The sequence below is a fragment of the Colletes latitarsis genome, unplaced genomic scaffold (assembly GCF_051014445.1).
Source record: "Colletes latitarsis isolate SP2378_abdomen unplaced genomic scaffold, iyColLati1 scaffold0013, whole genome shotgun sequence".
Lineage (NCBI taxonomy): Eukaryota > Metazoa > Arthropoda > Insecta > Hymenoptera > Colletidae > Colletes > Colletes latitarsis.
In genome coordinates, this window is record NW_027488368.1 from 1,820,432 (window position 1) to 1,892,520 (window position 72,089).

Here is a 72,089-nt window from a genome sequence, read left to right on the forward strand (position 1 = left end):
ACTGAAGCAGTCAAGTAAACATGTTCGCGATAAATATTTTAGAGGATAACGCCGGTTATGTCTGGGATAGTTCTGGTATTTGCAATCATCTGGCTCATACTTTCGCATGTTTCGCATACTTGTTGGCCAGACCCTGGGCTTTTTCTGGTTTGGATCACGTAGTAATGTGCTACCACACTGAAACAGTCAATTAAACCTGGTTGCGATTAATATTTTAGAGGATAACGCCGGTTATGTCTCGGTTAGGTCTGGGTTATGCCCTCATGTGGCTCGTACTTTCGCATTTTTCGCATACATGTTGGCCAGATCCTGGGCTTTTTCTGGCCTGGATCACGTAGTAATGTGGTACCACACTGTCAATAAAAGCTCCTTCCGATTAATAGTTTGGAGGATAACGCTGGTTATGTCTCGGTTAGGTCTGGGATTTGCCCTCATCTGGCTCGTACTTTCGCATTTTTCGCATACTAGTTGGCCACATCCTGGGATGTTTCTGGTTTGGATCCCGTAGTAATGTGGTTCCACACCGAAACAGTCAATTAAACCTGGTTGCGATTAATATTTTAGAGTATAACGCCGGTTATGTCTCGGTTAAGTCCGGGTTATGCCCTCATGTGGCTCGTACTTTCGCATTTTTCGCATACTTGTTGGCCAGATCCTGGCCTTTTTCTGGCGTGGATCACGTAGTAATGCGGTACCACACCGAAACAGTCAACTAAACCTGGTTGCGATTAATATTTTAGAGGATAACGCCGGATATGTCTGGGTTAGGTCTGGTATTTGCCCTCATCTGGCTCATACTTTCGCGTTTTTCGCATAGTTGTTGGCCAGATCCTGGGATTTTTCTGGTTTGGATCACCTAGTAATGTGGTACCACACTGAAGCAGTCAAGTAAACATGTTCGCGATAAATATTTTAGAGGATATCGCCGGTTATGTCTGGGTTAGGTCTGGTATTTGCCCTCATCTGGCTCATACTTTCGCGTTTTTCGCATAGTTGTTGGCCAGATCCTGGGATTTTTCTGGTTTGGATCCCGTAGAAATGTGGTACCACACTGAAACTGCCAATTAAACCTGGTTGCGGTTAATATTTTAGAGGATAACGCCGGTTATGTCTGGGTTAGGTCTGGTATTTGCCCTCATCTGGCTCGTACTTTCGCATTTTTCGCATACTTGTTGGCCAGATCTAGGCCTTCTTCTGGCTTGGACAACGTAGTAATGTGGTACCACACTGAAACAGTCAATAAAAGCTGGTTCCGATTAAGAGTTTGGAGGATAACGCAGGTTACGTTTGGGTTAGTACTGGTATTTGAAATCATCAGGCACATACTTTCGCATTTTTCGCACACTTGTTGGCCAGATCCTGGGATTTTTCTGGTTTGGATCACGTAGTAATGTGGTACCACACTGAAACAGTCAAAAAAAGCTGGTTCCGATTAATAGTTTGCAGGATTACGCTGGTTACGTTTGGGTTAGTTCTGGTATTAGCAATCATCTGGCTCGTACTTTCGCATTTTTCGCATACTTGTCCGGCAGATCCTGGGTTTTTTGTGGCTTGGATCCGGTTGTAATGTGGTTCCACACCGAAACAGTCAGCTAAACCTGGTTGCGATTAATATTTTAGAGGATAACGCCGGTTATGTCTGGGTTAGGTCTGGTATTTGCCCTCATCTGCCTCGTACTTTCGCATTTTTCGCATACTAGTTGGCCAGAACCTGGGCTTTTTCTGGTATGGATCACGTAGTAATGTGGTTCCACACTGAAACAGTCAATAAAAGCTGGTTCCGAATAGTATTTCAGAGGATAACGCCGGTTACGTCTGTGTTAGGACTGGTATTTGCCCTCATCTGACTCATACATACGCGTTTTTCGCATACTTGTTGGGCAGATCCTGGGTTTTTTCTGGTTTGGATCACGTAGTAATGTGGTACCACACTGAAGCAGTCAATTAAACATCTTCGCGATAAATATATTAGAGGATAACGCCGCATATGTCTCGGTTAGGTCTTGTATTTGCAATCATCTGGCTCATACATTCGCGTCCTTCGCACACTTGTTGGCCAGATCCTGGGATTTTTCTGGTTTGGATCACGTAGTAATGTGGTACCACACTGAAGCAGTCAATTAAACATGTTCGCGATAAATATTTTAGAGGATAACGCCGGTTATGTCTGTGTTAGTACTGGTATTTGCAATCATCTGACTCATACTTTCGCGTCTTTCGCACCACTTGTTGGCCAGATCCTGGGATTTTTCTGGTTTGGATCACGTAGTAATGTGGTACCACACTGAAGCAGTCAAGTAAACATGTTCGCGATAAATATTTTAGAGGATAACGCCGGTTATGTCTGGGTTTGGTCCGGGATTTGCCCCCATCTGGTTCGTACTTTCGCGTTTTTCGCATACTTGTTGGCCAGATCCCGAGTTTTTTCCGGTTTGGATACCGTACCAATGTGGTACCACACTGAAACAGTCAATTAAAGCTGGTTCCGATTAGTATTTTAGAGGATAACGCTGGTTATGTCTGTGTTAGTACTGGTATTTGCAATCATCTGACTCATACTTTCGCGTCTTTCGCACCACTTGTTGGCCAGATCCTGGGATTTTTCTGGTTTGGATCACGTAGTAATGTGGTACCACACTGAAGCAGTCAAGTAAACATGTTCGCGATAAATATTTTAGAGGATAACGCCTGTTATGTCTGGGATAGTTCTGGTATTTGCAATCATCTGGCTCATACTTTCGCATGTTTCGCATACTTGTTGGCCAGACCCTGGGCTTTTTCTGGTTTGGATCACGTAGTAATGTGCTACCACACTGAAACAGTCAATTAAACCTGGTTGCGATTAATATTTTAGAGGATAACGCCGGTTATGTCTCGGTTAGGTCTGGGTTATGCCCTCATGTGGCTCGTACTTTCGCATTTTTCGCATACATGTTGGCCAGATCCTGGGCTTTTTCTGGCCTGGATCACGTAGTAATGTGGTACCACACTGTCAATAAAAGCTCCTTCCGATTAATAGTTTGGAGGATAACGCTGGTTATGTCTCGGTTAGGTCTGGGATTTGCCCTCATCTGGCTCGTACTTTCGCATTTTTCGCATACTAGTTGGCCACATCCTGGGATGTTTCTGGTTTGGATCCCGTAGTAATGTGGTTCCACACCGAAACAGTCAATTAAACCTGGTTGCGATTAATATTTTAGAGTATAACGCCGGTTATGTCTCGGTTAAGTCCGGGTTATGCCCTCATGTGGCTCGTACTTTCGCATTTTTCGCATACTTGTTGGCCAGATCCTGGCCTTTTTCTGGCGTGGATCACGTAGTAATGCGGTACCACACCGAAACAGTCAACTAAACCTGGTTGCGATTAATATTTTAGAGGATAACGCCGGTTATGTCTGGGTTAGGTCTGGTATTTGCCCTCATCTGGCTCATACTTTCGCGTTTTTCGCATAGTTGTTGGCCAGATCCTGGGATTTTTCTGGTTTGGATCACCTAGTAATGTGGTACCACACTGAAGCAGTCAAGTAAACATGTTCGCGATAAATATTTTAGAGGATATCGCCGGTTATGTCTGGGTTAGGTCTGGTATTTGCCCTCATCTGGCTCATACTTTCGCGTTTTTCGCATAGTTGTTGGCCAGATCCTGGGATTTTTCTGGTTTGGATCCCGTAGAAATGTGGTACCACACTGAAACTGCCAATTAAACCTGGTTGCGGTTAATATTTTAGAGGATAACGCCGGTTATGTCTGGGTTAGGTCTGGTATTTGCCCTCATCTGGCTCGTACTTTCGCATTTTTCGCATACTTGTTGGCCAGATCTAGGCCTTCTTCTGGCTTGGACAACGTAGTAATGTGGTACCACACTGAAACAGTCAATAAAAGCTGGTTCCGATTAAGAGTTTGGAGGATAACGCAGGTTACGTTTGGGTTAGTACTGGTATTTGAAATCATCAGGCACATACTTTCGCATTTTTCGCACACTTGTTGGCCAGATCCTGGGATTTTTCTGGTTTGGATCACGTAGTAATGTGGTACCACACTGAAACAGTCAAAAAAAGCTGGTTCCGATTAATAGTTTGCAGGATTACGCTGGTTACGTTTGGGTTAGTTCTGGTATTAGCAATCATCTGGCTCGTACTTTCGCATTTTTCGCATACTTGTCCGGCAGATCCTGGGTTTTTTGTGGCTTGGATCCGGTTGTAATGTGGTTCCACACCGAAACAGTCAGCTAAACCTGGTTGCGATTAATATTTTAGAGGATAACGCCGGTTATGTCTGGGTTAGGTCTGGTATTTGCCCTCATCTGCCTCGTACTTTCGCATTTTTCGCATACTAGTTGGCCAGAACCTGGGCTTTTTCTGGTATGGATCACGTAGTAATGTGGTTCCACACTGAAACAGTCAATAAAAGCTGGTTCCGAATAGTATTTCAGAGGATAACGCCGGTTACGTCTGTGTTAGGACTGGTATTTGCCCTCATCTGACTCATACATACGCGTTTTTCGCATACTTGTTGGGCAGATCCTGGGTTTTTTCTGGTTTGGATAACGTATTAATGCGGTACCACACCGAAACCGTCAACTAAACCTGGTTGCGATTAATATTTTAGAGGATAACGCCGGTTACGTCTTGGTTAGGTCTGGTATTTGCCCTCATCTGGCTCGTACTTTCGCATTTTTCGCATACTTGTTGGCCAGATCCAAGCCTTTTTCTGGTTTGGATCACGTAGTAATGCGGTACCACACCGAAACAGTCAATTAAAGGTGGTTGCGATTAATATTTTAGAGGATAACGCCGGTTATGTCTAGGTTAGGTCTGGGATTTGCCCTCATCTGGCTCGTACTTTCGCACTTTTCGCATACTTGTTGGCCAGATCCTGGGCTTTTTCTGGCTTGGATCACGTAGTCATGTGGTACCACACTGTCAATAAAAGCTGTTTCCGATTAGTATATCAGAGGATAACGCTGGTTATGTCTGGGTTAGTCCTGGTATTTGCAATCATCTGGCTCATACTTACGCGTTCTTCACATACTTGTTGGGCAGATCCTGGGCTTTTCCTGGTTTGGATCACGTAGTAATGTGGTACCACACTGAAGCAGTCAATTAAACCTGGTTGCGAATAATATTTTAGAGGATATCGCTGGTTATGTCTGGGATAGTTCTGGTATTTGCAATCATCTGGCTCATACTTTCGCATTTTTCGCACACATGTTTGCCAGATCCTGGGTTTTTTCTGGTTTGGATCCCGTAGTAATGTGGTTCGACACCGAAACAGTCAATTAAACCTGGTTGCGATTAATATTTTAGAGGATAACGCCGGTTATGTCTCGGTTAGGTCTGGTATTAGCCCTTATCTGTCTCGCACTTTCGCATTTTTCGCATACTAGCTGGCCAGATCCCGGCCTTTTTCTGGCAAGGACCACGTAGTAAAGTGGTTCCACACTGAAACAGACAATTAAACCTTGGTCCGATTAATATTCTAGAGGATAACGCCGGTTATGTCTGGGTTAGTTCTGGTATTTGCCCTCATCTGGCTCGTACTTTCGCATTTTTCGCATACTTGTTGGCCAGATCCTGGCCTTTTTCTGGTTTGGGTCACGTAGTAACGCGGTACCACACCGAAACAGACAACTAAATCTGGTTGCGATTCATATTTTAGAGGATAGCGCCGGTTATGTCTGCGTTAGGTCTGGGATTTGTCCACATCTGGCTTGTACATTCGCATTTTTCGCATACTTTTTGGCCAGATCCTGGCCTTTTTCAAGCTTGGACCACGTAGTAATGTGGTACCAAACCGAAGCAGTCAATTAAATCTGGTTGCGAATAATACTTTAGAGGATAACGCTGGTTATGTCTGGGATAGTTCTGGTATTTGCAATCATCTGGCTCATACATTCGCGTTTTTCGCATAGTTGTTGGCCAGATCCTGGGTTTTTTCTGGTTTGGATCCCGTAGTAATGTGGTTCCCCACGGAAACAGTTAATTAAACCAGGTTCCGATTAATATTTTAGAGGATAACGCCAGTTACGTGTGGGTTAGGTCTGGTATTAGCCCTCATCTGGCTCGTATTTTCGCATTTTTCGCATACTTGTTGGCCAGATCCTGGCCTTTTTCCAGCTTGGAGCACGTAGTAAAGTGGTACCACACTGAAACAGTCAATTAAACCAGGTTGCGATTAATATTTTAGAGGATAACGCCGGTTATGTCTCGGTTAGGTCTGGTATTAGCCCTTATCTGTCTCGCACTTTCGCATTTTTCGCATACTAGCTGGCCAGATCCCGGCCTTTTTCTGGCAAGGACCACGTAGTAAAGTGGTTCCACACTGAAACAGACAATTAAACCTTGGTCCGATTAATATTCTAGAGGATAACGCCGGTTATGTCTGGGTTAGTTCTGGTATTTGCCCTCATCTGGCTCGTACTTTCGCATTTTTCGCATACTTGTTGGCCAGATCCTGGCCTTTTTCTGGTTTGGGTCACGTAGTAACGCGGTGCCACCCCGAAACAGACAATTAAATCTGGTTGCGATTCATATTTTAGAGGATAGCGCCGGTTATGTCTGCGTTAGGTCTGGGATTTGTCCACATCTGGCTTGTACAGTCGCATTTTTCGCATACTTTTTGGCCAGATCCTGGCCTATTTCAAGCTTGGACCACGTAGTAATGTGGTACCAAACCGAAGCAGTCAATTAAACCAGGTTCCGATTAATATTTTAGAGGATAACGCCGGTTATGTCTGGATTAGGTCTGGTATTTGCCCTCATCTGGCTCGAAGTTTCGCATTTTTCGCATACTTGTTGGCCAGATCCTGGCCTTTGTCTGGCTTGGAGCACGTAGTAAAGTGGTACCACACTGAAACAGTCAATTAAACCTGGGTCCCATTAATATTTTAGAGGATAACGCCGGTTATGTCTGGGTTAGGTCTGGTATTTGCCCTCATCTGGCTCGTACTTTCGCATTTTTCGCATACATGTTGCCCAGATCCTGGTGTTTCTCTGGTTTGGATCACGTTGTAACGCGGTACCACACCGAAACAGTCAACTAAACCTGGATGCGATTAATATTTTAGAGGATAACGCCGGTTATGTCTCGGTTAGGTCTGGTATTTGCCCTCATCTGGTTCGTACTTTCGCATTTTTCGCATACTTGTTGGCCAGATCCTGGCCTTTTTCTGGCTTGGATCCCGTAGTAATGTGGTTCCACACAGAAACGGTCAACTAAACCTGGCTGCGATTAATATTTTAGAGGATAACGCCGGTGATGTCTGGGTTAGGTCTGATATTTGCCCTCATCTGGCTCGTACTTTCTCATTTTACGCATACTCGTTGGCCAGATCCTGGCCTTCTTCTGGCTTGGACCACGTAGTAAAGTGGTACCACAACGAAACAGTCAATTAAACCAGGTTCCGATTAATATTTTAGAGGATAACTCCGGTTCTGTCTCGGTTAGGTCTGGGATTTGCCCTCATCTGGCTCGTACTTTCGCATTTTTCGCATACTTGTTGGCCAGATCCTGGACTTTTTCTGGCTTGGACCACGTAGTAATGTGGTTCCACACCGAAACAGTCAGCTAAACCTGGTTGCGATTAATATTTTAGAGGATAACGCCGGTTACGTCTGGGTTAGGTCTGGGATTTGCCCTCATCTGGCACGTACTTTCGCATTTTTCGCATACTTGTTGGCCAGATCCTGGGCCTTTTCTGGTCTGGATCACGTAGTAATGTGGTACCACACTGAAACAGTCAGTAGAAGCTGGTTCCGATAAGTATTTTAGAGGAGAGCGCCGGTTATATCTGGATTAGGTCTGGTATTTGCCCTCATCTGGCTCATACATTCGCGTTTTTCGCATAGTTGTTGGCCAGATCCTGGGTTTTTTCTGGTTTGGATCCCGTATTAATGTGGTTCCACACCGAAACGGTCAACTAAACCTGGGTCCGATTAATATTTTAGTGGATAACGCCGGTTATGTCTTGGTTTGGTCTGGTATTTGCCCTCATCTGGCTCGTACTTTCACATTTTTCGCATACTTGTTGGCCAGATCCTGGCCTTTTTCTGGCTTGGACCAAGTAGTAATGTGGGACCACACTAAAACAGTCAATTAAACCTGGTTGCGATTAATATTTTAGAGGATAACCCCGGTTATGTCTGGGTTAGGTCTGGTATTTGCCCACATCTGGCTCGAACTTTCGCATTTTTCGCATACTTGTTGGCCAGATTCTGGCCTTTGTCTGGCTTGGAGCACGTAGTAAAGTGGTACCACACTGAAACAGTCAATTAAACCTGGGTCCGTTTAATATTTTAGAGGATAACGCCGGTTATGTCAGGGTTAGGTCTGGTATTTGCCCTCATCTGGCTCGTACTTTCGCATTTTTCGCATACTTGTTGGCCAGATCCCGGCTTTTTTCTGGTTTGGATCACGTAGTAACGCGGTACCACACCGAAACTGTCAATTTTACCTGGTTGTGATTACTATTTTGGAGGATAACGCCGGTTACGTCTGGGTTAGGTCTGTGATTTGCCCTCATCTGGCACGTACTTTCGCATTTTTCGCATACTTGTTGGCCAGATCCTGGGCTTTTTCTGGTTTGGATCACGTAGTAATGTGGTACCACACTGAAACAGTCAGTAGAAGCTGGTTCCGATAAGTATTTTAGAGGAGAACGCAGGTTATGTCTGGGTTAGTTCTGGTATTTGCTATCATCTGGCACATACCTTCGAGTTTTTCGCATACTTGTTGGCCAGATCCTGGGCTTTTTCTGGTTTGGATCACGTAGTAATGTGGTACCACACCGAAACAGGCAATTAAACCTGGTTGCGATTAATATTTTAGAGGATAACGCTGGTTTTGTCTGGGATAGTTCTGGTATTTGCAATCATCTGGCTCATACATTCGCGTTTTTCGCATAGTTGTTGGCCAGATCCTGTGTTTTTTCTGGTTTGGATCCCGTATTAATGTGGTTCCACACCGAAACGGTCAACTAAACCTGGCTGCGATTAAAATTTTAGAGGATAACGCCGGTGATGTCTGGGTTAGGTCTGGTATTTGCCCTCGTCTGGCTCGTACTTTCACATTTTTCGCATACTTGTTGGCCAGATCCTGGCCTTTTTCTGGCTTGGACCAAGTAGTAATGTGGGACCACACTAAAACAGTCAATTAAACCTGTTTGCGATTAATATTTTAGAGGATAACGCCGGGAATGTCTCTGTTAGGTCTGGTATTTGCCTTCATCTGGCTCGTACTTTCGCATTTTTCGCATACTTGTTGGCCAGATCCTGGGTTTTTTCTGGTTCGGATCACGTAGTAATGTGGTACCACACTGAAACAGTCAGTAGAAGCTGGTTCCGATAAGTATTTTAGAGGATAACGCTGGTTATGTCTGGGTTTGTTCTGATATTTGCTATCATCTGGCACATAGCTTCGAGTTTTTCGCATACTTGTTGGCCAGATCCTGGGCTTTTTCTGGTTTGGATCACGTAGTAATGTGGTACCACATTGAAACAGTCAATAGAAGCTGGTTCCGGTTAGTAATTTAGAAGATAACGCTGGTTATGCCTGGGTTAGTTCTGGTATTTGCAATCATCTGGCTCATACTTTCGCATTTTTCGCATACTTGATGGCCAGATCCTGGCCTTTTTCTGGCTTGGACAAAGTAGTAATGTGGGACCACACTAAAACAGTCAATTAAACCTGGTTGCGGTTAATATTTTAGAGGATAACCACGGTTATGTCTTGGTTAGGTCTGGTATTTGCCCTCATCTGGCTCGTACTTTCGCATTTTTCGCATACTTGTTGGCCAGATCCTGGGCTTTTTCTGGTTTGGATCACGTAGTAATGTGGTACCACACTGAAACAGTCTATTAATCCTCTTTGCGATTAATATTTTAGAGGATAACGCCGGGTATGTCTCGGATAGGTCTGGGATTTGACCACATCTGGCTCGTACTTTCGCATCTTTCGCATTCTTGTTGGCCGGATCCTGGCCTTTTTCTGGTTTGGATCACGTAGTAATGCGGTACCACACCGAAACAGGCAATTAAACCTGGGTCCGATTAATATTTTAGAGGATAACGCCGGTTATGTCTGGGTTAGGTCTGGTATTTGCCCTCATCTGGCTCGAAGTTTCGCATTTTTCGCATACTTGTTGGCCAGATCCTGGCGTTTGTCTGGCTTGGAGCACGTAGTAAAGTGGTACCACACTGAAACAGTCAATTAAACCTGGGTCCGATTAATATTTTAGAGGATAACGCCGGTTATGTCTGGGTTAGGTCTGGTATTTGCCCTCATCTGGCTCGTACTTTCGCATTTTTCGCATACTTGTTGGCCAGATCCTGGGTTTCTTCAGGTTTGGATCCCGTAGTAACGTGGTTCCACACCGAAACGGTCAACTAAACCTGGGTCCGATTAATATTTTAGTGGATAACGCCGGTTATGTCTTGGTTAGGTCTGGTATTTGCCCTCATCTGGCTCGTACTTTCACATTTTTCGCATACTTGTTGGCCAGATCCTGGCCTTTTTCTGGCTTGGACCAAGTAGTAATGTGGGACCACACTAAAACAGTCAATTAAACCTGGTTGCGATTAATATTTTAGAGGATAACCCCGGTTATGTCTGGGTTAGGTCTGGTATTTGCCCTCATCTGGCTCGTACTTTCGCATTTTTCGCATACTAGTTGGCCAGATCCTGGGCTTTTTCGGGTTTCGATCACGTAGTAATGTGGTACCACACTAAAACAGTCAATTAAACCTGGTTGCGATTAATATTTTAGAGGATAACGCCGGTTATGTCTGGATTAGGTCTGGTATTTGCCCTCATCTGGCTCATACATTCGCGTTTTTCGCATAGTTGTTGGCCAGATCCTGGGTTTTTTCTGGTTTGGATCCCGTATTAATGTGGTTCCACACCGAAACGGTCAACTAAACCTGGGTCCGATTAATATTTTAGTGGATAACGCCGGTTATGTCTTGATTAGGTCCGGTATTTGCCCTCATCTGGCTCGTACTTTCACATTTTTCGCATACTTGTTGGCCTGATCCTGGCCTTTTTCTGGCTTGGACCAAGTAGTAATGTGGGACCACACTAAAACAGTCAATTAAACCTGGTTGCGATTAATATTTTAGAGGATAACGCCGGGAATGTCTCTGTTAGGTCTGGTATTTGCCTTCATCTGGCTCGTACTTTCGTATTTTTCGCATACTTGTTGGCCAGATCCTGGGTTTTTTCTGGTTTGGATCACGTAGTAATGTGGTACCACACTGAAACAGTCTGTAGAAGCTGGTTCCGATAAGTATTTTAGAGGATAACCCTGGTTATGTCTGGGTTTGTTCTGATATTTGCTATCATCTGGCACATAGCTTCGAGTTTTTCGCATACTTGTTGGCCAGATCCTGGGCTTTTTCTGGTTTGGATCACGTAGTAATGTGGTACCACATTGAAACAGTCAATAGAAGCTGGTTCCGGTTAGTAATTTAGAAGATAACGTTGGTTATGCCTGGGTTAGTTATGGTATTTGCAATCATCTGGCTCATACTTTCGCATTTTTCGCATACTTGTTGGCCAGATCCTGGCCTTTTTCTGGCTTGGACAAAGTAGTAATGTGGGACCACACTAAAACAGTCAATTAAACCTGGTTGCGGTTAATATTTTAGAGGATAACCACGGTTATGTCTGGGTTAGGTCTGGTATTTGCCCTCATCTGGCTCGTACTTTCGGATTTTTCGCATACTTGTTGGCCAGATCCTGGGCTTTTTCTGGTTTGGATCACGTAGTAATGTGGTACCACACTAAAACAGTCAATTAAACCTGATTGCGATTAATATTTTAGAGGATAACGCCGGTTAAGTCTAGATTAGGTCTGGTATTTGCCCTCATCTGGCTCGTACTTTCGCATTTTTCGCATACTTGTTGGCCAGATCCTGGACTTTTTCTGGCTTGGACCACGTAGTAATGTGGTACCACACTGAAACAGTCATTTAAACCTGGGTCCGATTAATATTTTAGTGGATAACGCCGGTTATGTCTGGGTTAGTTCTGGTATTTGCTATCATCAGGCACATACTTTCGCGTTTTTCGCATACTTGTTGGCCAGATCCTGGGCTTTTTCTGGTTTGGATCACGTAGTAATGTGGTACCACATTGAAACAGTCAATAGAAGCTGGTTCCGGTTAGTAATTTAGAAGATAACGCTGGTTATGCCTGGGTTAGTTCTGGTATTTGCAATCATCTGGCTCATACTTTCGCATTTTTCGCATACTTGATGGCCAGATCCTGGCCTTTTCCTGGCTTGGACAAAGTAGTAATGTGGGACCACACTAAAACAGTCAATTAAACCTGGTTGCGGTTAATATTTTAGAGGATAACCACGGTTATGTCTGGGTTAGGTCTGGTATTTGCCCTCATCTGGCTCGTACTTTCGCATTTTTCGCATACTTGTTGGCCAGATCCTGGCCTTTTTCTGGTTTGGATCACGTAGTAATGTGGTACCACACTGAAACAGTCTATTAATCCTCTTTGCGATTAATATTTTAGAGGATAACGCCGGTTATGTCTCGGGTAGGTCTGGGATTTGACCACATCTGGCTCGTACTTTCGCATCTTTCGCATTCTTGTTGGCCGGATCCTGGCCTTTTTCTGGCTTGGATCACGTAGTAATGTGGTACCACATTGAAACAGTCAATAGAAGCTGGTTCCGGTTAGTAATTTAGAAGATAACGCTGGTTATGCCTGTGTTAGTTCTGGTATTTGCAATCATCTGGCTCATACTTTCGCATTTTTCGCATACTTGTTGGCCAGATCCTGGGTTTCTTCAGGTTTGGATCCCGTAGTAACGTGGTTCCACACCGAAACGGTCAACTTAACTTGGCTGCGATTAATATTTTAGAGGATAACGCCGGTGATGTCTGGGTTAGGTCTGGTATTTGCCGTCATCTGGCTCGTACTTTCACATTTTTCGCATACTTGATGGCCAGATCCTGGCCTTTTTCTGGCTTGGACCAAGTAGTAATGTGGGACCACACTTAAACAGTCAATTAAACCTGGTTGCGATTAATATTTTAGAGGATAACCCCGGTTATGTCTGGGTTAGGTCTGGTATTTGCCCTCATCTGGCTCGTACTTTCGCATTTTTCGCATACTTGATGGCCAGATCCTGGGCTTTCTCTGGTTTGGATCACGTAGTAATGTGGTACCACACTAAAACAGTCAATTAAACCTGGTTGCGATTAATATTTTAGAGGATAACGCCGGTTATGTCTGGATTAGGTCTGGTATTTGCCCTCATCTGGCTCGTACTTTCGCATTTTTCGCATACTTGTTGGCCAGATCCTGGACTTTTTCTGGCTTGGATCACGTAGTAATGTGGTACCACATTGAAACAGTCAATAGAACCTGGTTCCGCTTAGTAATTTAGAGGATAACGCTGGTTATGCCTGGGTTAGTTCTGGTATTTGCAATCATCTGGCTCATACCTTCGCGTTTTTCGCATACTTGTTGGCCAGATCCTGGGCTTTTCCTGGTTTGGATCACGTAGTAGTGTGGTACCACACTGGAACAGACAATTAAACCTGGTTGCGATTAATATTTTAGAGGATAACGCCGGTAATGTCTCGGTTAGGTCTGGTATTTGCCCTCATGTGGCTCGTACTTTCGCATTTTTCGCATACTTGTTGGCCAGTTCCTGGGTTTTTTCAGGTTTGGATCCCGTAGTAATGTGGTTCCACACAGAAACGGTCAACTAAACCTGGCTGCGATTAATATTTTAGAGGATAACGCCGGTGATGTCTGGGTTAGGTCTGGTATTTGCCCTCATCTGGCTCGTACTTTCACATTTTTCGCATACTTGTTGGCCAGATCCTGGCTTTTTTCTGGTTTGGATCACGTAGTAATGTGGTACCACACTGAAACAGTCAGTAGAAGCTGGTTCCGATAAGTATTTTAGCGGATAACGCTGGTTATGTCAGGGTTTGTTCTGATATTTGCTATCATCTGGCACATAGCTTCGAGTTTTTCGCATACTTGTTGGCCAGATCCTGGGCTTTTTCTGGTTTGGATCACGTAGTAATGTGGTACCACATTGAAACAGTCAATAGAAGCTGGTTCCGCTTAGTAATTTAGAAGATAACGCTGGTTATGCCTGGGTTAGTTCTGGTATTTGCAATCATCTGGCTCATACCTTCGCATTTTTCGCATACTTGATGGCCAGATCCTGGCGTTTTTCTGGCTTGGACAAAGTAGTAATGTGGGACCACACTAAAACAGTCAATTAAACCTGGTTGCGGTTAATATTTTAGAGGATAACCACGGTTATGTCTGAGTTAGGTCTGGTATTTGCCCTCATCTGGCTCGTACTTTCGCATTTTTCGCGTACTTGTTGGCCAGATCCTGGGCTTTTTCTGGTTTGGATCACGTAGTAATGTGGTACCACACTGAAACAGTCAATTAATCCTCTTTGCGATTAATATTTTAGAGGATAACGCCGGTTATGTCTAAGGTAGGTCTGGGATTTGACCACATCTGGCTCGTACTTTCGCATCTTTCGCATTCTTGTTGGCCGGATCCTGGCCTTTTTCTGGTTTGGATCACGTAGTAATGCGGTACCACACCGAAACAGGCAATTAAACCTGGTTGCGATTAATATTTTAGAGGATAACGCCGGTTATGTCTGGGTTAGGTCTGGTATTTGCCCTCATCTGGCTCGTACTTTCGCGTTTTTCGCGTTCTTGTTGGCCAGATCCTGGACTTTTTCTGGCTTGGACCACGTAGTAATGTGGCACCACACTGAAACGGTCAACTAAACTTGGCTGCGATTAATATTTTAAAGGATAACGCCGGTGATGTCTGGGTTAGGTCTGGTATTTGCCCTCGTCTGGCTCGTACTTTCACATTTTTCGCATACTTGTTGGCCAGATCCTGGCCTTTTTCTGGCTTGGACCAAGTAGTAATGTGGGACCACACTAAAACAGCCAATTAAACCTGGTTGCGATTAATATTTTAGAGGTTAACCCCGGTTATGTCTGGGTTAGGTCTGGTATTTGCCCTCATCTGGCTCGAACTTTCGCATTTTTCGCATACTTGTTGGCCAGATCCTGGCCTTTGTCTGGCTTGGAGCACGTAGTAAAGTGGTACCACACTGAAACAGTCAATTAAACCTGGGTCCGTTTAATATTTTAGAGGATAACGCCGGTTATGTCAGGGTTAGGTCTGGTATTTGCCCTCATCTGGCTCGTACTTTCGCATTTTTCGCATACTTGTTGGCCAGATCCCGGCTTTTTTCTGGTTTGGATCACGTAGTAACGCGGTACCACACCGAAACTGTCAATTTTACCTGGTTGTGATTACTATTTTGGAGGATAACGCCGGTTACGTCTGGGTTAGGTCTGGGATTTGCCCTCATCTGGCACGTACTTTCGCATTTTTCGCATACTTGTTGGCCAGATCCTGGGCTTTTTCTGGTTTGGATCACGTAGTAGTGTGGTACCACACTGAAACAGTCAGTAGAAGCTGGTTCCGATAAGTATTTTAGAGGAGAACGCTGGTTATGTCTGGGTTAGTTCTGGTATTTGCTATCATCTGGCACATACCTACGAGTTTTTCGCATACTTGTTGGCCAGATCCTGGGCTTTTTCTGGTTTGGATCACGTAGTAATGTGGTACCACACCGAAACAGGCAATTAAACCTGGTTGCGATTAATATTTTAGAGGATAACGCTGGTTTTGTCTGGGATAGTTCTGGTATTTGCAATCATCTGGCTCATACATTCGCGTTTTTCGCATAGTTGTTGGCCAGATCTTGGGTTTTTTCTGGTTTGGATCCCGTATTAATGTGGTTCCACACCGAAACGGTCAACTAAACCTGGCTGCGATTAAAATTTTAGAGGATAACGCCGGTGATGTCTGGGTTAGGTCTGGTATTTGCCCTCGTCTGGCTCGTACTTTCACATTTTTCGCATACTTGTTGGCCAGATCCTGGCCTTTTTCTGGCTTGGACCAAGTAGTAATGTGGGACCACACTAAAACAGTCAATTAAACCTGGTTGCGATTAATATTTTAGAGGATAACACCGGGAATGTCTCTGTTAGGTCTGGTATTTGCCTTCATCTGGCTCGTACTTTCGCATTTTTCGCATACTTGTTGGCCAGATCCTGGGTTTTTTCTGGTTCGGATCACGTAGTAATGTGGTACCACACTGAAACAGTCAGTAGAAGCTGGTTCCGATAAGTATTTTAGAGGATAACGCTGGTTATGTCTGGGTTTGTTCTGATATTTGCTATCATCTGGCACATAGCTTCGAGTTTTTCGCATACTTGTGGGCCAGATCCTGGGCTTTTTCTGGTTTGGATCACGTAGTAATGTGGTACCACATTGAAACAGTCAATAGAAGCTGGTTCCGGTTAGTAATTTAGAAGATAACGCTGGTTATGCCTGGGTTAGTTCTGGTATTTGCAATCATCTGGCTCATACTTTCGCATTTTTAGCATACCTGATGGCCAGATCCTGGCCTTTTTCTGGCTTGGACAAAGTAGTAATGTGGGACCACACTAAAACAGTCAATTAAACCTGGTTGCGGTTAATATTTTAGAGGATAACCACGGTTATGTCTTGGTTAGGTCTGGTATTTGCCCTCATCTGGCTCGTACTTTCGCATTTTTCGCATACTTGTTAGCCAGATCCTGGGCTTTTTCTGGTTTGGATCACGTAGTAATGTGGTACCACACTGAAACAGTCTATTAATCCTCTTTGCGATTAATATTTTAGAGGATAACGCCGGTTATGTCTGGGTTAGGTCTGGTATTTGCCCTCATCTGGCTCGTACTTTCGCATTTTTCGCATACTTGTTGGCCAGATCCTGGGTTTCTTCAGGTTTGGATCCCGTAGTAACGTGGTTCCACACCGAAACGGTCAACTTAACTTGGCTGCGATTAATATTTTAGAGGATAACGCCGGTGATGTCTGGGTTAGGTCTGGTATTTGCCCTCATCTGGCTCGTACTTTCACAATTTTCGCATACTTGATGGCCAGATCCTGGCCTTTTTCTGGCTTGGACCAAGTAGTAATGTGGGACCACACTAAAACGGTCAATTAAACCTGGTTGCGATTAATATTTTAGAGGATAACCCCGGTTATGTCTGGGTTAGGTCTGGTATTTGCCCTCATCTGGCTCGAACTTTCGCATTTTTCGCATACTAGTTGGCCAGATCCTGGGCTTTTTCTGGTTTCGATCACGTAGTAATGTGGTACCACACTAAAACAGTCAATTAAACCTGGTTGCGATTAATATTTTAGAGGATAACGCCGGTTATGTCTGGATTAGGTCTGGTATTTGCCCTCATCTGGCTCATACATTCGCGTTTTTCGCATAGTTGTTGGCCAGATCCTGGGTTTTTTCTGGTTTGGATCCCGTATTAATGTGGTTCCACACCGAAACCGTCAACTAAACCTGGGTCCGATTAATATTTTAGTGGATAACGCCGGTTATGTCTTGGTTAGGTCTGGTATTTGCCCTCATCTGGCTCGTACTTTCACATTTTTCGCATACTTGTTGGCCAGATCCTGGCCTTTTTCTGGCTTGGACCAAGTAGTAATGTGGGACCACACTAAAACAGTCAATTAAACCTGGTTGCGATTAATATTTTAGAGGATGACGCCGGGAATGTCTCTGTTAGGTCTGGTATTTGCCTTCATCTGGCTCGTACTTTCGCATTTTTCGCATACTTGTTGGCCAGATCCTGGGTTTTTTCTGGTTTGGATCACGTAGTAATGTGGTACCACACTGAAACAGTCTGCAGAAGCTGGTTCCGATAAGTATTTTAGAGGATAACGCTGGTTATGTCTGGGTTTGTTCTGATATTTGCTATCATCTGGCACATAGCTTCGAGTTTTTCGCATACTTGTTGGCCAGATCCTGGGCTTTTTCTGGTTTGGATCACGTAGTAATGTGGTACCACATTGAAACAGTCAATAGAAGCTGGTTCCGGTTAGTAATTTAGAAGATAACGCTGGTTATGCCTGGGTTAGTTCTGGTATTTGCAATCATCTGGCTCATACTTTCGCATTTTTCGCATACTTGTTGGCCAGATCCTGGCCTTTTTCTGGCTTGGACAAAGTAGTAATGTGCGACCACACTAAAACAGTCAATTAAACCTGGTTGCGGTTAATATTTTAGAGGATAACCACGGTTATGTCTGGGTTAGGTCTGGTATTTGCCCTCATCTGGCTCGTACTTTCGCATTTTTCGCATACTTTGTTGGCCCGATCCTGGGCTTTTTCTGGTTTGGATCACGTAGTAATGTGGTATCACACTGAAACAGTCTATTAATCCTCTTTGCGATTAATATTTTAGAGGATAACGCCGGTTATGTCTCGGGTAGGTCTGGGATTTGACCACATCTGGCTCGTACTTTCGCATCTTTCGCATTCTTGTTGGCCGGATCCTGGCCTTTTTCTGGTTTGGATCACGTGGTAATGTGGTACCACATTGAAACAGTCAATAGAAGCTGGTTCCGGTTAGTAATTTAGAAGATAACGCTGGTTATGCCTGGGTTAGTTCTGGTATTTGCAATCATCTGGCTCATACTTTCGCATTTTTCGCATACTTGTTGGCCAGATCCTGGGTTTCTTCAGGTTTGGATCCCGTAGTAACGTGGTTCCACACCGAAACGGTCAACTTAACTTGGCTGCGATTAATATTTTAGAGGATAACGCCGGTGATGTCTGGGTTAGGTCTGGTATTTGCCCTCATCTGGCTCGTACTTTCACATTTTTCGCATACTTGATGGCCAGATCCTGGCCTTTTTCTGGCTTGGACCAAGTAGTAATGTGGGACCACACTAAAACAGTCAATTAAACCTGGTTGCGATTAATATTTTAGAGGATAACCCCGGTTATGTCTGGGTTAGGTCTGGTATTTGCCCTCATCTGGCTCGTACTTTCGCATTTTTCGCATACTTGTTGGCCAGATCCTGGGCTTTTTCTGGTTTGGATCACGTAGTAATGTGGTACCACACTAAAACAGTCAATTAAACCTGGTTGCGATTAATATTTTAGAGGATAACGCCGGTTAAGTCTGGATTAGGTCTGGTATTTGCCCTCATCTGGCTCGTACTTTCGCATTTTTCGCATACTTGTTGGACAGATCCTGGACTTTTTCTGGCTTGGACCACGTAGTAATGTGGTACCACACTGAAACAGTCATTTAAACCTGGGTCCGATTAATATTTTAGTGGATAACGCCGGTTATGTCTGGGTTAGTTCTGGTATTTGCTATCATCAGGCACATACTTTCGCGTTTTTCGCATACTTGTTGGCCAGATCCTGGGCTTTTTCTGGTTTGGATCACGTAGTAATGTGGTACCACATTGAAACAGTCAATAGAAGCTGGTTCCGGTTAGTAATTTAGAAGATAACGCTGGTTATGCCTGGGTTAGTTCTGGTATTTGCAATCATCTGGCTCATACTTTCGCATTTTTCGCATACTTGATGGCCAGATCCTGGGTTTCTTCAGGTTTGGATCCCGTAGTAACGTGGTTCCACACCGAAACGGTCAACTTAACTTGGCTGCGATTAATATTTTAGAGGATAACCCCGGTTATGTCTGGGTTAGGTCTGGTATTTGCCCTCATCTGGCTCGTACTTTCGCATTTTTCGCATACTTGTTGGCCAGATCCTGGGCTTTTTCTGGTTTGGATCACGTAGTAATGTGGTACCACATTGAAACAGTCAATAGAAGCTGGTTCCGCTTAGTAATTTAGAGGATAACGCTGGTTATGCCTGGGTTAGTTCTGGTATTTGCAATCATCTGGCTCATACCTTCGCGTTTTTCGCATACTTGTTGGCCAGATCCTGGACTTTTCCTGGTTTGGATCACGTAGTAATGTGGTACCACACTGGAACAGACAATTAAACCAGGTTGCGATTAATATTTTAGAGGATAACGCCGGTAATGTCTCGGTTAGGTCTGGTATTTGCCCTCATGTGGCTCGTACTTTCGCATTTTTCGCATACTTGTTGGCCAGATCCTGGGTTTTTTCAGGTTTGGTTCCCGTAGTAATGTGGTTCCACACAGAAACGGTCAACTAAACCTGGCTGCGATTAATATTTTAGAGGATAACGCCGGTGATGTCTGGGTTAGGTCTGGTATTTGCCCTCATCTGGCTCGTACTTTCACATTTTTCGCACACTTGTTGGCCAGATCCTGGCCTTTTTCTGGCTTGGACCAAGTAGTAATGTGGGACCACACTGAAACAGTCAACTAAACCTGGTTGCGATTAATATTTTAGAGGATAACGCCGGTTATGTCTGGGTAAGGTCTGGTATTTGCCCTCATCTGGCTCGTACTTTCGCATTTTTCGCATACTCGTTGGCCAGATCCTGGGCTTTTTCTGGTTTGGATCACGTAATAATGTGGTACCACACTGAAACAGTCAGTAGAAGCTGGTTCCGATAAGTATTTTAGAGGAGAACGCTGGTTATGTCTGGGTTAGTTCTGGTATTCTCTATCATCTGGCACATACCTTCGAGATTTTCGCATACTTGATGGCCAGATCCTGGGCTTTTTCTGGTTTGGATCACGTAGTAATGTGGTACCACACTGAAACAGTCAATAATAGCTAATTCCGAAAATTAGTTTGGAGGATAACGCTGGTTACGTTTGGGTTAGTTCTGGTATTAGCAACCGCCTGGCTCGTACTTTCGTATTTTTCGCCAACTTGTTGGCCAGATCCTGGGCTCTTTCTGATTTGGATCACGTAGCAATGCGATACCACACTGAAACAGTCAATAATAGCTGGTTCCGATTAGTGTTTTAGAGGATAACGCCGGTTATGTCTCGGTTAGGTCTGGTATTTGCCCTCATCTGGCTCGTACTTTCGCATTTTTCGCATACTTGTTGGCCAGATCCTGGCCTTTTTCTGGCTTGGACCGCGTAGTGAAGTGGTGCCACACTGAAAGAGTCAATTAAACCTGTGTCCATTTAATATTTTAGAGGATAACGCTGGTTATGTCAGGGTTAGGTCTGGTATTTGCCCTCATCTGGCTCGTACTTTCGCATTTTTCGCATACTTGTTGGCCAGATCCTGGCTTTTTTCTGGTTTGGATCACGTAGTAACGCGGTACCACACCGAAACTGTCAATTTTACCTGGTTGCGATTACTATTTTGGAGGATAACGCCGGTTACGTCTGGGTTAGGTCTGGGATTTGCCCTCATCTGGCTCGTACTTTCGCATTTTTCGCATTCTTGTTGGCCGGATCCTGGCCTTTTTCTGGTTTGGATCACGTAGTAATGCGGTACCACACCGAAACAGGCAATTAAACCTGGTTGCGATTAATATTTTAGAGGATAACGCCGGTTATGTCTGGGTTAGGTCTGGTATTTGCCCTCATCTGGCACGTACTTTCGCATTTTTCGCATACTTGTTGCCCAGATCCTGGCTTTTTTCTGGTTTGGATCACGTTGTAACGCGGTACCACACCGAAACAGTCAATTAAACCTGGTTGCGATTAATATTTTGGAGGATAACGCCGGTTACGTCTGGGTTAGGTCTGGCATTTGCCCTCATCTGGCACGTACTTTCGCATTTTGCGCATACTTGTTGGCCAGATCCTGGGCTTTTTCTGGTTTGCATCTCGTAGTAATGTGGTACCACACTGAAACAGTCAGTAGAAGCTGGTTCCGATAAGTATTTTAGAGGAGAACGCTGGTTATGTCTGGGTTAGTTCTGGTATTTGCTATCATCTGGCACATACCTTCGAGTTTTTCGCATACTTGTGGGCCAGATCCTTGGCTTTTTCTGGTTTGGATCACGTAGTAATGTGGTACCACACCGAAACAGGCAATTAAACCTGGGTCCGATTAATATTTTAGAGGATAACGCCGGTTATGTCTGGGTTAGGTCTGGTATTTGCCCTCATCTAGCTCGAAGTTTCGCATTTTTCGCATACTTGTTGGCCAGATCCTGGGTTTCTTCAGGTTTGGATCCCGTAGTAACGTGGTTCCACACCGAAACGGTCAACTAAACTTGGCTGCGATTAATATTTTAAAGGATAACGCCGGTGATGTCTGGGTTAGGTCTGGTATTTGCCCTCATCTGGCTCGTACTTTCACATTTTTCGCATACTTGATGGCCAGATCCTGGCCTTTTTCTGGCTTGGACCAAGTAGTAATGTGGGACCACACTAAAACAGTCAATTAAACCTGGTTGCGATTAATATTTTAGAGGATAACCCCGGTTATGTCTGGGTTAGGTCTGGCATTTGCCCTCATCTGGCTCGAACTTTCGCATTTTTCGCATACCTGTTGGCCAGATCCTGGCCTTTGTCTGGCTTGGAGCACGTAGTAAAGTGGTACCACACTGAAACAGTCAATTAAACCTGGGTCCGTTTAATATTTTAGAGGATAACGCCGGTTATGTCAGGGTTAGGACTGGTATTTGCCCTCATCTGGCTCGTACTTTCGCATTTTTCGCATACTTGTTGGCCAGATCCTGGCCTTTTTCTGGCTTGGACCAAGTAGTAATGTGGGACCACACTAAAACAGTCAATTAAACCTGGTTGCGATTAATATTTTAGAGGATAACGCCGGTTATGTCTCGGTTAGGTGTGGTATTTGCCTTCATCTGGCTCGTACTTTCGCATTTTTCGCATACTTGTTGGCCAGATCCTAAGTTTTTTCTGGTTTGGATCACGTAGTAATGTGGTACCACATTGAAACAGTCAATAGAAGCTGGTTCCGCTTAGTAATTTAGAAGATAACGCTGGTTATCCCTGGGTTAGTTCTGGTATTTGCAATCATCTGGCTCATACTGTCGCATTTTTCGCATACTTGTTGGCCAGATCCTGGCCTTTATCTGGCTTGGAGCACGTAGTAAAGTGGTACCACACTGAAACAGTCAATTAAACCTGGGTCCGATTAATATTTTAGAGGATAACGCCGGTTATGTCTGGGTTAGGTCTGGTATTTGCCCTGATCTGGCACGTACTTTTGCATTTATCGCATACTTGTTGCCCAGATCCTGGCTTTTTTCTGGTTTGGATCACGTTGTAACGCGGTACCACACCGAAACAGTCAATTAAACCTGGTTGCGATTAATATTTTAGAGGATAACGCCGGTTATGTCTCGGGTAGGTCTGGTATTTGCCCTCATCTGGCTCGTACTTTCGCATTTTTCGCATACTTGTTGTCCAGATCCTGGCCTTTTTCTGGCTTGGACCACGTAGTAATGTGGTACCACACTGAAACAGTCATTTAAACCTGGGTCCGTTTAATATTTTAGAGGATAACGCCGGTTATGTCAGGGTTAGGTCTGGTATTTGCCCTCATCTGGCTCGTACTTTCGCATTTTTCGCATACTTGTTGGCCAGATCCTGGCCTTTTTCTGGCTTGGACCAAGTAGTAATGTGGGACCACACTAAAACAGTCAATTAAACCTGGTTGCGATTAATATTTTAGTGGATAACGCCGGTTACGTCTGGGTTAGGTCTGGTATTTGCCTTCATCTGGCTCGTACTTTCGCATTTTTCGCATACTTGTTGCCCAGATCCTGGCTTTTTTCTGGTTTGGATCACGTTGTAACGCGGTACCACACCGAAACAGTCAATTAAACCTGGTTGCGATTAATATTTTGGAGGATAACGCCGGTTACGTCTGGGTTAGGTCTGGGATTTGCCCTCATGTGGCACGTAGTTTCGCATTTTTCGCATACTTGTTGGCCAGATCCTGGGCTTTTTCTGGTTTGGATCTCGTAGTAATGTGGTACCACACTGAAACAGTCAGTAGAAGCTGGTTCCGATAAGTATTTTAGAGGAGAACGCTGGTTATGTCTGGGTTAGTTCTGGTACTTGCTATCATCTGGCACATACCTTCGAGTTTTTCGCATACTTGTTGGCCAGATCCTGGGCTTTTTCTGGTTTGGATCACGTAGTAGTGTGGTACCACACCGAACCAGGCAATTAAACCTGGTTGCGATTAATATTTTAGAGGATAACGCCGGTTATGTCTCTGTTAGGTCTGGTATTTGCCTTCATCTGGCTCGTACTTTCGCATTTTTCGCATACTTGTTGGCCAGATCCTGAGTTTTTTCTGGTTTGGATCACGTAGTAATGTGGTACCACATTGAAACAGTCAATAGAAGCTGGTTCCGCTTAGTAATTTAGAAGATAACGCTGGTTATCCCTGGGTTAGTTCTGGTATTTGCAATCATCTGGCTCATACTGTCGCATTTTTCGCATACTTGTTGGCCAGATCCTGGCCTTTATCTGGCTTGGAGCACGTAGTAAAGTGGTACCACACTGAAACAGTCAATTAAACCTGGTTGCGATTAATATTTTAGAGGATAACGCTGGTTATGTCTCGGGTAGGTCTGGTATTTGCTATCATCTGGCACATTCCTTCGAGTTTTTCGCATACTTGTTGGCCAGATCCTGGGCTTTTTCTGGTTTGGATCACGTAGTAATGTGGTACCACACCGAAACAGGCAATTAAACCTGGTTGCGATTAATATTTTAGAGGATAACGCTGGTTTTGTCTGGGATATTTCTGGTATTTGCAATCATCTGGCTCATACATTCGCGTTTTTCGCATAGTTGTTGGCCAGATCCTGGGTTTTTTCTGGTATGGATCCCGTATTAATGTGGTTCCACACCGAAACGGTCAACTAAACCTGGCTGCGATTAAAATTTTAGAGGTTAACGCCGGTGATGTCTGGGTTAGGTCTGGTATTTGCCCTCATCTGGCTCGTACTTTCACATTTTTCGCATACTTGTTGGCCAGGTCCTGGCCTTTTTCTGGCTTGGACCAAGTAGTAATGTGGGACCACACTAAAACAGTCAATTAAACCTGGTTGCGATTAATATTTTAGAGGATAAAGCCGGGAATGTCTCTGTTAGGTCTGGTATTTGCCTTCATCTGGCTCGTACTTTCGCATTTTTCGCTTACTTGTTGGCCAGATCCTGGGTTTTTTCTGGTTTGGATCACGTAGTAATGTGGTACCACACTGAAACAGTCAGTAGAATCTGGTTCCGCTAAGTATTTTAGAGGATAACGCTGGTTATGTCTGGGTTAGTTCTGATATTTGCTATCATCTCGCACATAGCTTCGAGTTTTTCGCATACTTGTTGGCCAGATCCTGGGCTTTTTCTGGTTTGGATCACGCAGTAATGTGGTACCACATTGAAACAGTCAATAGAAGCTGGTTCCGCTTAGTAATTTAGAAGATAACGCTGGTTATGCCTGGGTTAGTTCTGGTATTTGCAATCATCTGGCTCATATTTTCGCATTTTTTGCATACTTGTTGGCCAGATCCTGGTCTTTTCCTGGTTAGGATCACGTAGTAATGTGGTACCACACTGGAACAGACAATTAAACCTGGGTGCGATTACTATTTTGGAGGATAACGCCGGTTATGTCTGGGTTAGGTCTGGTATTTGCCCTCATCAGGCTCGTACTTTCGCGTTTTTCGCATATTTGTTGGCCAGATCGTGGGTTTTTTCTCGTTTGGATCCCACAGTAATGTGGTTCCACACCGAAACTGTCAATTAAACCTGGTTGCGATTAATATTTTAGAGGATAACGCCGGTTATGTCTCGGTTAGGTGTGGTATTTGCCCTCATCTGGCTCGTACTTTCGCATTTATCGCATACTTGTTGGCCAGATCCTGGCCTTTTTCTGGTTTGGATCTCGTAGTAACGCGGTACCACACCGAAACAGTCAATTAAACCTGGTTGCGATTACTATTTTGGAGGATAACGCCGGTTATGTCTGGGTTAGGTCTGGTATTTGCCCTCATCAGGCTCGTACTTTCGCATTTTTGGCATACTTGTTGGCCAGATCCTGGCCTTTGTCTGGCTTGGAGCACGTAGTAAAGTAGTACCACACTGAAACAGTCAATTAAACCTGGGTCCGATTAATATTTTAGAGGATAACGCCGGTTATGTCTGGGTTAGGTCTGGTATTTGCCCTCATCTGGCACGTACTTTCGCATTTTTCGCGTACTTGTTGCCCAGATCCTGGCTTTTTTCTGGTTTGGATCACGTTGTAACGCGGTACCACACCGAAACAGTCAATTAAACCTGGTTGCGATTAATATTTTAGAGGATAACGCCGGTTATGTCTCGGGTAGGTCTGGTATTTGCCCTCATCTGGCTCGTACTTTCGCATTTTTCGCATACTTGTTGGCCAGATCCTGGCCTTTTTCTGGCTTGGACCGCGTAGTAAAGTGGTACCACACTGAAACAGTCAATTAAACCTGGGTCCGTTTAATATTTTAGAGGATAACGCCGGTTATGTCAGGGTTAGGTCTGGTATTTGCCCTCATCTGGCTCGTACTTTCGCATTTTTCGCATACTTGTTGGCCAGATCCTGGCTTTTTTCTGGTTTGGATCACGTAGTAACGCGGTACCACACCGAAACTGTCAATTTTACCTGGTTGCGATTACTATTTTGGAGGATAACGCCGGTTACGTCTGCGTTAGTTCTGGGATTTGCCCTCATCTGGCACGTACTTTCGCATTTTTCGCATACTTGTTGGCCAGATCCTGGGCTTTTTCTGGTTTGGATCACGTAGTAATGTGGTACCACACCGAAACAGGCAATTAAACCTGGTTGCGATTAATATTTTAGAGGATAACCCTGGTTTTGTCTGGGATATTTCTGGTATTTGCAATCATCTGGCTCATACATTCGCGTTTTTCGCATAGTTGTTGGCCAGATCCTGGGTTTTTTCTGGTATGGATCCCGTATTAATGTGGTTCCACACCGAAACGGTCAACTAAACCTGGCTGCGATTAAAATTTTAGAGGTTAACGCCGGTGATGTCTGGGTTAGGGCTGGTATTTGCCCTCATCTGGCTCGTACTTTCACATTTTTCGCATACTTGTTGGCCAGGTCCTGGCCTTTTTCTGGCTTGGACCAAGTAGTAATGTGGGACCACAGTAAAACAGTCAATTAAACCTGGTTGCGATTAATATTTTAGAGGATAACGCCGGGAATGTCTCTGTTAGGTCTGGTATTTGCCTTCATCTGGCTCGTACTTTCGCATTTTTCGCATACTTGTTGGACAGATCCTGGGTTTTTTCTGGTTTGGATCACGTAGTAATGTGGTACCACACTGAAACAGTCAGTAGAAGCTGGTTCCGCTAAGTATTTTAGAGGATAACGCTGGTTATGTCTGTGTTAGTTCTGATATTTGCTATCATCTCGCACATAGCTTCGAGTTTTTCGCATACTTGTTGGCCAGATCCTGGGCTTTTTCTGGTTTGGATCACGCAGTAATGTGGTACCACGTTGAAACAGTCAATAGAAGCTGGTTCCGCTTAGTAATTTAGAAGATAACGCTGGTTATGCCTGGGTTAGTTCTGGTATTTGCAATCATCTGGCTCATATTTTCGCATTTTTTGCATACTTGTTGGCCAGATCCTGGGCTTTTCCTGGTTAGGATCACGTAGTAATGTGGTACCACACTGGAACAGACAATTAAACCTGGGTGCGATTAATATTTTTCAGGATAACGCCGGGAATGTCTCTGTTAGGTCTGGTATTTGCCTTCATCTGGCTCGTACTTTCGCATTTTTCGCATACTTGTTGGCCAGATCCTGGGCTTTTCCTGGTTAGGATCTCGTAGTAACGCGGTACCACACCGAAACAGTCAATTAAACCTGGGTCCGTTTAATATTTTAGAGGATAACGCCGGTTATGTCAGGGTTAGGTCTGGTATTTGCCCTCATCTGGCTCGTACTTTCGCATTTTTCGCATACTTGTTGGCCAGATCCTGGGTTTTTTGTGGTTTGGATCCCGTAGTAATGCAGTAGCACACCGAAACAGGCAATTAAACCTGGTTGCGATTAATATTTTAGAGGATAACGCTGGTTTTGTCTGGGATATTTCTGGTATTTGCAATCATCTGGCTCATACATTCGCGTTTTTCGCATATTTGTTGGCCAGATCGTGGGTTTTTTCTCGTTTGGATCCCGCAGTAATGTGGTTCCACACCGAAACAGTCAATTAAACCTGGTTGCGATTAATATTTTAGAGTATAACGCCGGTTATGTCTCGGTTAGGTGTGGTATTTGCCCTCATCTGGCTCGTACTTTCGCATTTTTCGCATACTTGTTGGCCAGATCCTGGCCTTTTTCTGGTTTGGATCTCGTAGTAACGCGGTACCACACCGAAACAGTCAATTAAACCTGGTTGCGATTACTATTTTGGAGGATAACGCCGGTTATGTCTGGGTTAGGTCTGGTATTTGCCCTCATCAGGCTCGTACTTTCGCGTTTTTCGCATATTTGTTGGCCAGATCGTGGGTTTTTTCTTGTTTGGATCCCGCAGTAATGTGGTACCACACTGAAACAGTCAATAGAAGCTGGTTCCGATAAGTATTTTAGAGGATAACGCTGGTTATGTCTGGGTTAGTTCTGGTATTTGCAATCATCTGGCTGATACATTCGCGTTTTTCGCATAGTTGTTGGCCAGATCCTGGGTTTTTTCTGGTTTGGATCCCGTAGTAATGTGGTTCCACACCGAAACGGTCAACTAAACCTGGCTGCGATTAAAATTTTAGAGGATAACGCCGGTTATGTCTCGGGTAGGTCTGGGATTTGTCCACATCTGGCTCGTACTTTCGCATTTTTCGCATTCTTGTTGGCCAGATCCTGGGCTTTTTCTGGCTTGCATCACGTAGTAATGTGGTCCCACACTGTCAATAAAAGCTGGTTCCGATTAGTATTTTAGAGGATAACGCCGGTTATGTCTAGGTTAGCTCTGGTATTTGCAATCATGTGGCTCATACTTTCGCGTTTTTCGCATACTTGTTGGGCAGATCCTGGGCTCTTTCTGATTTGGATCACGTAGCAATGCGATACCACACTGAAACGGTCAATAATAGCTGGTTCCGATTAGTATTTTAGAGGATAACGCTGGTTATGTCTGGGTTAGTTCTGGAATTTGCAATCATCTGGCTCATACTTACGCCTTTTTCGCATACTTGTTGGCAGATCCTGTGTTTTTTCTGGTTTGGATAACGTGGTAATGTCGTACCACACTGAAACAGTCAATAAAAGCTGGTTCCGATTAATATTTTAGAGGATAACGCTGGTTATGTCTAGGTTAGTTCTGGTATTTGCTATCATCTGGCACATACTTTCGTGTTTTTCGCATACTTGTTGGACAGATCCTGGGCTTTTCCTGGTTTGGATCACGTAGTAATGTGGTACCACACTGAAACAGACAATTAAACCAGGTTGCGATTAATATTTTAGAGGATAACGCCGGTTATGTCTCGGGTAGGTCTGGGATTTGTCCAAATCTGGCTCGTACTTTCGCATTTTTCGCATACTTGTTGGCCAGATCCAGGCCTTCTTCTGGCTTGGACCACGTAGTAAAGTGGTACCACACTGAAACAGTCAATTAAATCTGGTTCCGATTAATATTTTAGAGGATAACGCCGGTTATGTCTCGGTTAGGTCTGGCATTTGCCCTCATCTGGCTCGTACTTTCGCATTTTTCGCATACTTGTTGGCCAGATCGAGCCTTTTTCTGGATTGGGCTACGTAGTAATGTGGTACCACACCGAAACAGTCAATTAAACCTGGTTGCGAATAATATTTTAGAGGATAACGCTGGTTATGCCTGGGATAGTTCTGGTATTTGCAATCATCTGGCACAAACTTTCGCGTTTTTCGCATACTTGTTGGCCAGATCCTGGGCCTTTTCTGGTTTGGATCACGTTGTAATGTGGTACCACACTGAAACAGACAACTAAACCTGGTTGCGATTAATATTTTAGAGGATAACGCCGGTTATGTCTCGGTTAGGTCTGGGATATGCCCTCATCTGGCTCGTACATTCGCATTTTTCGCATACTTGTTGGGCAGATCCTGGGCTCTTTCTGATTTGGATCACGTAGCAATGCGATACCACACTGAAACGGTCAATAATAGCTGGTTCCGATTAGTATTTTAGAGGATAACGCTGGTTATGTCTGGGTTAGTTCTGGAATTTGCAATCATCTGGCTCATACTTACGCCTTTTTCGCATACTTGTTGGCAGATCCTGTGTTTTTTCTGGTTTGGATAACGTGGTAATGTCGTACCACACTGAAACAGTCAATAAAAGCTGGTTCCGATTAATATTTTAGAGGATAACGCTGGTTATGTCTAGGTTAGTTCTGGTATTTGCTATCATCTGGCACATACTTTCGCGTTTTTCGCATACTTGTTGGACAGATCCTGGGCTTTTCCTGGTTTGGATCACGTAGTAATGTGGTACCACACTGAAACAGACAATTAAACCAGGTTGCGATTAATATTTTAGAGGATAACGCCGGTTATGTCTCGGGTAGGTCTGGGATTTGTCCAAATCTGGCTCGTACTTTCGCATTTTTCGCATACTTGTTGGCCAGATCCAGGCCTTCTTCTGGCTTGGACCACGTAGTAAAGTGGTACCACACTGAAACAGTCAATTAAATCTGGTTCCGATTAATATTTTAGAGGATAACGCCGGTTATGTCTCGGTTAGGTCTGGGATTTGCCCTCATCTGGCTCGTACTTTCGCATTTTTCGCATACTTGTTGGCCAGATCGAGCCTTTTTCTGGATTGGGCTACGTAGTAATGTGGTACCACACCGAAACAGTCAATTAAACCTGGTTGCGAATAATATTTTAGAGGATAACGCTGGTTATGCCTGGGATAGTTCTGGTATTTGCAATCATCTGGCACAAACTTTCGCGTTTTTCGCATACTTGTTGGCCAGATCCTGGGCCTTTTCTGGTTTGGATCACGTTGTAATGTGGTACCACACTGAAACAGCCAACTAAACCTGGTTGCGATTAATATTTTAGAGGATAACGCCGGTTATGTCTCGGTTAGGTCTGGGATATGCCCTCATCTGGCTCGTACATTCGCATTTTTCGCATACTTGTCGGCCAGATCCTGGGCTTTTTCTGACTTGGATCACGTAGTAATGTGGTACCACACTGTCAATAAATGCTGGTTCCGATTAGTATTTTAGAGGATAACGCTGGCTGTGTCTGGGTTAGTTCTGGTATTTGCAATCATCTGGCTCATACTTTCGCGTTTTTCGTATACTTGCTCGCCAGATCCTGGGTTTTTTCTGGTTTGGATCCCATAGTAATGTGGTACCACACTGAAACAGTCAATAGAAGCTGGTTCCGATAAGTATTTTAGAGGATAACGCTGGTTATGTCTGGGTTAGTTCTGGTATTTGCTATCATCAGGCACATACTTTCGCGTTTTTCGCATACTTGTTGGCCAGATCCTGGGCTTTTTCTGACTTGGATCACGTAGTAATGTGGTACCACACTGTCAATAAATGCTGGTTCCGATTAGTATTTTAGAGGATAACGCCGGTTATGTCTAGGTTAGCTCTGGTATTTGCAATCATGTGGCTCATACTTTCGCGTTTTTCGCATACTTGTTGGGCAGATCCTGGGCTCTTTCTGATTTGGATCACGTAGCAATGCGATACCACACTGAAACAGTCAATAATAGCTGGTTCCGATTAGTATTTTAGAGGATAACGCTGGTTATGTCTGGGTTAGTTCTGGAATTTGCAATCATCTGGCTCATACTTACGCCTTTTTCGCATACTTGTTGGCAGATCCTGTGTTTTTTCTGGTTTGGATAACGTGGTAATGTCGTACCACACTGAAACAGTCAATAAAAGCTGGTTCCGATTAATATTTTAGAGGATAACGCTGGTTATGTCTAGGTTAGTTCTGGTATTTGCTATCATCTGGCACATACTTTCGCGTTTTTCGCATACTTGTTGGACAGATCCTGGGCTTTTCCTGGTTTGGATCACGTAGTAATGTGGTACCACACTGAAACAGTCAATTAATTCTGGTTCCGATTAATATTTTAGAGGATAACGCCGGTTATGTCTCGGTTAGGTCTGGGATTTGCCCTCATCTGGCTCGTACTTTCGCATTTTTCGCATACTTGTTGGCCAGATCGAGCCTTTTTCTGGATTGGGCTACGTAGTAATGTGGTACCACACCAAAACAGTCAATTAAACCTGGTTGCGAATAATACTTTAGAGGATAACGCTGGTTATGCCTGAGATAGTTCTGGTATTTGCAATCATCTGGCACAAACTTTCGCGTTTTTCGCATACTTGTTGGCCAGATCCTGGGCCTTTTATGGTTTGGATCACGTTGTAATGTGGTACCACACTGAAACAGACAACTAAACCTGGTTGCGATTAATATTTTAGAGGATAACGCCGGTTATGTCTCGGTTAGGTCTGGGATATGCCCTCATCTGGCTCGTACGTTCGCATTTTTCGCATACTTGTTGGCCAGATCCTGGGCTTTTTCTGACTTGGATCACGTAGTAATGTGGTACCACACTGTCAATAAATGCTGGTTCCGATTAGTATTTTAGAGGATAACGCTGGCTGTGTCTGGGTTAGTTCTGGTATTTGCAATCATCTGGCTCATACTTTCGCGTTTTTCGTATACTTGCTGGCCAGATCCTGGGTTTTTTCTGGTTTGGATCCCATAGTAATGTGGTACCACACTGAAACAGTCAATAGAAGCTGGTTCCGATAAGTATTTTAGAGGATAACGCTGGTTATGTCTGGGTTAGTTCTGGTATTTGCTATCATCAGGCACATACTTTCGCGTTTTTCGCATACTTGTTGGCCAGATCCTGGCCCTTTTCTGGTTTGGATCACGAAGTAATGTGGTACCACATTGAAACAGTCAATAGAAGCTGGTTCCGCTTAGTAATTTAGAGGATAACGCTGGTTATGCCTGGGTTAGTTCTGGTATTTGCAATCATCTGGCTCATACTTTCGCGTTTTTCGCATACTTGTTGGCCAGATCCTGGGCTTTTCCTGGTTTGGATCACGTAGTAATGTGGTACCACACTGGAACAGACAATTAAACCTGGTTGCGATTAATATTTTAGAGGATAACGCCGGTAATGTCTCGGTTAGGTCTGGTATTTGCCCTCATGTGGCTCGTACTTTCGCATTTTTCGCATACTTATTGGCCAGATCCTGGGTTATTTCAGGTTTGGATCCCGTAGTAATGTGGTTCCACACCGAAACAGTCAACTAAACCTGGCTGCAATTAATATTCTGGAGGATAACGCCGGTAATGTCTCGGTTAGGTCTGGTACTTGCCCTCATGTGGCTCGTACTTTCGCATTTTTCGCATACTTGTTGGCCAGATCCTGGGCTTTTCCTGGTTTGGATCACGTAGTAATGTGGTACCACACTGGAACAGACAATTAAACCTGGTTGCGATTAATATTTTAGAGGATAACGCCGGTAATGTCTCGGTTAGGTCTGGTATTTGCCCTCATGAGGCTCGTACTTTCGCATTTTTCGCATACTTGTTGGCCAGATCCTGGGTTTTTTCAGGTTTGGATCCCGTAGTAATGTGGTTCCACACCGAAACAGTCAACTAAACCTGCCTGCAATTAATATTCTGGAGGATAACGCTGGTGATGTCTGGGTTAGGTCTGGTATTTGCCGTCATCTGTCTCGAACTTTCCCGATTTTCGCATTCTTGTTGGCCAGATTCTGGGCTTTTTCTGGCTTGGATCACGTAGTAATGTGGTCCCACACTGTCAATAAAAGCTGGTTCCGATTAGTATTTTAGAGGATAACGCTGGTTATGTCTGGGTTAGTACTAGTATTTTTAATCATGTGGCTCATACTTTCGCGTTTTTCGCATACTTGTTGGCCAGATCCTGGGTTTTTTCAGGTTTGGATCCCGTAGTAATGTGGTTCCACACCGAAACAGTCAACTAAACCTGCCTGCAATTAATATTCTGGAGGATAACGCTGGTGATGTCTGGGTTAGGTCTGGTATTTGCCCTCATCTGGCTCGTACTTTCACATTTTTCGCATACTTGTTGGCCAGATCCTGGGTTTTTTCAGGTTTGGATCCCGTAGTAATGTGGTTCCACACCGAAACAGTCAACTAAACCTGCCTGCAATTAATATTCTGGAGGATAACGCTGGTGATGTCTCGGTTAGGTCTGGTATTTGCCCTCATGTGGGTCGTACTTTCGCATTTTTCGCATACTTGTTGGCCAGATCCTGGGTTTTTTCAGGTTTGGATCCCGTAGTAATGTGGTTCCACACCGAAACAGTCAACTAAACCTGCCTGCAATTAATATTCTGGAGGATAACGCTGGTGATGTCTGGGTTAGGTCTGGTATTTGCCGTCATCTGTCTCGAACTTTCCCGATTTTCGCATACTTGTTGGCCAGATCCTGGGCTTTTTCTGGTTTGGATCATGTAGTAATGAGGTACCACACTGAAACAGTCAATTAAACCTGGTTGTGATTAATATTTTAGAGGATAACGCCGGTTGTGTCTCGGGTAGGTCTGGGATTTGTCCACATCTGGCTCGTACTTTCGCATTTTTCGCATTCTTGTTGGCCAGATTCTGGGCTTTTTCTGGCTTGGATCACGTAGTAATGTGGTCCCACACTGTCGATAAAAGCTGGTTCCGATTAGTATTTTAGAGGATAACGCTGGTTACGTTTGGGTTAGTTCTGGTATTAGCAATCATCTGGCTCGTACTTTCGTATTTTTCGCCAACTTGTTGGCCAGATCCTGGGCTCTTTCTGATTTGGATCACGTAGCATTGCGATACCACACTGAAACAGTCTAATAATAGCTGGTTCCGATTAGTGTTTTAGAGGATAACGCTGGTTATGTCTGGGTTAGTTCTGGTATTTGCAATCATCTGGCTCATACTTTCGCGTTTTTCGCATACTTGTTGGCCAGATCCTGGGCTTTTTCTGGTTTGGATGACGTAGTAATGTGGCACCACACTGAAACAGACAATTAAACCTGGTTGCGATTAATATTTTAGAGGATAACGCCGGTTATGTCTCGGGCAGGTCTGGGATTTGTCCACATCTGGCACATACTTACGCCTTTTTCGCATACTTGTTGGCCAGATCCTGGCCTTTCTCTGGTTTTGATCACGTAGTAATGTGGTACCACGTTGAAACAGTCAATAGAAGCTGGTTCCGCTTAGTAATTTAGAGGATAACGCTGGTTATGCCTGGGTTAGTTCTGGTATTTGCAATCATCTGGCTCATACTTTCGCATTTTTCGCATACTTGTTGGCCAGATCCTGGGCTTTTCCTGGTTTGGATCACGTAGTAATGTGGTACCACACTGGAACAGACAATTAAACCTGGTTGCGATTAATATTTTAGAGGATAACGCCGGTAATGTCTCGGTTAGGTCTGGTATTTGCCCTCATGTGGCTCGTACTTTCGCATTTTTCGCATACTTGTTGGCCAGATCCTGGGTTTTTTCAGGTTTGGATCCCGTAGTAATGTGGTTCCACACCGAAACAGTCAACTAAACCTGTCTGCAATTAATATTCTGGAGGATAACACTGGTGATGTCTGGGTTAGGTCTGGTATTTGCCCTCATCTGGCTCGTACTTTCACATTTTTCGCATACTTGTTGGCCAGATCCTGGCCTTTTTCTGGCTTGGACCATGTAGTAATGTGGGACCACACTACAACAGTAAATTAAACCTGGTTACGATTAATATTTTAGAGGATAACGCCAGTTATGTCTCGGATAGGTCTAGGATTTGTCCTCATGTGGCTCGTACTTTCGTATTTTTCGCCAACTTGTTGGCCAGATCCTGGGCTCTTTCTGATTTGGATCACGTAGCATTGCGATACCACACTGAAACAGTCTAATACTAGCTGGTTCCGATTAGTGTTTTAGAGGATAACGCTGGTTATGTCTGGGTTAGGTCTGGGATTTGCCCTCATCTGGCACGTACTTTCGCATTTTTCGCATACTTGTTGGCCAGATCCTGGGCTTTTTCTGGTTTGGATCTCGTAGTAATGTGGTACCACACTGAAACAGTCAGTAGAAGCTGCTTCCGATAAGTATTTTAGAGGAGAACGCTGGTTATGTCTGGGTTAGTTCTGGTATTTGCTATCATCTGGCACACACCTTCGAGTTTTTTGCATACTTGTTGGCCAGATCCTGGGCTTTTTCTGGTTTGGATCACGTAGTAATGTGGTACCACACCGAAACAGGCAATTAAACCTGGTTGCGATTAATATTTTAGAGGAAAACGCTGGTTTTGTCTGGGATAGTTCTGGTATTTGCAATCATCTGGCTCATACATTCGCGTTTTTCGCATAGTTGTTGGCCAGATCCTGGGTTTTTTCTGGTTTGGATCCCGTATTAATGTGGTTCCACACCGAAACGGTCAACTAAACCTGGCTGCGATTAAAATTTTAGAGGATAACGCCGGTGATGTCTGGGTTAGGTCTCGTATTTGCCCTCATCTGGCTCGTACTTTCACATTTCTCGCATACTTGTTGGCCAGATCCTGGCCTTTTTCTGGCTTGGACCAAGTAGTAATGTGGGACCACACTAAAACAGTCAATTAAACCTGGTTGTGATTAGTATTTTAGAGGATAACGCCGGTTGTGTCTCGGGTAGGTCTGGGATTTGTCCACATCTGGCTCGTACTTTCGCATTTTTCGCATTCTTGTTGGCCAGATTCTGGGCTTTTTCTGGCTTGGATCACGTAGTAATGTGGTCCCACACTGTCAATAAAAGCTGGTTCCGATTAGTATTTTAGAGGATAACGCTGGTTATGTCTGGGTTAGTACTAGTATTTTTAATCATGTGGCTCATACTTTCGCGTTTTTCGCATACTTGTTGGCCAGATCCTGGGTTTTTTTCTGGTTTGGATCACGTAGTAATGTGGTACCACACTGAAACAGTCAATAAAAGCTAGTTCCGAAAAATAGTTTGGAGGATAACGCTGGTTACGTTTGGGTTAGTTCTGGTATTAGCAATCATCTGGCTCGTACTTTCGTATTTTTCGCCAACTTGTTGGCCAGATCCTGGGCTTTTTCTGGTTTGGATGACGTAGTAATGTGGCACCACACTGAAACAGACAATTAAACCTGGTTGCGATTAATATTTTAGAGGATAACGCCGGTTATGTCTCGGTTAGGTCTGGTATTTGCCCTCATGTGGCTCGTACTTTCGCATTTTTCGCATACTTGTTGGCCAGATCCTGGGCTTTTCCTGGTTTGGATCACGTAGTAATGTGGTACCACACTGGAACAGACAATTAAACCTGGTTGCGATTAATATTTTAGAGGATAACGCCGGTTATGTCTCGGTTAGGTCTGGTATTTGCCCTCATGTGGCTCGTACTTTCGCATTTTTCGCATACTTGTTGGCCAGATCCTGGGCTCTTTCTGATTTGGATCACGTAGCAATGCGATACCACACTGAAACAGTCTAATAATAGCTGGTTCCGATTAGTGTTTTAGAGGATAACGCTGGTTATGTCTGGGATAATTCTGGTATTTGCAATCATCTGGCTCATACTTTCGCGTTTTTCGCATACTTGTTGGCCAGATCCTGGGCTTTTTCTGGTTTGGATGACGTAGTAATGTGGCACCACACTGAAACAGACAATTAAACCTGGTTGCGATTAATATTTTAGAGGATAACGCCGGTTATGTCTCGGTCAGGTCTGGGATTTGCACTCATCTGTCTCGTACTTTCGCACTTTTCGCATACTTGTTGGCCGGATCCTGGGCTTTTTCTGGCTTGGATCACGTAGTAATGTGGTCCCACACTGTCAATAAAAGCTGGTTCCGATTAGTATTTTAGAGGATAACGCCGGTTATGTCTAGGTTAGCTCTGGCATTTGCAATCATGTGGCTCATACTTTCTCGTTTTTCGCATAGTTGTTGGGCAGATCCTGGGTTTTTTCTGGTTTGGATCACGTAGTAATGTGGTACCACACTGAAACAGTCATCTAAACCTGGTTGCGATTTATATTTTAGAGGACAACGCCGGTTATGTCTCGGTTAGGTCTGGGATATGACCTCATCTGGCACATACTTACGCCTTTTTCGTATACTTGTTGGCAGATCCTGTGTTTTTCCTGGTTTGGATAACGTGGTAGTGTGGTACCACACTGAAACAGTCAATTAAACCTGGTTGCGATTAATATTTTAGAGGATAACGCCGGTTATGTCTCGGTCAGGTCTGGGATTTGCACTCATCTGTCTCGTACTTTCGCACTTTTCGCATACTTGTTGGCCGGATCCTGGGTTTTTTCTGGTTTGGATCCCGTAGTAATGTGGTACCACACTGAAACAGTCAATAGAAGCTGGTTCCGATAAGTATTTTAGAGGATAACGCTGGTTATGCCTGGGTTAGTTCTGGTATTTGCTATCATCTGGCACATACTTTCGCGTTTTTCGCATACTTGTTGGCCTGATCCGGTGTTTTTCCTGGTTTGGATAACGTGGTAGTGTGGTACCACACTGAAACAGTCAATTAAACCTGGTTGCGATTAATATTTTAGAGGATAATGCCGGTTATGTCTCGGGCAGGTCTGGGATTTGTCCACATCTGGCACATACTTACGCCTTTTTCGCATACTTGTTGGCCAGATCCTGGCCCTTTTCTGGTTTTGATCACGTAGTAATGTGGTACCACGTTGAAACAGTCAATAGAAGCTGGTTCCGCTTAGTAATTTAGAGGATAACGCTGGTTATGCCTGGGTTAGTTCTGGTATTTGCAATCATCTGGCTCATACTTTCGCGTTTTTCGCATACTTGTTGGGCAGATCCTGGGTTTTCTCTGGTTTGGATGACGTAGTGATGTGGTACCACACCGAAACAGTCAGCAAAACCTGGTTGCGATTACTAATTTAGAGGATAACGCCGGTTACGTCTTGGTTAGGTCTGGTATTTGCCCTCATCTGGCTCGTACTTTCGCATTTTTCGCATACTTGTTGGCCAGATCCTGGGCTTTTTCTGGCTTGGATCACGTAGTAATGTGGTACCACACTGTCAATAAAAGCTGGTTCCGATTAGTATTTCAGAGGATAACGCTGGTTAAGTCTGGGTTAGTTCTGGTATTTGCAATCGTCTGGCTCATACTTTCGCGTTTTTCGCATACTTGTGGCGAGATCCTGGGTTTTTTCTCGTTTGGATTACGTAGTCATGTGGTACCACACTGAAACTGTCAATAAAAGCTGGCTCCCATTATTAGTTTGGAGGATAACACTGGTTACGTCTGGGTTAGTTCTGGTATTTGCAATCATCTGGCTCATACTTTCGCGTTTTTCGCATACTTGTGGGCCGGACCCTGGCCCCTTTCTGGTTTGGATCCCGTCGTAATGTGGTTCCACACTGTCAATAAAAGCTGGTTCCGATTAGTATTTCAGAGGATAACGCTGGTTAAGTCTGGGTTAGTTCTGGTATTTGCAACCATCAGGTACATACTTTCGCATTTTTCGCATACTTGTTGGGCAGATCCTGGGTTTTCTATGGTTTGGATAACGTAGTGATGTGGTACCACACCTGAAACAGTCAACAAAACCTGGTTGCGATTAATATTTTAGAGGAAAACGCCGGTTATGTCTGGGTTAGTTCTGGTATTTGCCCTCATCTGGCTCATACTTTCGCATTTTTCGCATACTTGTTGGGCAGATCCTGGGTTTTCTCTGGTTTGGATAACTTAGTGATGTGGTACCACACCGAGACAGTCAACAAAACCTGGTTGCGAATAATATTTTAGAGGAAAACGCCGGTAATGTCTGGGTTAGTTCTGGTATTTGCCCTCATCTGGCTCGTACTTTCGCATTTTTCGCATACTTGTTGGCCAGATCCTGGCCTTTTTCTGGCTTTGACAACGCAGTAATGTGGCACCACACTGAAACAGTCAATTAAACCTGGTTCCGATTAATATTTTAGAGGAAAACGCCGGTTATGTCTGGGTTAGTTCTGATATTTGCCCTCATCTGGCTCGTACTTTCGCATTTTTCGCATACTTGTTGGCCAGATCCTGGCCTTTTTCTGGCTTTGACAACGCAGTAATGTGGCACCACACTGAAACAGTCAATTAAACCTGGTTCCGATTAATATTTTAGAGGAAAACGCCGGTTATGTCTGGGTTAGGTCTGGGATTTGCCCTCATCTGGCTCGTACTTTCGCATTTTTCGCATACTTGTTGGGCAGATCCTGGGTTTTCTCTGGTTTGGATAACTTAGTGATGTGGCACCACACTGAAACAGTCAATTAAACCTGGTTCCGATTAATATTTTAGAGGAAAACGCCGGTTATGTCTGGGTTAGGTCTGGGATTTGCCCTCATCTGGCTCGTACTTTCGCATTTTTCACTTTCTTGTTGGCCAGATCTCGGGTTTTTTGTGGTTTGGATCCCGCTGTAATGTGGATCCACACCGAAACAGTCAATTAAACCTGGTTGCGATTAATATTTTGGAGGATAACGCTGGTTATGTTTGGGTTAGTTCTGGTATTAGCAATCATCAGGTACATACTTTCGCATTTTTCGCATACTTGTTGGGCAGATCCTGGGTTTTCTCTGGTTTGGATAACGTAGTGATGTGGTACCACACCGAAACAGTCAACAAAACCTGGTTGCGATTAATATTTTAGAGGATAACGCCGGTTATGTCTGGGTTAGTTCTGGTATTTCCAACCATCTGGCTCGTACTTTCGCATTTTTCGCATACTTGTTGGCCAGATCCTGGCCTTTTTCTGGCTTTGACAACGCAGTAATGTGGCACCACACTGAAACAGTCAATTAAACCTGGTTCCGATTAATATTTTAGAGGAAAACGCCGGTTATGTCTGGGTTAGGTCTGGTATTTGCCCTCATCTGGCTCGTACTTTCGCATTTTTCGCATACTTGATGTACAGATCCTGGGTTTTTTGTGGTTTGGATCCCGTCGTAATGCGGTTCCACACCGAAACTGTCAATTAAACCTGGTTCCAATTAAAATTTTAGAGGAAAACGCCGGTTATGTCAGGGTTAGTTCTGGTATTTGCAATCATCTGGCTCATACTTTCGCGCTTTTCGCATACTTGTTGGCCAGATCCTGGGTTTTTTCTGGTTTGGATTACGTAGTAACGCGGTTCCACACCGAAACAGTCAATTAATCCTGGTTGCGATTAATATTTTTGAGGATAACGCCGGTTATGTCTGGGTTAGTTCTGGTATTTCCAACCATCTGGCTCATACTTTCGCATTTTTCGCTTACTTGTCGGCAGATCCTGGGTTTTTTGTGGTTTGGATCCCGTCGTAATGCGGTTCCACACCGAAACAGTCAATTAAACCTGGTTGCGATTAATATTGTAGAGGAAAACGCCGATTATGTCTGGGTTAGTTGTGCTATTTGCCCTCATCTGGCGCGTACTTTCGCATTTTTCGCATACTTGTTGGCCAGATCCTGGCCTTTTTCTGGCTTTGACAACGCAGTAATGTGGTACCACACTGAAACAGTCAACTAAACCTGGTTCCAATTAATATTTTAGAGGAAAACGCCGGTTATGTCTGGGTTAGTTCTGGTATTTGCCCTCATCTGGCTCGTACTTTCGCATTTTTCGCATACTTGTTGGCCAGATCCTGGGTTTTTTCTGGTTTGGATCACGTAGTAATACGGTTCCACACCGAAACAGTAAATTAAACCTGGTTGCGATTAATATTTTAGAGGATAGCGCAGGTTATGTCTCGGTTAGGTCTGGGATTTGCCCTCATCTGGCTCGTACTTTCGCATTTCTCGCATACTAGTTGGCCAGATCCTGGGCTTTTTCTGGTTTGGATCACGCAGTAACGCGGTTCCACACCGAAACAGTCAATTAATCCTGGTTGCGATTAATATTTTAGAGGATAACGCCGGTTATGTCTGGGTAAGGTCTGGTATTTGCCCTCATCTGGTTCGTACTTTCGCGTTTTTCGCGTACTTGTTGGCCAGACACTGGCCTTTTTCTGGTTTGGATCACGTAGTAATACGGTACCACACCGAAACAGTAAATTAAACCTGGTTGCGATTAATATTTTAGAGGATAGCGCAGGTTATGTCTCGGTTAGGTCTGGGATTTGCCCTCATCTGGCTCGTACTTTCGCATTTCTCGCATACTAGTTGGCCAGATCCTGGGCTTTTTCTGGTTTGCATCACGTAGTAATGTGGTACCACACTGAAACAGTCAATAAAAGCTGATTCCGATTAGTATCTTAGAGGATAACGCCGGTTATGTCTGGGTAAGGTCTGGTATTTGCCCTCATCTGGCTCGTACTTTCGCATTTTTCGCTTACTTGTTGGCCAGATCTCGGGTTTTTTGTGGTTTGGATCCCGCCGTAATGTGGATCCACACCGAAACAGTCAATTAAACCTGGTTGCGATTAATATCTTGGAGGATAACGGTGGTTATGTTTGGCTTAGTTCTAGTATTTGCAATCATCATGTACATACTTTCGCATTTTTCGCATACTTGTTGGCCAGATCCTGGCCTTTTTCTGGCTTTGACAACGCAGTAATGAGGTACCACACTGAAACAGTCAATTAAAACTGGTTCCGATTAATATTTTAGAGGATAACGCCGGTTATGTCTGGGTGAGGTCTGGGATTTGCCCTCATCTGGCTCGTACATTCGCACTTTTCGGATACTTGTTGGCCAGATCCTGGGCTTTTTCTGCTTTGGATCACGTAGTAATGTGGTACCACACTGTCAATAAAAGCTGGTTCCGATTAGTATTTTAGACGATAACGCTGGTTATGTCTGGGTTAGTTCTGGTATTAGCAATCATCTGGCTCATACTTACGCGTTTTTCGCATACCTGTTGGCCAGATCCTGGCCTTTTTCTGGCTTTGACAACGCAGTAATGTGGTACCACACTGAAACAGTCAATAAAAGCTGATTCCGATTAGTATTTTAGAGGATAACGCCGGTTATGGCTGGGTAAGGTCTGGTATTTGCCCTCATCTTTCTCGTACTTTCGCATTTTTCACTTTCTTGTTGGCCAGATCTCGGGTTTTTTGTGGTTTGGATCCCGCTGTAATGTGGATCCACACCGAAACAGTCAATTGAACCTGGTTGCGATTAATATTTTGGAGGATAACGCTGGTATGTTTGGGTTAGTTCTGGTATTAGCAATCATCAGGTACATACTTTCGCATTTTTCGCATACTTGTTAGCCAGATCCTGGCCTTTTTCTGGCTTTGACAACGCAGTAATGTGGTACCACACTGAAACAGTCAATTAAACCTGGTTCCAATTAATATTTTAGAGGAAAACGCCGGTTATGTCTGGGTTAGTTCTGGTATTTGCCCTCATCTGGCTCGTACTTTCGCATTTCTCGCATACTAGTTGGCCAGATCCTGGGCTTTTTCTGGTTTGCATCACGTAGTAATGTGGTACCACACTGAAACAGTCAATAAAAGCTGATTCCGATTAGTATCTTAGAGGATAACGCCGGTTATGTCTGGGTAAGGTCTGGTATTTGCCCTCATCTGGCTCGTACTTTCGCATTTTTCGCTTACTTGTTGGCCAGATCTCGGGTTTTTTGTGGTTTGGATCCCGCCGTAATGTGGATCCACACCGAAACAGTCAATTAAACCTGGTTGCGATTAATATTTTGGAGGATAACGGTGGTTATGTTTGGCTTAGTTCTGGTATTTGCAATCATCATGTACATACTTTCGCATTTTTCGCATACTTGTTGGCCAGATCCTGGCCTTTTTCTGGCTTTGACAACGCAGTAATGAGGTACCACACTGAAACAGTCAATTAAAACTGGTTCCGATTAATATTTTAGAGGATAACGCCGGTTATGTCTGGGTGAGGTCTGGGATTTGCCCTCATCTGGCTCGTACATTCGCACTTTTCGGATACTTGTTGGCCAGATCCTGGGCTTTTTCTGCTTTGGCTCACGTAGTAATGTGGTACCACACTGTCAATAAAAGCTGGTTCCGATTAGTATTTTAGACGATAACGCTGGTTATGTCTGGGTTAGTTCTGGTATTAGCAATCATCTGGCTCATACTTACGCGTTTTTCGCATACCTGCTGGCCAGATCCTGGCCTTTTTCTGGCTTTGACAACGCAGTAATGTGGTACCACACTGAAACAGTCAATAAAAGCTGATTCCGATTAGTATTTTAGAGGATAACGCCGGTTATGGCTGGGTAAGGTCTGGTATTTGCCCTCATCTGGCTCGTACTTTCGCATTTTTCACTTACCTGTTGGCCAGATCTCGGGCTTTTTCTGGTTTGTATCACGTAGTAATGTGGTACCACACTGTCAATAAAAGCTGGTTCCGATTAGTATTTTAGAGGATAATGCCGGTTATGTCTAGGTTAGTTCTGGTATTTGCAATCATCTGGCTCATACTTTCGCATTTTTCGCATACCTGTTGGCCAGATCCTGGGCTTTTTCTGGTTTGCATCACGTAGTAATGTAGTACCACACTGAAACAGTCAATAAAAGCTGATTCCGATTAGTATCTTAGAGGATAACGCCGGTTATGTCTGGGTAAGGTCTGGTATTTGCCCTCATCTGGCTCGTACTTTCGCATTTTTCGCTTACTTGTTGGCCAGATCTCGGGTTTTTTGTGGTTTGGATCCCGCTGTAATGTGGATCCACACCGAAACAGTCAATTAAACCTGGTTGCGATTAATATTTTGGAGGATAACGCTGGTTATGTTTGGGTTAGTTCTGATATTTGCCCTCATCTGGCTCGTACTTTCGCATTTTTCGCATACTTGTTGGCCAGATCCTGGCCATTTTCTGGCTTTGACAACGCAGTAATGTGGCACGTCACTGAAACAGTCAATTAAACCTGGTTCCGATTAATATTTTAGAGGAAAACGCCGGTTATGTCTGGGTTAGGTCTGGGATTTGCCCTCATCTGGCTCGTACTTTCGCATTTTTCACTTTCTTGTTGGCCAGATCTCGGGTTTTTTGTGGTTTGGATCCCGCTGTAATGTGGATCCACACCGAAACAGTCAATTAAACCTGGTTGCGATTAATATTTTGGAGGATAACGCTGGTTATGTTTGGGTTAGTTCTGGTATTAGCAATCATCAGGTACATACTTTCGCATTTTTCGCATACTTGTTGGGCAGATCCTGGGTTTTCTCTGGTTTGGATAACGTAGTGATGTGGTACCACACCGAAACAGTCAACAAAACCTGGTTGCGATTAATATTTTAGAGGATAACGCCGGTTATGTCTGGGTTAGTTCTGGTATTTCCAACCATCTGGCTCGTACTTTCGCATTTTTCGCATACTTGTTGGCCAGATCCTGGCCTTTTTCTGGCTTTGACAACGCAGTAATGTGGCACCACACTGAAACAGTCAATTAAACCTGGTTCCGATTAATATTTTAGAGGAAAACGCCGGTTATGTCTGGGTTAGGTCTGGTATTTGCCCTCATCTGGCTCGTACTTTCGCATTTTTCGCATACTTGATGTACAGATCCTGGGTTTTTTGTGGTTTGGATCCCGTCGTAATGCGGTTCCACACCGAAACTGTCAATTAAACCTGGTTCCAATTAAAATTTTAGAGGAAACCGCCGGTTATGTCAGGGTTAGTTCTGGTATTTGCAATCATCTGGCTCATACTTTCGCGCTTTTCGCATACTTGTTGGCCAGATCCTGGGTTTTTTCTGGTTTGGATTACGTAGTAACGCGGTTCCACACCGAAACAGTCAATTAATCCTGGTTGCGATTAATATTTTTGAGGATAACGCCGGTTATGTCTGGGTTAGTTCTGGTATTTCCAACCATCTGGCTCATACTTTCGCATTTTTCGCTTACTTGTCGGCAGATCCTGGGTTTTTTGTGGTTTGGATCCCGTCGTAATGCGGTTCCACACCGAAACAGCCAATTAAACCTGGTTGCGATTAATATTGTAGAGGAAAACGCCGATTATGTCTGGGTTAGTTGTGCTATTTGCCCTCATCTGGCGCGTACTTTCGCATTTTTCGCATACTTGTTGGCCAGATCCTGGCCTTTTTCTGGCTTTGACAACGCAGTAATGTGGTACCACACTGAAACAGTCAATTAAACCTGGTTCCAATTAATATTTTAGAGGAAAACGCCGGTTATGTCTGGGTTAGTTCTGGTATTTGCCCTCATCTGGCTCGTACTTTCGCATTTTTCGCATACTTGTTGGCCAGATCCTGGCCTTCTTCTGGCTCTGACAACGCAGTAATGTGGTACCACACTGAAACAGTCTATAAAAGCTGGTTCCGATTATTAGTTTGGGGGATAACGCTGGTTACGTTTGGGTTAGTTCTGGTATTTGCAATCATCTCGCTCATACTTTCGCGCTTTTCGCATACTTGTTGGCCAGATCCTGGGTTTTTTCTGGTTTGGATCACGCAGTAACGCGGTTCCACACCGAAACAGTCAATTAATCCTGGTTGCGATTAATATTTTAGAGGATAACGCCGGTTATGTCTGGGTAAGGTCTGGTATTTGCCCTCATCTGGTTCGTACTTTCGCGTTTTTCGCGTACTTGTTGGCCAGACACTGGCCTTTTTCTGGTTTGGATCACGTAGTAATACGGTACCACAACGAAACAGTAAATTAAACCTGGTTGCGATTAATATTTTAGAGGATAGCGCAGGTTATGTCTCGGTTAGGTCTGGGATTTGCCCTCATCTGGCTCGTACTTTCGCATTTCTCGCATACTAGTTGGCCAGATCCTGGGCTTTTTCTGGTTTGCATCACGTAGTAATGTGGTACCACACTGAAACAGTCAATAAAAGCTGATTCCGATTAGTATCTTAGAGGATAACGCCGGTTATGTCTGGGTAAGGTCTGGTATTTGCCCTCATCTGGCTCGTACTTTCGCATTTTTCGCTTACTTGTTGGCCAGATCTCGGGTTTTTTGTGGTTTGGATCCCGCCGTAATGTGGATCCACACCGAAACAGTCAATTAAACCTGGTTGCGATTAATATTTTGGAGGATAACGGTGGTTATGTTTGGCTTAGTTCTAGTATTTGCAATCATCATGTACATACTTTCGCATTTTTCGCATACTTGTTGGCCAGATCCTGGCCTTTTTCTGGCTTTGACAACGCAGTAATGAGGTACCACACTGAAACAGTCAATTAAAACTGGTTCCGATTAATATTTTAGAGGATAACGCCGGTTATGTCTGGGTGAGGTCTGGGATTTGCCCTCATCTGGCTCGTACATTCGCACTTTTCGGATACTTGTTGGCCAGATCCTGGGCTTTTTCTGCTTTGGATCACGTAGTAATGTGGTACCACACTGTCAATAAAAGCTGGTTCCGGTTAGTATTTTAGACGATAACGCTGGTTATGTCTGGGTTAGTTCTGGTATTAGCAATCATCTGGCTCATACTTACGCGTTTTTCGCATACCTGTTGGCCAGATCCTGGCCCTTTTCTGGCTTTGACAACGCAGTAATGTGGTACCACACTGAAACAGTCAATAAAAGCTGATTCCGATTAGTATTTTAGAGGATAACGCCGGTTATGGCTGGGTAAGGTCTGGTATTTGCCCTCATCTGGCTCGTACTTTCGCATTTTTCACTTACCTGTTGGCCAGATCTCGGGCTTTTTCTGGTTTGTATCACGTAGTAATGTGGTACCACACTGTCAATAAAAGCTGGTTCCGATTAGTATTTTAGAGGATAATGCCGGTTATGTCTAGGTTAGTTCTGGTATTTGCAATCATCTGGCTCATACTTTCGCATTTTTCGCATACCTGTTGGCCAGATCCTGGCCTTTTTCTGGCTTTGACAACGCAGTAATGTGGCACCACACTGAAACAGTCAATTAAACCTGGTTCCGATTAATATTTTAGAGGAAAACGCCGGTTATGTCTGGGTTAGGTCTGGGATTTGCCCTCATCTGGCTCGTACTTTCGCATTTTTCACTTTCTTGTTGGCCAGATCTCGGGTTTTTTGTGGTTTGGATCCCGCTGTAATGTGGATCCACACCGAAACAGTCAATTGAACCTGGTTGCGATTAATATTTTGGAGGATAACGCTGGTATGTTTGGGTTAGTTCTGGTATTAGCAATCATCAGGTACATACTTTCGCATTTTTCGCATACTTGTTAGCCAGATCCTGGCCTTTTTCTGGCTTTGACAACGCAGTAATGTGGTACCACACTGAAACAGTCAATTAAACCTGGTTCCAATTAATATTTTAGAGGAAAACGCCGGTTATGTCTGGGTTAGTTCTGGTATTTGCCCTCATCTGGCTCGTACTTTCGCATTTCTCGCATACTAGTTGGCCAGATCCTGGGCTTTTTCTGGTTTGCATCACGTAGTAATGTGGTACCACACTGAAACAGTCAATAAAAGCTGATTCCGATTAGTATCTTAGAGGATAACGCCGGTTATGTCTGGGTAAGGTCTGGTATTTGCCCTCATCTGGCTCGTACTTTCGCATTTTTCGCTTACTTGTTGGCCAGATCTCGGGTTTTTTGTGGTTTGGATCCCGCCGTAATGTGGATCCACACCGAAACAGTCAATTAAACCTGGTTGCGATTAATATTTTGGAGGATAACGGTGGTTATGTTTGGCTTAGTTCTGGTATTTGCAATCATCATGTACATACTTTCGCATTTTTCACATACTTGTTGGCCAGATCCTGGCCTTTTTCTGGCTTTGACAACGCAGTAATGAGGTACCACACTGAAACAGTCAATTAAAACTGGTTCCGATTAATATTTTAGAGGATAACGCCGGTTATGTCTGGGTGAGGTCTGGGATTTGCCCTCATCTGGCTCGTACATTCGCACTTTTCGGATACTTGTTGGCCAGATCCTGGGCTTTTTCTGCTTTGGCTCACGTAGTAATGTGGTACCACACTGTCAATAAAAGCTGGTTCCGATTAGTATTTTAGACGATAACGCTGGTTATGTCTGGGTTAGTTCTGGTATTAGCAATCATCTGGCTCATACTTACGCGTTTTTCGCATACCTGCTGGCCAGATCCTGGCCTTTTTCTGGCTTTGACAACGCAGTAATGTGGTACCACACTGAAACAGTCAATAAAAGCTGATTCCGATTAGTATTTTAGAGGATAACGCCGGTTATGGCTGGGTAAGGTCTGGTATTTGCCCTCATCTGGCTCGTACTTTCGCATTTTTCACTTACCTGTTGGCCAGATCTCGGGCTTTTTCTGGTTTGTATCACGTAGTAATGTGGTACCACACTGTCAATAAAAGCTGGTTCCGATTAGTATTTTAGAGGATAATGCCGGTTATGTCTAGGTTAGTTCTGGTATTTGCAATCATCTGGCTCATATATTCGCATTTTTCGCATACCTGTTGGCCAGATCCTGGCCTTTTTCTGGCTTTGACAACGCAGTAATGTGGCACCACACTGAAACAGTCAATTAAACCTGGTTCCGATTAATATTTTAGAGGAAAACGCCGGTTATGTCTGGGTTAGTTCTGATATTTGCCCTCATCTGGCTCGTACTTTCGCATTTTTCGCATACTTGTTGGCCAGATCCTGGCCTTTTTCTGGCTTTGACAACGCAGTAATGTGGCACGTCACTGAAACAGTCAATTAAACCTGGTTCCGATTAATATTTTAGAGGAAAACGCCGGTTATGTCTGGGTTAGGTCTGGGATTTGCCCTCATCTGGCTTGTACTTTCGCATTTTTCACTTTCTTGTTGGCCAGATCTCGGGTTTTTTGTGGTTTGGATCCCGCTGTAATGTGGATCCACACCGAAACAGTCAATTAAACCTGGTTGCGATTAATATTTTGGAGGATAACGCTGGTTATGTTTGGGTTAGTTCTGGTATTTGCAATCATCAGGTACATACTTTCGCATTTTTCGCATACTTGTTGGGCAGATCCTGGGTTTTCTCTGGTTTGGATAACGTAGTGATGTGGTACCACACCGAAACAGTCAACAAAACCTGGTAGCGATTAATATTTTAGAGGATAACGCCGGTTATGTCTGGGTTATTTCTGGTATTTCCAACCATCTGGCTCGTACTTTCGCATTTTTCGCATACTTGTTGGCCAGATCCTGGCCTTTTTCTGGCTTTGACAACGCAGTAATGTGGCACCACACTGAAACAGTCAATTAAACCTGGTTCCGATTAATATTTTAGAGGAAAACGCCGGTTATGTCTGGGGTAGGTCTGGTATTTGCCCTCATCTGGCTCGTACTTTCGCATTTTTCGCATACTTGATGTACAGATCCTGGGTTTTTTGTGGTTTGGATCCCGTCGTAATGCGGTTCCACACCGAAACTGTCAATTAAACCTGGTTCCAATTAAAATTTTAGAGGAAAACGCCGGTTATGTCTGGGTTAGTTCTGGTATTTCCAACCATCTGGCTCATACTTTCGCGTTTTTCGCATACTTGTTGGCCAGATCCTGGGTTTTTTGTGGTTTGGATCACGTAGTAATGTGGTACCACACTGTCAATAAAAGCTGGTTCCGATTAGTATTTCATAGGATAACGCTGGTTATGATTGGGTTAGTTCTGGTATTTGCAATCGTCTGGCTCATACTTTCGCGTTTTTCGCATACTTGTTGGCCAGATCCTGGCCTTCTTCTGGCTTGGACCACGTAGTAATGTGATGCCACACCGAAACAGTCAATTAATCCCGGTTGCGATTAATATTTTAGAGGATAGCGCAGGTTATGTCTCGGTTAGGTCTGGGATTTGCCCTCATCTGGCTCGTACTTTCGCATTTCTCGCATACTAGTTGGCCAGATCCTGGGCTTTTTCTGGTTTGCATCACGTAGTAATGTGGTACCACACTGAAACAGTCAATAAAAGTTGATTCCGATTAGTATTTTAGAGGATAACGCCGGTTATGTCTGGGTAAGGTCTGGTATTTGCCCTCATCTGGCTCGTACTTTCGCATTTTTCACTTACTTGTTGGCCAGATCTCGGGTCTTTAGTGGTTTGGATCCCGTCGTAATGTGGTTCCACACCGAAACAGTCAATTAAACCTGGTTGCGATTAATATTTTGGAGGATAACGCTGGTTATGTTTGGGTTAGTTCTGGTATTTGCAATCATCAGGTACATACTTTCGCATTTTTCGCATACTTGTTGGCCAGATCCTGGGCTTTTTCTGGCTTGGATCACGTAGTAATGTGGTACCACGCTGTCAATAAAAGCTGGTTCCGATTAGTATTTCAGAGGATAACGCTGGTTAAGTCTGGGTTAGTTCTGGTATTTGCAATCGGCTGGCTCATACTTTCGCGTTTTTCGCATACTTGTTGGCCAGATCCTGGGTTTTTTGTGGTTTGGATCACGTAGTAATGTGGTACCACACCGAAACAGTCAACAAAACCTGGTTGCGAGTAATATTTTAGAGGAAAACGCCGGTTATGTCTGGGTTAGTTATGGTATTTGCCCTCATCTGGCTCGTACTTTCGCATTTTTCACTTTCTAGTTGGCCAGATCTCGGGTTTTTTGTTGTTTGGATCCCGCCGTAATGTGGATCCACACCGAAACAGTCAATTAAACCTGGTTGCGATTAATATTTTGGAGGATAACGCTGGTTATGTTTGGGTTAGTTCTGGTATTTGCAATCATCAGGTACATACTTTCGCATTTTTTGCATACTTGTTGGGCAGATCCTGGGTTTTCTCTGGTTTGGATAACGTAGTGATGTGGTACCACACCGAAACAGTCAACAAAACCTGGTTGCGATTAATATTTTAGAGGATAACGCCGGTTATGTCTGGGTTAGTTCTGGTATTTCCAACCATCTGGCTCGTACTTTCGCATTTTTCGCATACTTGTTGGCCAGATCCTGGGTTTTTTGTGGTTTGGATCACGTAGTAATGTGGTACCACACTGAAACGGTCAATTAAAGCTGGTTCCGATTATTAGTTTGGCGGATAACGCTGGTTACGTTTGGGTTAGTTCTGGTATTTGCAATTATCTGGCTCATACTTTCGCGCTTTTCGCATACTAATTGGCCAGATCCTGGGTTTTCTCTGGTTTGGATCACGCAGTAACGGGGTTCCACACCGAAACAGTCAATTAATCCTGGTTGCGATTAATATTTTAGAGGATAACGCCGGTTATGTCTGGCTAAGGTCTGGTATTTGCCCTCATCTGGCTCGTACTTTCGCATTTCTCGCGTAATAGTTGGCCAGATCCTGGGCTCTTTCTGGTTTGGAACACGTAGTAATGTGGTACCACACTGAAACAGTCAATAAAAGCTGGTTCCGATTAGTATTTTAGAGGATAACGCTGGTTATGTCTGTGTAAGTTCTGGTATTTGCAATTATCTGGCTCACACTTTCGTGTTTTTCGCATACTTGTTGGCCAGATCCTGGCCCTTTTCTGGTTTGCATCACGTAGTAATGTGGTACCACACTGAAACAGTCAATAAAAGCTGGTTCCGATTAGTATTTTAGAGGATAACGCTGGCTATGTCTGCGTTAGTTCTGGTATTTGCAATCATCTGACTCATACTTCCGCGTTTTTCGCATACTTGTTGGCCAGATCCTGGGTTTTTTGTGGTTTGGATCACGTAGTAATGTGGTACCACACTGAAACGGTCAATTAAAGCTGGTTCCGATTATTAGTTTGGCGGATAACGCTGGTTACGTTTGGGTTAGTTCTGGTATTTGCAATCATCTGGCTCATACTTTCGCGCTTTTCGCATACTTGTTGGACAGATCCTGGGTTTTTTCTGGTTTGGATCAGGCAGTAACGCGGTTCCACACCGAAACAGTCAATTAATCCTGGTTGCGATTAATATTTTAGAGGATAACGCCGGTTATGTCAGGGTAAGGTCTGGTATTTGCCCTCATCTGGTTCGTACTTTCGCGTTTTTCGCGTACTTGTTGGCCAGACACTGGCCTTTTTCTGGTTTGGATCACGTAGTAATACGGTACCACACCGAAACAGTAAATTAAACCTGGTTGCGATTAATATTTTAGAGGATAGCGCAGGTTATGTCTCGGTTAGGTCTGGGATTTGCCCTCATCTGGCTCGTACTTTCGCATTTCTCGCATACTAGTTGGCCAGATCCTGGGCTTTTTCTGGTTTTTCATCACGTAGTAATGTGGTACCACACTGAAACAGTCAATAAAAGCTGATTCCGATTAGTATCTTAGAGGATAACGCCGGTTATGTCTGGGTAAGGTCTGGTGTTTGCCCTCATCTGGCTCGTACTTTCGCATTTTTCACTTACTTGTTGGCCAGATCTCGGGTTTTTAGTTGTTTGGATCCCGTCGCAATATGGTTCCACACCGAAACAGTCAATTAAACCTGGTTGCGATTAATATTTTGCAGGATAACGCTGGTTATGTTTGGCTTAGTTCTGGTATTTGCAGTCATCATGTACATACTTTCGCATTTTTCGCATACTTGTTGGCCAGATGCTGGCCTTTTTCTGGCTTTGACAACGCAGTAATGTAGTACCACACTGAAACAGTCAATTAAAACTGATTCCGATGAATATTTTAGAGGATAACGCCGGTTACGTCTTGGTTAGGTCTGGTATTTGCCCTCATCTGGCTCGTACTTTCGCATTTTTCACTAACTTGTTGGCCAGATCTCGGGTTTTTAGTGGTTTGGATCCCGTCGTAATGTGGTTCCACACCGAAACAGTCAATTAAACCTGGTTGCGATTAATATTTTGGAGGATAACGCTGGTTATGTTTGGGTTAGATCTGGTATTTGCAATCATCAGGTACATACTTTCGCTTTTTTCGCATACTTGTTTGGCAGATCCTGGGTTTTCTCTGGCTTGGATCACGTAGTAATGTGGTACCACACTGTCAATAAAAGCTGGTTCCGATTAGTATTTCAGAGGATAACGCTGGTTAAGTCTGGGTTAGTTCTGGTATTTGCCCTCATCTGGTTCGTACTTTCGCGTTTTTCGCGTACTTGTTGGCCAGACACTGGCCTTTTTCTGGTTTGGATCATGTAGTAATACGGTACCACACCGAAACAGTAAATTAAACCTGGTTGCGATTAATATTTTAGAGGATAGCGCCGGTTACGTCTTGGTTAGGTCTGGTATTTGCCCTCATCTGGCTCGTACTTTCGCATTTTTCGCATACTTGTTGGCAGATCCTGGGCTTTTTCTGGCTTGGATCACGTAGTAATGTGGTACCACACTGTCAATAAAAGCTGGTTCCGATTAGTATTTCAGAGGATAACGCTGGTTAAGTCTGGGTTAGTTCTGGTATTTGCCCTCATCTGGCTCGTACTTTCGCATTTTTCGCATACTTGTTGGCCAGATCCTGGGTTTTTTCTGGTTTGGATCACGTAGTAACGCCGTTCCACACCGAAACAGTCAATTAATCCTGGGCTGCGAATAATATTTTAGAGGATAACGCCGGTTATGCCTGGGTAAGGTCTTGTATTTGCCCTAATCTGGCTCGTACTTTCGCGTTTTTCGCATACTTGTTGGCCAGATCCTGGGTTATCTCAGGTTTGGATAACTTAGTGATGTGGTACCACACCGAAACAGTCAACAAAACCTGGTTGCGATTAATATTTTAGAGGATAACGCCGGTTACGTCTTGGTTAGGTCTGGTATTTGCCCTCATCTGGCTCGTACTTTCGCATTTCTCGCATACTAGTTGGCCAGATCCTGGGCTTTTTCTGGTTTGCATCACGTAGTAATGTGGTACCACACTGAAACAGTCAATAAAAGCTGATTCCGATTAGTATCTTAGTGGATAACGCCGGTTATGTCTGGGTAAGGTCTGGTATTTGCCCTCATCTGGCTCGTACTTTCGCATTTTTCACTTCGTTGTTTGCCAGATCTCGGGTTTTTAGTGGTTTGGATCCCGTCGGAATGTGGTTCCACACCGAACCAGTCAATTAAACCTGGTTGCGATTAATATTTTGGAGGATAACGCTGGTTATGTTTGGCTTAGTTCTGGTATTTGCAATCATCATGTACATACTTTCGCATTTTTCGCATACTTGTTGGCCAGATCCTGGCCTTTTTCTGGCTTTGACAACGCAGTAATGAGGTACCACACTGAAACAGTCAATTAAAACTGGGTCCGATTAATATTTTAGAGGATAACGCCGGTTATGTCTGGGTTAGGTCTGGGATTTGCCCTCATCTGGCTCGTATTTTCGCAGTTTTCGGATACTTGTTGGCCAGATCCTGGGCTTTTTCTGGTTTGGATCACGTAGTAATGTGGTACCACACTGTCAATAAAAGCTGGTTCCGATTAGTATTTTAGACGATAACGCTGGTTATGTCTGGGTTAGTTCTGGTATTAGCAACCATCTGGCTCATACTTACGCGTTTTTCGCATACCTGTTGGCCGGATCCTGGCCTTTTTCTGGCTCTGACAACGCAGTAATGTGGTACCACACTGAAACAGTCAATAAAAGCTGATTCCGATTAGTATTTTAGAGGATAACGCCGGTTATGTCTGGGTAAGGTCTGGTATTTGCCCTCATCTGGCTCGTACTTTCGCATTTTTCACTTACTTGTTGGCCAGATCTCGGGCTTTTTCTGGTTTGTATCACGTAGTAATGTGGTACCACACTGTCAATAAAAGCAGGTTCCGATTAGTATTTTAGAGGATAACGCCGGTTGTGTCTAGGTTAGTTCTGGTATTTGCAATCATCTGGCTCATACTTTCGCATTTTTCGCATACTTGTTGGCCAGATCCCGGGTTTTTTGTGGTTTAGATCACGTAGGAATGTGGTACCACGTTGAAACTGTCAATAAAAGCTGGTTCCGATTAGTATTTCAGAGGATAACGCTGGTTATGTCTGGGTTAGTTCTGGTATTTGCAATCGTCTGGCTCATACTTTCGCGTTTTTCGCATACTTGTTGGCCAGATCCTGGGTTTTTTCTGGTATGGATCCCGTCGTAATGTGGTTCCACACCGAAACAGTCAATTAAACCTGGTTGCGATTATTATTTTGGAGGATAACGCTGGTTATGTTTGGGTTAGTTCTGGTATTTGCAATCATCAGGTACATACTTTCGCATTTTTCGCTTACTTGTTGGGCAGATCCTGGGTTTTCTCTGGTTTGGATAACGTAGTGATGTGGTACCACACCGAAACAGTCAACAAAACCTGGTTGCGATTAATAATTTAGAGGATAACGCCGGTTACGTCTTGGTTAGGTCTGGTATTTGCCCTCATCTGGCTCGTACTTTCGCATTTTTCGCATACTAGTTGGCCAGATCCTGGGCTTTTTCTGGTTTGCATCACGTAGTAATGTGGTACCACACTGAAACAGTCAATAAAAGCTGATTCCGATTAGTATTTTAGAGGATAACGCCGGTTATGTCTGGGTAAGGTCTGGTATTTGCCCTCATCTGGCTCGTACTTTCGCATTTTTCACTTACTTGTTGGCCAGATCTCGGGCTTTTTCTGGTTTGTATCACGTAGTAATGTGGTACCACACTGTCAATAAAAGCTGGTTCCGATTAGTATTTTAGAGGATAACGCCGGTTGTGTCTAGGTTAGTTCTGGTATTTGCAATCATCTGGCTCATACTTTCGCATTTTTCGCATACTTGTTGGCCAGATCCTGGGCTTTTTCTGGCTTGGATCACGTAGTAATGTGGTACCACACTGTCAATAAAAGCTGGTTCCGATTAGTATTTCAGAGGATAACGCTGGTTAAGTCTGGGTTAGTTCTGGTATTTGCAATCGTCTGGCTCATACTTTTGTGTTTTTCGCATACTTGTTGGCCAGATCCTGGGTTTTTTGTGGTTTGCACCACGTAGTAATGTGGTACCACACTGTCAATAAAAGCTGGTTCCGATTAGTATTTCAGAGGATAACGCTGGTTATGTCTGGGTTAGTTCTGGTATTTGCAATCGTCTGGCTCATACTTTCGCGTTTTTCGCATACTTGTTGGCCAGATCCTGGGTTTTTTCTGGTTTGGGTAACGTAGTCATGTGGTACCACACTGAAACTGTCAATAAAAGCTGGTTCCGATTATTAGTTTGGAGGATAACGCTGGTTATGTCTGGGTTAGTTCTGGTATTTGCCCTCATCTGGCTCATACTTTCGCATTTTTCGCATTCTTGTTGGGCAGATCCTGGCCTTCTTCTGGCTTGGAGCACGTAGTAATGTGGTGCCACACCAAAACAGTCAATTAATCCCGGTTGCGATTAATATTTTAGAGGATAGCGCAGGTTATGTCTCGGTTAGGTCTGGGATTTGCCCTCATCTGGCTCGTACTTTCGCATTTCTCGCATACTAGTTGGCCAGATCCTGGGCTTTTTCTGGTTTGCATCACGTAGTAATGTGGTACCACACTGAAACAGTCAATAAAAGTTGATTCCGATTAGTATTTTAGAGGATAACGCCGGTTATGTCTGGGTAAGGTCTGGTATTTGCCCTCATCTGGCTCGTACTTTCGCATTTTTCACTTACTTGTTGGCCAGATCTCGGGTCTTTAGTGGTTTGGATCCCGTCGTAATGTGGTTCCACACCGAAACAGTCAATTAAACCTGGTTGCGATTAATATTTTGGAGGATAACGCTGGTTATGTTTGGGTTAGGTCTGGTATTTGCAATCATCAGGTACATACTTTCGCATTTTTCGCATACTTGTTGGCCAGATCCTGGGCTTTTTCTGGCTTGGATCACGTAGTAATGTGGTACCACGCTGTCAATAAAAGCTCGTTCCGATTAGTATTTCAGAGGATAACGCTGGTTAAGTCTGGGTTAGTTCTGGTATTTGCAACCGGCTGGCTCATACTTTCGCGTTTTTCGCATACTTGTTGGCCAGATCCGGGGTTTTTTGTGGATTGGATCACGTAGTAATGTGGTACCACACTGTCAATAAAAGCTGGTTCCGATTAGTATTTCAGAGGATAACGCTGGTTATGTCTGGGTTAGTTCTGGTATTCGCAATCGTCTGGCTCATACTTTCGCGTTTTTCGCATACTTGTTGGCCAGATCCTGGGTTTTTTCTGGTTTGGGTAACGTAGTCATGTGGTACCACACCGAAACAGTCAATTAAACCTGGTTGCGATTAATATTTTGGAGGATATCGCTGGTTATGTTTGGGTTAGTTCTGCTATTTGCCCTCATCTGGCTCATACTTTCGCATTTTTCGCATACTTGTTGGGCAGATCCTGGGTTTTCTCTGGTTTGGATAACTTAGTGATGTGGTACCACACCGAAACAGTCAACAAAACCTGGTTGCGAGTAATATTTTAGAGGAAAACGCCGGTTATGTCTGGGTTAGTTATGGTATTTGCCCTCATCTGGCTCGTACTTTCGCATTTTTCGCATACTTGTTGGCCTGATCCTGGCCTTTTTCTGGCTTTGACAACGCAGTAATGTGGCACCACACTGAAACTGTCAATTAAATCTGGTTCCGATTAATATTTTGGAAGATAACGCCGGTTATGTCTGGGTTAGGTCTCGGATTTGCCCTCATCTGGCTCGTACTTTCGCATTTTTCACTTTCTTGTTGGCCAGATCTCGGGTTTTTTGTGGTTTGGATCCCGCCGTAATGTGGATCCACACCGAAACAGTCAATTAAACCTGGTTGCGATTAATATTTTGGAGGATAACGCTGGTTATGTTTGGGTTAGTTCTGGTATTTGCAATCATCAGGTACATACCTTCGCATTTTTTGCATACTTGTTGGGCAGATCCTGGGTTTTCTCTGGTTTGGATAACGTAGTGATGTGGTACCACACCGAAACAGTCAACAAAACCTGGTTGCGATTAATATTTTAGAGGATAACGCCGGTTACGTCTTGGTTAGGTCTGGTATTTGCCCTCATCTGGCTCGTACTTTCGCATTTTTCGCATACTTGTTGGCCAGATCCTGGGTTTTTTGTGGTTTGGATCCCGTCGTAATGCGGTTCCACACCGAAACAGTCAATTAAACCTGGTTCCAATTAATATTTTAGAGGAAAACGCCGGTTATGTCAGGGTTAGTTCTGGTATTTGCAATCATCTGGCACATACTTTCGCGCTTTTCGCAAACTTGTTGGCCAGATCCTGGGTTTTTTCTTGTTTGGATTACGTAGTAACGCGGTTCCACACCGAAACAGTCAATTAATCCTGGTTGCGATTAATATCTTTGAGGATAACGCCGGTTATGTCTGGGTTAGTTCTGGTATTTCCAACCATCTGGCTCATACTGTCGCATTTTTCGCTTACTTGTCAGGCAGATCCTGGGTTTTTTGTGGTTTGGATCCCGTCGTAATGCGGTTCCACACCGAAACAGTCAATTAAACCTAGTTGCGATTAATATTGTAGAGGAAAACGCCGATTATGTCTGGGTCAGTTCTGGTATTTGCCCCCATCTGGCTCGTACTTTCGCATTTTTCGCATACTTGTTGGCCAGATCCTGGCCTTTAACTGGCTTTGACAACGCAGTAATGTGGTACCACACTGAAACAGTCAATTAAACCTGGTTCCAATTAATATTTTAGAGGAAAACGCCGGTTATGTCTGGGTTAGTTCTGGTATTTGCCGTCATCTGGCTCGTACTTTCGCATTTTTCGCATACTTGTTGGCCAGATCCTGGCCTACTCCTGGCTTTGACAACGCAGTAATGTGGTACCACACTGAAACAGTCTATAAAAGCTGGTTCCGATTATTAGTTTGGAGGATAACGCTGGTTACGTTTGGGTTAGTTCTGGTATTTGCAATTATCTGGCTCATACTTTCGCGCTTTTCGCATACTTGTTGGCCAGATCCTGGGTTTTCTCTGGTTTGGATCACGCAGTAACGGGGTTCCACACAGAAACAGTCAATTAATCCTGGTTGCGATTAATATTTTAGAGGATAACGCCGGTTATGTCTGGGTAAGGTCTGGTATTTGCCCTCATCTGGTTCGTACTTTCGCGTTTTTCGCATACTTGTTGGCCAGACACTGGCCTTTTTCTGGTTTGGATCACGTAGTAATACGGTACCACACCGAAACAGTAAATTAAACCTGGTTGCGATTAATATTTTAGAGGATAGCGCAGGTTATGTCTCGGTTAGGTCTGGGATTTGCCCTCATCTGGCTCGTACTTTCGCATTTCTCGCATACTAGTTGGCCAGATCCTGGGCTTTTTCTGGTTTGCATCACGTAGTAATGTGGTACCACACTGAAACAGTCAATAAAAGCTGATTCCGATTAGTATCTTAGAGGATAACGCCGGTTATGTCTGGGTAAGGTCTGTTATTTGCCCTCATCTGGCTCGTACTTTCGCATTTTTCACTTACTTGTTGGCCAGATCTCGGGTTTTTAGTTGTTTGGATCCCGTCGCAATATGGTTCCACACCGAAACAGTCAATTAAACCTGGTTGCGATTAATATTTTGCAGGATAACGCTGGTTATGTTTGGCTTAGTTCTGGTGTTTGCAATCATCATGTACATACTTTCGCATTTTTCGCATACTTGTTGGCCAGATGCTGGCCTTTTTCTGGCTTTGACAACGCAGTAATGTAGTACCACACTGAAACAGTCAATTAAAACTGGTTCCGATTAATATTTTAGAGGATAACGCCAGTTATGTCAGGGTTAGGTCTGGGATTTGCCCTCATCTGGCTCGTACTTTCGCACTTTTCGCATACTTGTTGGCCAGATCCTGGGCTTTTTCTGGTTTGGATCACGTAGTTATGTGGTACCACACTGTCAATAAAAGCTGGTTCCGATTAGTATTTTAGAGGATAACGCTGGCTATGTCTGGGTTAGTTCTGGTATTTGCAATCATCTGACTCATACTTCCGCGTTTTTCGCATACTTGTTGGCCAGATCCTGGGTTTTTTGTGGTTTGGATCACGTAGGAATGTGGTACCACACTGAAACTGTCAATAAAAGCTGGTTCCGATTAGTATTTTAGAGGATAACGCCGGTTATGTCTGGGTTAGTTCTGGTATTTGCCCTCATCTGGCTCGTACTTTCGCATTTTTCGCATACTTGTTGCGCAGATCCTGGGTTTTTTCTGGTTTGGATCACGTAGTAACGCCGTTCCACACCGAAACAGTCAATTAATCCTGGTTGCGAATAATATTTTAGAGGATAACGCCGGTTATGTCTGGGTAAGGTCTTGTATTTGCCCTCATCTGGCTCGTACTTTCGCATTTTTCGCATACTTGTTGGCCAGATCCTGGCCTTCTTCTGGCTTGGACCACCTAGTAATGTGGTGCCACACCGAAACAGTCAATTAATCCCGGTTGCGATTAATATTTTAGAGGATAGCGCAGGTTATGTCTCGGTTAGGTCTGGGATTTGCCCTCATCAGGATCGTACTTTCGCATTTCTCGCATACTAGTTGGCCAGATCCTGGGCTTTTTCTGGTTTGCATCACGTAGTAATGTGGTACCACACTGAAACAGTCAATAAAAGTTGATTCCGATTAGTATTTTAGAGGATAACGCCGGTTATGTCTGGGTAAGGTCAGGTATTTGCCCTCATCTGGCTCGTACTTTCGCATTTTTCACTAACTTGTTGGCCAGATCTCGGGTTTTTAGTGGTTTGGATCCCGTCGTAATGTGGTTCCACACCGAAACAGTCAACTAAACCTGGTTGCGATTAATATTTTGGAGGATAACGCTGGTTATGTTTGGGTTAGTTCTGGTATTTGCAATCATCAGGTACATACTTTCGCATTTTTCGCATACTTGTTCGCCAGATCCGGGGCTTTTTCTGGCTTGGATCACGTAGTGATGTGGTACCACACTGTCAATAAAAGCTGGTTCCGATTAGTATTTTAGAGGATAACGCTGGTAGTGTCTGGGTTAGTTCTGGTATTTGCAATCATCTGGCTCGTACATTCGCATTTTTCGCATACTTGTTGGCCAGATCCTGGCCTTTTCCTGGCTTTGACAACGCAGTAATGTGGTACCACACTGTCAATAAAAGCTGGTTCCGATTAGTATTTTAGAAGATAACGCCGGTTATGTCTGGGTAAGGTCTGGTATTTGCCCTCATCTGGCTCGTTCTTTCGCATTTCTCGCATACTAGTTGGCCAGATCCTGGGCTTTTTCTGGTTTGCATCACGTAGTAATGTGGTACCACACTGAAACAGTCAATAAAAGCTGATTCCGATTAGTATCTTAGAGGATAACGCCGGTTACGTCTTGGTTAGGACTGGTATTTGCCCTCATCTGGCTCGTACTTTCGCATTTTTCGCATACTTGTTGGCCAGATCCTGGGCTTTTTCTGGCTTGGATCACGTAGTAATGTGGTACCACACTGTCAATAAAAGCTGGTTCCGATTAGTATTTTAGACAATAACGCTGGTTACGTTTGGCTTAGTTCTGGTATTTGCAATCATCAGGTACATACTTTCGCATCTTTCGCATACTTGTTGGGCAGGTCCTGGGTTTTCTCTGGTTTGGATAACGTAGTCATGTGGTACCACACTGAAACAGTCAATAAAAGCTGGTTCCGATTAATAGTTTGGAGGATAGCGCTGGTTACGTTTGGGTTAATTCTGGTATTAGCAATCATCTGGCTCATACTTACGTGTTTTTCGCATACCTGTTGGGCAGATCCTGTGTTTTTTCTGGTTTGGGTAACGTAGTCATGTGGTACCACACTGAAACAGTCAATAAAAGCTGGTTCCGATTATTAGTTTGGAGGATAACGCTAGTTACGTTTGGGATAGTTCTGGTATTTGCAATCATCTGGCTCATACTTTCGCGTTTTTCGCATACTTGTTGGCCGGATCCTGGCCTCTTTCTGGTTTGGATCCCGTCGTAATGTGGTTCCACACCGAAACAGTCAATTAAACCTGTTTGCGATTAATATTTTGGAGGATAACGCTGGTTATGATTAGGTTATTTCTGGTATTTGCAATCATCTGGCTCATACTTTCGTGTTTTTCGCATACCTGTTGGCCGGATCCTGGCCTCTTTCTGGTTTGGATCCCGTCGTAATGTGGTTCCACACCGAAACAGTCAATTAAACCTGGTTGCGATTAATATTTTAGAGGAAAACGCCGGTTATGTCTGGGTTAGTTCTGGTATTTGCCCTCATCTGGCTCGTACTTTCGCATTTTTCGCATACTTGTTGGCCAGATCCTGGGTTTTCCCTGGTTTGGATAACGTAGTGATGTGGTACCACACCGAAACAGTCAACAAAACCTGGTTGCGATTAATATTTTAGAGGAAAACGCCGGTTATGTCTGGGTTATTTCTGGTATTTGCCCTCATCTGGCTCGTACTTTCGCATTTTTCGCATACTTGTTGGCCAGATCCTGGCCTTTTTCTGGCTTTGACAACGCAGTAATGTGGTACCACACTGATACAGTCAATTAAACCTGGTTCCAATTAATATTTTAGAGGATTACGCCGGTTATGTCTGGGTTAGGTCTGGTATTTGCCCTCATCTGGCTCGTGCTTTCGCATTTTTCACATACTTGTTGGCCAGATCCTGGCCCTTTTCTGGTTTGGATAACGTAGTAATGCGGTACCACACCGAAACAGTAAATTAAAGCTGGATGCGATTAGTATTTAAGAGGATAACGCCGGTTATGTCTCGGTTAGGTCTGGTATTTGCCCTCATATGGCTCGTGCTTTCGCATTTTTCACATACTTGTTGGCCAGATCCTGGCCCTTTTCTGGTTTGGATCACGTAGTAACGCGGTACCACACCGAAACAGTCAATTAATCCTGGTTGCGATTAATATTTTAGAGGATAACGCCGTTTATGTCTAGGTTAGGTCTGGTATTTGCCCTCATCTGGCTCGTCCTTTCGAATTTTTCGCATACTTGTTGGCCAGATCCTGGCCCTTTTCTGGTTTGGATCACGTAGTAATGCGGCACCACACCGAAACAGTTAATTAAACCTGGATGCGATTAGTATTTTAGAGGATAACGCCGGTTATGTAGCGGTTAGGTCTGGGATTTGCCCTCATCTGGCTCGTACTTTCGCACTTCTCGCATACTTGTTGGCCAGGTCCTGGGCTTTTTCTGGTTAGGATCACGCAGTAATGTGGTACCACAATGTCAATAAAAGCTGGTTCCGATTAGTATTTCAGAGGACAACGCTGGTTATGTCTGGGTGAGTTCTGATATTTGCCCTCATCTGGCTCGTACTTTCGCATTTTTCGCATACTTGTTGGCCAGATCCTGGCCTTCTTCTGGATTTGAGAACGCAGTAATGTGGTACCACACTGAAACAGACAATTAAACCTGGTTCCGATTAATATTTTAGAGGATAACGCTGGTTATGTTTGGGTTAGTTCTGGTATTTGCAATCATCAGGAACATACTGTCGCATTTTTCGCATACTTGTTGGGCAGATCCTGGGTTTCCTCTGGTTTGGATAACGTAGTGATGTGGTACCACACCGAAACAGTCAACAAAACCTGGTTCCGATTAATATTTTAGAGGATAACGCCGGTTACGTCTTGGTTAGGTCTGGTATTTGCCCTCATCTGGCTCGTACTTTCGCATTTTTCACATACTTGTTGGCCAGATCCTGGGTTTTTTCTTGTTTGGATTACGTAGTAACGCGGTTCCACACCGAAACAGTCAATTAATCCTGGTTGCGATTAATATTTTTGAGGATAACGCCGGTAATGTCTGGGTTAGTTCTGGTATTTCCAACCATCTGGCTCATACTGTCGCATTTTTCGCTTACTTGTCAGGCAGATCCTGGGTTTTTTGTGGTTTGGATCCCGTCGTAATGCGGTTCCACACCGAAACAGTCAATTAAACCTAGTTGCGATTAATATTGTAGAGGAAAACGCCGATTATGTCTGGGTCAGTTCTGGTATTTGCCCCCATCTGGCTCGTACTTTCGCATTTTTCGCATACTTGTTGGCCAGATCCTGGCCTTTAACTGGCTTTGACAACGCAGTAATGTGGTACCACACTGAAACAGTCAATTAAACCTGGTTCCAATTAATATTTTAGAGGAAAACGCCGGTTATGTCTGGGTTAGTTCTGGTATTTGCCGTCATCTGGCTCGTACTTTCGCATTTTTCGCATACTTGTTGGCCAGATCCTGGCCTTCTCCTGGCTTTGACAACGCAGTAATGTGGTACCACACTGAAACAGTCTATAAAAGCTGGTTCCGATTATTAGTTTGGAGGATAACGCTGGTTACGTTTGGGTTAGTTCTGGTATTTGCAATTATCTGGCTCATACTTTCGCGCTTTTCGCATACTTGTTGGCCAGATCCTGGGTTTTCTCTGGTTTGGATCACGCAGTAACGGGGTTCCACACAGAAACAGTCAATTAATCCTCGTTGCGATTAATATTTTAGAGGATAACGCTGGTTATGTTTGGCTTAGTTCTGGTATTTGCAATCATCAGGTACATACTTTCGCATTTTTCGCATACTTCTTGGGCAGATCCTGGGTTTTCTCTGGTTTGGATAACGTAGTGATGTGGTACCACACCGAAACAGTCAACAAAACCTGGTTGCGATTAATATTTTAGAGGATAACGCCGGTTACGTCTTGGTTAGGACTGGTATTTGCCCTCATCTGGCTCGTACTTTCGCATTTTTCGCATACTTGTTGGCCAGATCCTGGGCTTTTTCTGGCTTGGATCACGTAGTAATGTGGTACCACACTGTCAATAAAAGCTGGTTCCGATTAGTATTTTAGACAATAACGCTGGTTACGTTTGGCTTAGTTCTGGTATTTGCAATCATCAGGTACATACTTTCGCATCTTTCGCATACTTGTTGGGCAGGTCCTGGGTTTTCTCTGGTTTGGATAACGTAGTCATGTGGTACCACACTGAAACAGTCAATAAAAGCTGGTTCCGATTAATAGTTTGGAGGATAGCGCTGGTTACGTTGGGGTTAATTCTGGTATTTGCAACCATCTGGCTCATACTTACGTGTTTTTCGCATACCTGTTGGGCAGATCCTGTGTTTTTTCTGGTTTGGGTAACGTAGTCATGTGGTACCACACTGAAACAGTTAATAAAAGCTGGTTCCGATTATTAGTTTGGAGGATAACGCTAGTTACGTTTGGGATAGTTCTGGTATTTGCAATCATCTGGCTCATACTTTCGCGTTTTTCGCATACTTGTTGGCCGGATCCTGGCCTCTCTCTGGTTTGGATCCCGTCGTAATGTGGTTCCACACCGAAACAGTCAATTAAACCTGTTTGCGATTAATATTTTGGAGGATAACGCTGGTTATGATTAGGTTATTTCTGGTATTTGCAATCATCTGGCTCATACTTTCGTGTTTTTCGCATACCTGTTGGCCGGATCCTGGCCTCTTTCTGGTTTGGATCCCGTCGTAATGTGGTTCCACACCGAAACAGTCAATTAAACCTGGTTGCGATTAATATTTTAGAGGAAAACGCCGGTTATGTCTGGGTTAGTTCTGGTATTTGCCCTTATCTGGCTCGTACTTTCGCATTTTTCGCATACTTGTTGGCCAGATCCTGGGTTTTCCCTGGTTTGGATAACGTAGTGATGTGGTACCACACCGAAACAGTCAACAAAACCTGGTTGCGATTAATATTTTAGAGGAAAACGCCGGTTATGTCTGGGTTATTTCTGGTATTTGCCCTCATCTGGCTCGTACTTTCGCATTTTTCGCATACTTGTTGGCCAGATCCTGGCCTTTTTCTGGCTTTGACAACGCAGTAATGTGGTACCACACTGATACAGTCAATTAAACCTGGTTCCAATTAATATTTTAGAGGATAACGCCGGTTATGTCTGGGTTAGGTCTGGTATTTGCCCTCATCTGGCTCGTGCTTTCGCATTTTTCACATACTTGTTGGCCAGATCCTGGCCCTTTTCTGGTTTGGATAACGTAGTAATGCGGTACCACACCGAAACAGTAAATTAAAGCTGGATGCGATTAGTATTTAAGAGGATAACGCCGGTTATGTCTCGGTTAGGTCTGGTATTTGTCCTCATATGGCTCGTGCTTTCGCATTTTTCACATACTTGTTGGCCAGATCCTGGCCCTTTTCTGGTTTGGATCACGTAGTAACGCGGTACCACACCGAAACAGTCAATTAATCCTGGTTGCGATTAATATTTTAGAGGATAACGCCGTTTATGTCTAGGTTAGGTCTGGTATTTGCCCTCATCTGGCTCGTCCTTTCGAATTTTTCGCATTCTTGTTGGCCAGATCCTGGCCCTTTTCTGGTTTGGATCACGTAGTAATGCGGCACCACACCGAAACAGTTAATTAAACCTGGATGCGATTAGTATTTTAGAGGATAACGCCGGTTATGTCGCGGTTAGGTCTGGGATTTGCCCTCATCTGGCTCGTACTTTCGCACTTCTCGCATACTTGTTGGCCAGGTCCTGGGCTTTTTCTGGTTTGGATCACGTAGTAATGTGGTACCACACTGTCAATAAAAGCTGGTTCCGATTAGTATTTCAGAGGACAACGCTGGTTATGTCTGGGTGAGTTCTGATATTTGCCCTCACCTGGCTCGTACTTTCGCATTTTTCGCATACTTGTTGGCCAGATCCTGGCCTTCTTCTGGATTTGAGAACGCAGTAATGTGGTACCACACTGAAACAGACAATTAAACCTGGTTCCGATTAATATTTTAGAGGATAACGCTGGTTATGTTTGGGTTAGTTCTGGTATTTGCAATCATTAGGAACATACTGTCGCATTTTTCGCATACTTGTTGGGCAGATCCTGGGTTTCCTCTGGTTTGGATAACGTAGTGATGTGGTACCACACCGAAACAGCCAACAAATCCTGGTTCCGATTAATATTTTAGAGGATAACGCCGGTTACGTCTTGGTTAGGTCTGGTATTTGCCCTCATCTGGCTCGTATTTTCGCATTTTTCGCATACTTGTTGGCCAGATCCTGGGTTTTTTCTTGTTTGGATTACGTAGTAACGCGGTTCCACACCGAAACAGTCAATTAATCCTGGTTGCGATTAATATTTTTGAGGATAACGCCGGTTATGTCTGGGTTAGTTCTGGTATTTCCAACCATCTGGCTCATACTGTCGCATTTTTCGCTTACTTGTCAGGCAGATCCTGGGTTTTTTGTGGTTTGGATCCCGTCGTAATGCGGTTCCACACCGAAACAGTCAATTAAACCTAGTTGCGATTAATATTGTAGAGGAAAACGCCGATTATGTCTGGGTCAGTTCTGGTATTTGCCCCCATCTGGCTCGTACTTTCGCATTTTTCGCATACTTGTTGGCCAGATCCTGGCCTTTAACTGGCTTTGACAACGCAGTAATGTGGTACCACACTGAAACAGTCAATTAAACCTGGTTCCAATTAATATTTTAGAGGAAAACGCCGGTTATGTCTGGGTTAGTTCTGGTATTTGCCGTCATCTGGCTCGTACTTTCGCATTTTTCGCATACTTGTTGGCCAGATCCTGGCCTTCTCCTGGCTTTGACAACGCAGTAATGTGGTACCACACTGAAACAGTCTATAAAAGCTGGTTCCGATTATTAGTTTGGAGGATAACGCTGGTTACGTTTGGGTTAGTTCTGGTATTTGCAATTATCTGGCTCATACTTTCGCGCTTTTCGCATACTTGTTGGCCAGATCCTGGGTTTTCTCTGGTTTGGATCACGCAGTAACGGGGTTCCACACAGAAACAGTCAATTAATCCTGGTTGCGATTAATATTTTAGAGGATAACGCCGGTTATGTCTGGGTAAGGTCTGGTATTTGCCCTCATCTGGCTCGTACTTTCGCATTTCTCGCATAATAGTTGGCTAGATCCTGGGCTTTTTCTGGTTTGGAACACGTAGTAATGTGGTGACACACTGAAACAGTCAATAAAAGCTGGTTCCGATTAGTATTTTAGAGGATAACGCTGGTTATGTCTGGGTTAGTTCTGGTATTTGCCCTCATCTGGCTCGTACTTTCGCATTTTTCGCATACTTGTTGCGCAGATCCAGGGTTTTTTCTGGTTTGGATCACGTAGTAACGCCGTTCCACACCGAAACAGTCAATTAATCCTGGTTGCGAATAATATTTTAGAGGATAACGCCGGTTATGTCTGGGTAAGGTCTTGTATTTGCCCTCATCTGGCTCGTACTTTCGCATTTTTCGCATACTTGTTGGCCAGATCCTGGCCTTCTTCTGGCTTGGACCACCTAGTAATGTGGTGCCACACCGAAACAGTCAATTAATCCCGGTTGCGATTAATATTTTAGAGGATAGCGCAGGTTATGTCTCGGTTAGGTCTGGGATTTGCCCTCATCAGGATCGTACTTTCGCATTTCTCGCATACTAGTTGGCCAGATCCTGGGCTTTTTCTGGTTTGCATCACGTAGTAATGTGGTACCACACTGAAACAGTCAATAAATTTGATTCCGATTAGTATTTTAGAGGATAACGCCGGTTATGTCTGGGTAAGGTCAGGTATTTGCCCTCATCTGGCTCGTACTTTCGCATTTTTCACTAACTTGTTGGCCAGATCTCGGGTTTTTAGTGGTTTGGATCCCGTCGTAATGTGGTTCCACACCGAAACAGTCAACTAAACCTGGTTGCGATTAATATTTTGGAGGATAACGCTGGTTATGTTTGGGTTAGTTCTGGTATTTGCAATCATCAGGTACATACTTTCGCATTTTTCGCATACTTCTTGGGCAGATCCTGGGTTTTCTCTGGTTTGGATAACGTAGTAACGGGGTTCCACACAGAAACAGTCAATTAATCCTGGTTGCGATTAATATTTTAGAGGATAACGCCGGTTATGTCTGGGTAAGGTCTGGTATTTGCCCTCATCTGGCTCGTACTTTCGCATTTTTCGCATACTTGTTCGCCAGATCCTGGGCTTTTTCTGGCTTGGATCACGTAGTGATGTGGTACCACACTGTCAATAAAAGCTGGTTCCGATTAGTATTTTAGAGGATAACGCTGGTAGTGTCTGGGTTAGTTCTGGTATTTGCAATCATCTGGCTCGTACATTCGCACTTTTCGCATACTTGTTGGCCAGATCCTGGCCTTTTCCTGGCTTTGACAACGCAGTAATGTGGTACCACACTGTCAATAAAAGCTGGTTCCGATTAGTATTTTAGAAGATAACGCCGGTTATGTCTGGGTAAGGTCTGGTATTTGCCCTCATCTGGCTCGTTCTTTCGCATTTCTCGCATACTAGTTGGCCAGATCCTGGGCTTTTTCTGGTTTGCATCACGTAGTAATGTGGTACCACACTGAAACAGTCAATAAAAGCTGATTCCGATTAGTATCTTAGAGGATAACGCCGGTTATGTCTGGGTAAGGTCTGGTATTTGTCCTCATCTGGCTCGTACTTTCGCATTTTTCACTTACTTGTTGGCCAGATCTCGGGTTTTTTGTGGTTTGGATCCCGTCGTATTGTGGTCCCACACCGAAACAGTCAATTAAACCTGGTTGCGATTAATATTTTGGAGGATAACGCTGGTTATGTTTGGCTTAGTTCTGGTATTTGCAATCATCAGGTACATACTTTCGCATTTTTCGCATACTTCTTGGGCAGATCCTGGGTTTTCTCTGGTTTGGATAACGTAGTGATGTGGTACCACACCGAAACAGTCAACAAAACCTGGTTGCGATTAATATTTTAGAGGAAAACGCCGGTTATGTCTGGGTTATTTCTGGTATTTGCCCTCATCTGGCTCGTACTTTCGCATTTTTCGCATACTTGTTGGCCAGATCCTGGCCTTTTTCTGGCTTTGACAACGCAGTAATGTGGTACCACACTGATACAGTCAATTAAACCTGGTTCCAATTAATATTTTAGAGGATAACGCCGGTTATGTCTGGGTTAGGTCTGGTATTTGCCCTCATCTGGCTCGAGCTTTCGCATTTTTCACATACTTGTTGGCCAGATCCTGGCCCTTTTCTGGTTTGGATAACGTAGTAATGCGGTACCACACCGAAACAGTAAATTAAAGCTGGATGCGATTAGTATTTAAGAGGATAACGCCGGTTACGTCTCGGTTAGGCCTGGTATTTGCCCTCATATGGCTCGTGCTTTCGCATTTTTCACATACTTGTTGGCCAGATCCTGGCCCTTTTCTGGTTTGGATCACGTAGTAACGCGGTACCACACCGAAACAGTCAATTAATCCTGGTTTTGATTAATATTTTAGAGGATAACGCCGTTTATGTCTAGGTTAGGTCTGGTATTTGCCCTCATCTGGCTCGTCCTTTCGAATTTTTCGCATACTTGTTGGCCAGATCCTGGCCCTTTTCTGGTTTGGATCACGTAGTAATGCGGCACCACACCGAAACAGTTAATTAAACCTGGATGCGATTAGTATTTTAGAGGATAACGCCGGTTATGTCGCGGTTAGGTCTGGGATTTGCCCTCATCTGGCTCGTACTTTCGCACTTCTCGCATACTTGTTGGCCAGGTCCTGGGCTTTTTCTGGTTTGGATCACGTAGTAATGTGGTACCACACTGTCAATAAAAGCTGGTTCCGATTAGTATTTCAGAGGACAACGCTGGTTATGTCTGGGTGAGTTCTGATATTTGCCCTCATCTGGCTCGTACTTTCGCATTTTTCGCATACTTGTTGGCCAGATCCTGGCCTTCTTCTGGATTTGAGAACGCAGTAATGTGGTACCACACTGAAACAGACAATTAAACCTGGTTCCGATTAATATTTTAGAGGATAACGCTGGTTATGTTTGGGTTAGTTCTGGTATTTGCAATCATTAGGAACATACTGTCGCATTTTTCGCATACTTGTTGGGCAGATCCTGGGTTTCCTCTGGCTTGGACCACCTAGTAATGTGGTGCCACACCGAGACAGTCAATTAATCCCGGTTGCGATTAATATTTTAGAGGATAGCGCAGGTTATGTCTCGGTTAGGTCTGGGATTTGCCCTCATCAGGATCGTACTTTCGCACTTCTCGCATACTTGTTGGCCAGATCCTGGGCTTTTTCTGGCTTGGATCACGTAGTAATGTGGTACCACACTGTCAATGAAAGCTGGTTCCGATTAGTATTTCAGAGGACAACGCTGGTTATGTCTGGGTGAGTTCTGATATTTGCCCTCATCTGGCTCGAGCTTTCGCATTTTTCGCATACTTGTTGGCCAGATCCTGGGCTTTTTCTGGCTTGGATCACGTAGTAATGTGGTACCACACTGTCAATGAAAGCTGGTTCCGATTAGTATTTTAGAGGATAGCGCTGGTAGTGTCTGGGTTAGTTCTGGTATTTGCCCTCATCTGGCTCGAGCTTTCGAATTTTTCGCATACTTGTTGGCCAGATCCTGGCCCTTTTCTGGTTTGGATCACGTAGTAATGCGGCACCACACCGAAACAGTTAATTAAACCTGGATGCGATTAGTATTTTAGAGGATAACGCCGGTTATGTCGCGGTTAGGTCTGGGATTTGCCCTCATCTGGCTCGTACTTTCGCATTTCTCGCATACTAGTTGGCCAGATCCTGGGCTTTTTCTGGTTTGCATCACGTAGTAATGTGGTACCACACTGAAACAGTCAAT